Here is a 72,089-nt window from a genome sequence, read left to right on the forward strand (position 1 = left end):
GAGAACGGCCTCTCGCCGGCCTCCTGCAGTGTGAGTTTATTCTTGTTGGAAGACAGATGTAGCCCAAATGTAACCACCATGCTGTAGCTATTTCTGATAGGCTTACACTGCAGTGCTGCAAAAATGGAATAAAATGTCAGCCAGAGAGGTGGCTGTTTCAATTTGTTTTCATCCTCTGTATTGGCCGGCTCTTATGGGAAAAGTCACCTTAATTGCAAAGGCTTCAATACTTGACCTCACCATCAGTTCATTAACCTGGCAATAAAAGAAGCCCTCATTCTGCCAGAACTGCACCCGGTCTGCCCATTTGAAAACCATCTCACTTCCTCAACCCCATTTTCCCCCAGAGTAAACGCCTTTGCTAGCCACCCACTTTATCAATTGCCTTCATAATTTTAAAAGCCTTTTTTATGTTGTTGTTTTTCTCTCATATAGTAAATGGAGCCATAATTTAATATTTTAATGCATGTTAATGTGTTGTTTAACCTTCTAGCAACAATCAGGCGTCTCTAAAAGGTTAACCTTGAACGTGAGCCAGTGCAGACAGCAGCACAATAACGCGTCAATCTTTGAAAAACATCTCTGTCTAATGGATTAGTGGTTGATTGCACAGCCCCATCTCGAGGTAGATGCCGTATATATTGGATAGGCATTAAAACGAGCATTTCTCAATTTTCTCGCTGCCGGCCCTCAGGGTCAATGGATCGCTAGGGCGACAAAACGCTGAGTCAACGCTTGCCTCTTAATTTATCTTGGGGTTTGATTATAGCTTCATTTAAGTCTCCACCAGCCCACCAGCACCGGAATTAAATAGGTTAGATTTTTAAAAAAAACAAGAGGCATTTTGGTCAAGGGATTTTTTGCCTATTATAAACTAGATTTATGCATCAGTATTAACATAAATACCATGGTATTCCTTGATGCTTAGAATATACAGTATTGTGAAAACATGCCAAGCCTGCACTTCAAGGGGAGGACATGGGAAGGCTGTGAATAAACAATATCATAATAGATATGACAGGTAGCTTAAAAAAGAGATGTCTTGAAATGAGTGAGAGAAAGGGCATGCAGCTACTGGTGTGTGAAGGGTAACTAGACTGTCAGTAACCTTTATGTGCTGCGCTGACATTGTATCTATCATATTAGGGATTGGTCAGGGGGAAAAAAGCACTGATCAGGTGCATTGTGAGCCTAAAGCCCCTCTCTTAAAGAGGAATACCACTGAATTTCAGTAATTAAAGTAGTAAAAGAATGTTTTCCAATTACCTTAGGGCTGTTCAGTTCATATTTGTGAGCAGCATGAGTTTTCTGGTCATGTGGATGCATTTTGTGGTTCAGAGCTATCAGCATAAAGCTTAGACTCCAACAAGCTAGTCTTGATTCCCTGATTTATAACTTTACATGTTCGCAAATAGCAATTGAACTGTTTTAGACCGTAGCAATAACACATGAATTCTTACAATAAACAGTTACCTACACTAGTGTACCACAACAGAACCAGTGCATAATGTTGTAACCGTGTTAGCCAAAGAATCGGAGCTAATTCCTCAGTAGTTCTCTGGCGTCACACGACTACTTCATCTGTAGATCTGCTGGTTGTGTCCTAAGTTTACTCACTTTATCCACCCATCCGCTCATCCGTCTTTATCCCCGCTCTGTAACCGGAGGCTCTAGCCCTGAAAAGGTGCATGTGAGATGCCTGTGATACACTACTGTGACAGTGGTTGAGCAATGGGCCTGTCTTGTTCTAGGGCCCCTGCTGAAGCACAGTTCCCCTTTGTTCTGTGATGTATTGATCCATTCAGACCTCCTCCCGAATGTACTCCACTGGTGCTCACTCTCTTCAAACCAGCCTGTGCCATGGATCTTCCTCTAATGCTCATGCACACACACAGCGGCTAAAAAAAGAGCCCCTGCAAAACCCACTGTCCTCAACCGGAGGTCTTCTGCTTCTATTTTCTACTTACATATAATGACTTCATGACCAATTATTGTCAGATAACTTCTACGTTCTATAGTTGTTTCTGTGTTATATGCAGCCTTCGTTCTTATTGCTGTGTATCGTATCTTCTGTATCTTTTAAAGTGACTGAAGATGATTTTTATCAGTTCATGGTTAGAACAGATGAATGAATGACTGTACTGGCAGATCAATTGATCGTCTCAGTCTCTTCCATGTCTCCACAGGAATGCATCATGCTCTAATATAACAGAGCCTCGGGGGATTGTTAGGAGCGGGCTAATCTTTGTGTTTCCGAGTCTTCATGTCTCACCATATATTCTGACATAAAAGGAGGCATCTAGTACAGCATCTAGCATGTTGCATTGCCAGGTCACTCAGAGGATACACAATGTGCCATCTCACTTGCAGCCATGGTGACTCATTCGTACTCTCACACAGAGTCACAGGAGTTTATAATTTATCTAAAAAAAAAAAGCCATGGGAAATTAAAAACACAGTTGCCTCCTTGCTTTCAACACTCCTTTATTCTATGAAGTGCAGTAACTTTCTTTTCATCATTCACTGCTATACATACATCCTCTGTTGTACGTTTGAAAGGAGAGAGCGAGAGAGGACGCAGCTTCCATGCGTTCGCTTCTCAGTCCAAACGCATCAGAATCAAAGGAAGAGTTACGCGTACGAATACATGTGCCCCGTTCCATTAGCGCTGCTGCCTCTACAGAAGCCAAAAGCCACGCAGGATGAAAGGGGGGATTTATCTGCATAGCCTCATCACATGGTGTGACCCGGGGCCTGGAGTGGAAAGGTCTCTCTCAGGTGCCATGGAAACCAATCCACCTCTGGCTGCTGTCCTGTCGTCCTCCAGTCGCAGTCTTGTGTTTTTCCTGTGTAGCTATCTGGGTGACGCTGTGTAGGCTTGTGGAGAAGCATAGATAGATGAGAAGCCTGATATGATGCTGAGTTTCAACTCAACTTAAACCTCAGAACCGTAGAACTTAAAGCAATATTGCACTTAGTGTTAACATGAGATCGGCTGTAGCTCAGACAAGTTTTTGTAGCATTTGTAGCCTTTGAATGAGGCCATGAAAATAGCCTGCGAAAACTTTAACATGTTTGTGAACAGATTCAACAACAGATCCTGCTTTTAAGACAACAAAGCAGTCCTGGGTCCGCCGTCATTTTGCATTTCTATTCTTGGTTTACACTAAAATTAGCATTTAAAAATAAAAGTAGATCCGATCTCCCAAACAGGAACTATCCCTCTGCTGTGTTCTCTTCTATCAATAAAAATGCTATTTGGCGAAATTATGTTCTAAAACGTTGGACCCACAGTCAATTCAACTGTTGTTGAATCTGTTCACCAACATGTTAAATGTCAGTTTTCAGGCTATTTTTGTGGCCTCATTCAAATGAATGGGAAGTAAAAATCTGAACGTTACAAACCCGTCTCAGCTGCATCTGATCTTGGTGAGTAGTTTATATTCTGGTTTTCATGGCGGTCAAGAGCCAAATAACCCCCATGTTAAAACTAAGTGGAATATTGCTTTAAACCTCATTTACACAATATTGATACAGTATGCATAAGATTAAGTTATGACCAATGAAATGCTGGATCTTCTGATGGGCTCTTTCAATCCCATCTCTGTCAAATACAATATCTAATATGTGTCAAAAGCCAGTAAATGATATGCTGTTTTATTAAACTATGAGTAGCTTCTCTTGCTGAATGAACAAGAATAATATGAGAATGCAGTTCTCCAGAGGTTCTACAGTATAGCAGTGCAGAGGTGCGAGGGCCACAGCCGCTCTTCTGTCCTGCACCTGGGCGTTATATTTGACACCGCTGGTAGAAGCTGCCATTGTTACTTTTAATAACTGTGACGGTATCACAGAATCATACTAGTGTGGATCATACTTTCACATGGGAAATTCATGTATTCAGCGCCAAACTCCATAATATATCGCTTACGTCTCCACTGCAAATTAAGCATTATACAGTACCGTCTATTAGCATTTCCCGCTTTATCACTAGTCAGCGGCTGATCATACATCAGTCTGGCAATGAGAGGATGAGGATCATTGCCAGTTGTATGATTTGTTTGCCTTGCCATGGAGACTGAAAGTATCAGCATATATTTAGATTTCTAAATGCCCTGCTAACGTAACTTAGCAGATGTTACAGAGTCATATGGATGTTGGTGTAACAGAGGCCCCCTCAGGTATTCTCATTATTCTACTACTGAGCAGATGGCAAGGAAACTTACCACACTTACCATTATCCATCATACATATTCTGCTCCCAATTTACATAGCCAGTGCTTCACAGGAGCTCCTACAGGGAGAGTACCTAGCTCAAGGATTGCACTGCAGCTTCACCTGAGGCTCATGAAGACAGTCTGAGATGTCACTGTCACTACACCTCAAACTCAAATATGCTAATAGTTGTACAGAGGTATTCCAATGGGTGCATCCCAGTTGTGTATTTTGAATTCCGGGGAATAAAAATCGGCAGCTTGATGATTTTTAAATAGTTTAATGTCATTCAGCAAACATTGTATTATGAAATGGTCTTAATAAGATGGTAAAATAATGTTTTTTTTTTTATCGTATTGGGAAGTATTTGCATATAGTGTAGAATGTCACTTATCAGGATCTCAAGGTTCCAAACTGATGCATTTACATTTGCAGGCGTTTCAAAAATGCTGTAATAACCTGAAAAATAGAGCTGCCTCTCAACTGCAAATGAGGCAATACATGGTGTCTCTGAACATGTGTTGCATTGTTTGCATGTTTAATCTTTTGAATATGAATTGTCCTGGTATTTCAGTGAATTTCAGTATTCTGAACAATGCATTGTTTCAGATGGCCTCCATTTCTAAGGTGTTTCGGTTAGTGAAATCTTTAAGTTGAACTGAAATCATAGCAGGGGAAATGAAATCATGTCCTGGACAGGACTAACAGTTGTCAACATCTAATTTTAGTCCATCTATAATAGAGTGCAAACCTGATTTGAGACTTCTGCTCTCAATAAAACACTGTGACACTGTCAAGTATTTACATACGTCCTTGATTATGTGTGTCACACATGTCTACATCTAGCTGGATGGTTTGCACAGCACTGTTCATACTTTAGTTCCACACTGGAGAGCTTGTTGCCCCTCCTCCTCTCTTCCCTCTGAATGGCTCTCAGTAGCAGGGGGAGCAGCGGCAGTGAGGCTGCACTGGGCCTGAAGGGCACTTTTCAGCCTGGCCAGACACACTCAGGCCTTGCTGCTTGGCTGCGCAACATGGGTCACCGCCTTACATTAGGAGGACCCTGCCAAAGTCAGCCAAGCGAAGCCCTCCAACATACCTGAAAAAATAAACAATGTTCCCCAACCCAAGTATAGTGCACAAAATAAGCACATTGTACAGATAATATCATGATTATACAGCAAGTATAATATCGTGATATCATGTGGTATCAAAATGCAATGTTAACGTTATTATTGATATCGCAAAGGTGTTTTTCATTATGTGATTACTCCCATCAGTAGATGGATTTTTCCTGCCATTAATCTTAAAACGCATTACCTAACTAATAATTTTCACAAATGAAAGGGGGCGGTCAATTGTTTTGATTAGTGTACCTTGGATCAATCTATTTCTTGGCAATAGCATGGGAAATGAAATGGTCTCCTGTGGAGCAAATGGGGGATCTGGCTGAGGTCAGAGGGGGAGACTAAAGCAGACCTCTCGTGTCAGCCACTATTATTTATTTGGAGTTCAGGCTCTATCCATCACTGTGTTGCCACTCCATACTGTCTCCCTGCTTGTAAGGCAGCCACATCTCCCAGCTTCTCCTCTGCATCCCACCTTTACAGTCCAATGATCGACGTTTCATGAGAGGCACCTCAAGGTGGGGCTAAATGGTCTTATATTCCCAATCATGTCGCGTAGGCGGAGTCTGACTCTCGTGCTCTTTGCTATCTGCTGCTTGCCCAGCCTGTACTGTACATGACAAAAGCAAGAGGATGGAGTGAGTCTAATTAACCCACAGTTCTTATTTCTCAAAGCCACTTTTTTTTTTATTCACGACGTAGTCTGTTTGGCAGAAAGAGGGGTTGGGGTTTGGATCACTGCGCCACATTACAACAGAAACGTGTCCTAGTTCATATTTGTAGTATAAACCAGCCTATCTCTTTTTACGCACACCCTACTCCAGTGAAGGCAGCAGCAGTTCAGATCAGATTTCACATTCAGCTCCGACCAGCTGGGAGAGAGACAGCCAGAGCAAGAGGGCTCGTTTCTCCGCTTCCCCGCCGACACTCCGCGCTCCTCGGCGAGCCAGCAGCACCAGAAAACCCTGCGAGGAACCGGGTGTACGCAATATTAAAGCCGCTGTCGGGATTTTTTTGTGTGTGTGTGCGGGATTTCTGCGAGATTTGACACAGAGAATTTAGATAGAGGGAAGAGATGGACGAGCAGCCGAGGTTGATGCACTCTCATACGGGGGTAGGCATGGCAGGGCACCCCGGCCTGTCGCAGCATATGCAGGAAGGCACCGGAGGAACAGACGGCGATGGAAGAAAGCAGGACATTGGAGACATTTTACAGCAAATTATGACCATCACAGATCAAAGTCTGGACGAAGCCCAAGCCAGGTAAGGTGGCACAGATATGCGCTGATTCGTAGCCTATAACGAGGTGGCAAACTAGATGAAATTAAATTTTTAAAAAGGAAGAAAAAAATCATAATTTAGCGAAATTTCTGTTTTTAAAATACAGTGCGGTGTTCATGGAACTGAATACGCACACGCGCTTGGCATAGCCTTGTCCAAAACCAGACAAAAACAGTGGAAAACAACGATGGCATGTACTGCAGCACTTAAACTTAAATCACTAGTTTTGGTTCACATTTGAATAACTTGACAGCCACGCTCCTCAAAGGGAGAAACGATGTGACAACAAATCTGACATCTAAAGTAGCCGATTTTATGAATTATTCTTATGGTGCCTATTAGTGTTGCCAACGTGTATTGAGACTATTTTTGAAATACACCTTTATTCAGTAAAGGCGCATTTACAAGATAAAACAAATAAAGCTGATATTTAATTTACTAAATAAGAAATGTAATTCTTGAGTCTCTCTGAACTGACTCAAAGTCCTGCCTGGCGTGTTTACAACGTGGTGGGCAAATGCAATGCAACTTTCTTACTTTTGCTATAATTCAAGGTTTCATCCATCTTGTGTAGTCCTTATTAAATTGAATAAATCTCCAAGTGACTGACAATATGTTAAAACATGACTCTACATTTTTATTTATATATCTTTTATAATTTTTTTTCTTGACAGTAGGCAGCCTACAGAGGTAAAAGCAACCAATGATCAACAACCTCAACCACAAAAAGCGTTCTATATCTTAAATATATTATTTTATGATAGTCAATAAGACAATATATAAGCCTAAATATAATGACTTATCGCCGAGGTTTTAGTGCAGACTGGGGCGTTGTAACATTTTTTATAATTACTGTTTTATTATTGTTTTTATATCAGTGATCCTGTCTTTACTATGTGTCGTTGAAATGGCTATAGTTAAAATCATTTTACACCAATTAAACTGGGGCACACATGTTCTATATACCTTATAGGTGTTATTCAGCAGTAATATCAGCTGTGCCTTGTAACCAAATAACGTGCAATAGCATGTTGTTATCTGAAATAAAATGAAATACAAAAATATCATATACAGCCTTGTGTACATAATTTAGAGGTAGAACAGGCTAGATAACAGATACTTTTCTCTGACTTGCACTGAGGTTGCTTATAAAGCCACTTTTATGTTGCAGGAAACATGCTTTGAATTGTCACAGAATGAAGCCTGCTCTTTTCAATGTCTTGTGTGAAATCAAAGAAAAAACAGGTAAGTTCAAATTTTCACCCGAGTTCATTGCATTCATTCATTGCTATCCTGTGCCAAGATAACCTTGGGATGGGAAACGTATCCACTGCACTGATAGCATAATGTGTCTATATTGTCTAACAGCAAAGCCTATAAGTCACCTTAAGCGGCTAAAATGCACACAAATACTGAACACACATCATTTTTTCACCAATAGAACATTTAGCTAAAAAAATGCCAAAATGTGTGTTTCAAGAGAAGCACAGTAACAATTGTGTGTGGGCTATTTTATCATCAAAGGGTAATTTGCTATTCAGACTTAAATTCACATTGTAGAACTTGATGCTGGATATTCAGTCACTACACAATTTGCCATATAAATCCCACTGACATGGCAGACATGTGTTTCCTCCTTTATAAATACTGCATGTTTTAGCGATTGCACAATAGGAACAGTGGACAATTACCTCTAAACAGTCCTTATCAATTATTGTGTCAACATATGAATAAGGTTTTGATGTCATTGTTGGATAATAGAGAGTATTGAGCAAAATTGCCACATGCATTGTGATGTCTCCCCTTGTGAGTTAACTGTCAAGTCTGGTGAATATGTCTCATTCTATTCTGTATTGTGTCTCTCTATTAAAGCAGTTGTGAGAGAGCATGTCACCAAAATAATTGCTAGGAGAGAAATAACATAACATGGGGGGCGTAAGTCATGTTTCCAAATCGTTTTCCCTGTGACATTTTTGAAATTGGCACAGATAGAATTCAGTGCACTTCAGATTGATAGCGTGCATCTCATCTTTTATTTTCCCGTCTTTAGACTGATGTGGTGTAGGACTCTTCAAAACTTACAGTGGTGAGATATTGAATTGCTATAGTTGGCCAGTTTAATGTCAAATGCAGCGCTTTCTGTGTTTCACAGTCATTAGTGCATGAAATAAAATGGAATGGTTGGAGGATAAATGAGATATCATTTTCATTATCTCCAAAGTTGCACTTGCTCATACTTCACGTTTGTGGCAGTGATGACTGGAGTTGTTTATATTCTTTCTTGCGTGTGATCCCAACCTTGCATGATGTTTTCATTGATGTTTTCATTGAGGTTTTCATTGAAGTTCACCTCGCTGCCTGCCCTCAAGCCCCGTAGTTTATCTTGAATCGGCCACTGCCTCAGGAGAGCAGGGGGCCTTTTGAAGCCTGCTGGCTCTCTCTTCTTTTTTGTTGTCTTGGTAGGTTTTTGGAGGGGGAGTGACACAGTTATGCATAGTGTTTTACTCCCTGGCGCTTCTCGGAGTTCATCCAAAGTTCGGCTCTGCTGAGAGTACAAAGTAACTTGGACCTCTTCCTGGCTGCACACCCATTCTTTTCTCTTTCAGCTGGCAACCCATAAATACATGGCGCAGGTTATGGCACTTTACAGAAGAGATATGGTGCTTGTCTTGCTTTGGTAGACTTTATGTATCACATCAGCACTGAAAGCATTTATTATCATTGTATGATAATAGTAGCATTGTATGCTTTAATTACATCCAGTTAACTTTGTTGCAACTTTTAGTTAGTTGGACATTTTTACTTTTACAATTTATACCCTAGTGTTTCTGTAATTTAGGTATAATGTGGAAGTTGATTATTTTTGTTTCATATCACTTTCATATCGTGAAGTTTGCAATAGAATAAAAACAAATTAGAGAGTTAACAAAAGTTAGTATTTTACATTTGGAATAAGGTTCCTATTTAGCATGCGATCATTTGCTGTTGTAGACTTGCTGTCAAAGTCTAAAAATCATTATGATCACCACGGTTAAATCAGTTTCTGTGCTTAAGACCATTTCAACTTCCTCAGTCCAGATAAGAATACAGAGTACTGCCGGGTTCAGTGTAAATAAAACATAGAGTGCTGTAGGCTACAGACTTTTTCTACTGCTCTCAAAATATGTTTTTTTAAGCATTAAAATGTTTGATGCTATTCATACATTACATTAGACAGTGTGTGTGTTTTGAGTAATATTTCACTCTCTTGGTGAGCTCAAAATGTGGTAAATGTTACTGTCACTGGCTGGATAGTGTGGATTTTGACATTTTTAAAGTGATAATATGCACCAAGATAGATTTTTTCAGTTGAAAATTAATCCTAGAAGATCCTAAAAGATCCTAGACCTGCACTGAATATTACCATAAATCGATAAATTTGCAATTTGTATAGAAAGTCACATCTTGTTGCTCCCTCTAGTGGTTCAATCTCCCTTTGAAATTTAATTACAGTAAAGCTTACACTTAGCCAACTAGGGTTATAATATTTTTGTGACCCCCTTTATTTTTTCAGTTTTAATTTTATTTTAATTTCGCTGTGAGTTTAGGTTTGCCTAATTTACAGAGGTCAAATTTTAGTTTTGATGGTTAGGGCGAAGCATAGTAGGTAGCTATCGTACTTAATGTTTGAAAAGCAACTAGGCTTTATTAGGATGTTCGTAGTATTGGTGGTGTCACTGTATTGAGATAGTCTTAGTCATTTTGCCATGGTTCTCTTTCTGTATTCTTATTTGTCATTATTGGTTAAGGTTTGACCGAAAGGCTGAAAGTAAAAAAAAGCAAGAAACAAAAAAAAAACCTACATATATATATATATATATATTTACTTTTTTGTAGTTACTGCTTATTAAGAGCTGATGAAGACTGTATTAATTTTTTTAGAGATCATGGATGCAGTTTTTTTTCAGCTTCATAAAACGCTCAGCTCTAGTCTGGCCTAACTATAATTATCTCAGTACTTTCTGTGCTGGCTGATGTCACCTGAGAAACCAACTGAAGTCCTGTTTCTGTCTGCTGTCTCTCTCCCTTTGTGCCAACTGCCCAACTTTCCCTGTTGCATCTTTTAAAAATTTTAAAAGTTGAGTACAGAACAGTCAAAATTAAGGCTTTGAAGACTCTTCAGAGTTTCATTTGTGCCACTGTAACCTTGTAATAAGAAACATCCCATGTGTTTTTCTTTTTTCTTTTTCTTTTTACAGTGTAGAGACAGTGTAGAGTCATAGAGCTGCTGTTCTGCTGTGTATATTTTCCATGGCTGGCTGTCCCCAGAGCAGCTGACAGCACCTGCAGGACACAATGCCAGTGTTGATCTAGGGCCTGAACTTCTGACCTACTCTGTGTATTTTTACTGGGATGCAGTGAGGGATGGCCAACAGAAATATTGTGCAGTATAAACAAGCACAATGGTGCGCTTACACCCCAGAGGAAAGGAGAAGGAAGGAACACTTTATTTAAACCAATGCGTCCTTTACTTTTTTCTTTTTTTTTTCTTTTTTTTTTTTTTTTTTAGACACTGGCTTCGTCTTTGGCCAGTTTCATTCCGGGCATATTTTGGTTGTCTTTTTTAGTTGAAAGGAATGTTACTTTTCAGAGACTGTGTGTGTGTGTGTGTGTGTGTGTGTGTGTGTGTGTGAGTGTGTGTGTGAGTGTGTGTGTGTGTTAAAGCAAATGAGCCTGGTTGTTCGTCAGAGCTCCTGGAGCAATGTGATTGTGGGCAACACAGTATATCCTGAAGAAGAGACTGGGCATTAAATTATATTAAGTTTATTGTGCGTCTGAAATGTAGAGCAAAGGTAAAAACAGCCCCGGTTTGGGTTTGTCTGTGTTAGCGTATGTCCTAGCAACACCAGTGCAGCCTCTGGTAGGAGAGGTTCTCACAGGGACTTTCCAAAAATATATCCAAACAATTTGACTCCGCTGCTATTGGGCCATGCAACCTTAACCTTTCACTAACTGAATTCTTTAACTTAACAGGCTGGTAAATATAGGGACATCAAATAAATGCGACACAACTCAATCCAAACCGCGTCTCTGTCTATCTATCTATCTATCTATCTATCTATCTATCTATCTATCTATCTATCTATCTATCTATGGCCATAGGTGGATGTTGAAACAACTCAGGGGTTATATGCATCATATGTGTATACAAATATTATCTTTTCATTTTATTGAAATTTTCAACCAGGACTGTTTTCTGTTCTTTTTCACCGTGAGTTTTTTTATGATTGATGAAAAGGCCTCTTTAGATAAGCAAATGCTTGACAAACTGATTTGGAAAATGAGCTGCCTTGACCTCTGTAAACACTTCACCAACATCATAAATCTCTACCAGTGTCAAACAAAACCACTCCTTGACTGAGCTGCTCAGTAAATGTGCTGCTCTGACTTGCTGTTTAATTTTTTTTCTCTCAACCTCAACAAAAGGCCAGCTTTCTTGTGGCCTGTGTTTGAATAGTGTAAGGTTTCAAGCCTAGGGGATCCTCCATTTATAAAAATGACTAGCCAAGTGATGTAATGTTATTTTTTGAAGGGTGAAAATAGGGTGTTTTACAGAGGGCAGCAGAGTAATGTTTGACGGGATGAAATGAGCCAGAGATCTGATTATGGAGGCTGCATGGAAGCCTACACTACATTGACTTGTCAGTCCATTCAGATGCCTGGCATCTGCCTATTTGTATTGCAGAGGCAAGAACTCGGCTCGGTCGTTGTATAAACAATTTTCGTCGGCCTTCATGATAACCAGAGAGAAACTGGTATGATTTCCAGCTTCAAAATGTAAGGCGTACTGGCGAACTAAAGGAATTTCAACATGTCTTTTAAATCTTCAGGTTGGCTCAGGGGTGCGTCCTGAGTTTTCCAATGAAAAAGATTCTATAATCACTACTGCAGGAACGTCTCTATAATTCAACAGGATGAGGTTCGCAGGGCTTGTTGGGAGCCGAGGTAAATGTAAACTAGCAGGTCGTACCGGTGTATTGTGCCTTCTATCAATTGAGAGGCGATGTAGATGTCTGCTCCGATACAGAGCGCGGTGTCACAGGCTGTGCGTCCCGTCTCGTCTGAGTCTCCTGGCCGACAGAGAGATGATTCTAATACGTGCAGCTTTTGTCTCCCTTTTATCCTTCCTCCTTGATGCTGATACAGCAGCATTCAGGGGAGAGAAATGCCAAGCTAGCCACCACAGCTGTTTCCCCAATCTCTCTGCTTAATCATCCACCGAGAGGAAGAGCCAAAGTCTAATTCTGCTCAGAGGATATAGGCAACTGGGAAAATGGGACAATGTGCCTTTTGATTAACCATCATAAGGCTGTTACTGACTTTTTATTGTATTTGATGCAGAATCATAATCGCAGTATCTTCAGTGAGTGACAGTATTGTAAATGGTGTGTTAATACCATTACAGTATAGAACAATGTGGTTACATTATACATTATGCAAATTGTCAGTCGCCTAATTGATACATGTTAATCATATTAAGGAGCTTAATTATAGGAATCTTACTGTGCTGCGATTTGGTAATTAACATTGACATCACATTTACAAGGAAAGTGATCTATTTTTTTTCCAGGATAAGTTTTTCTACCTTGATAATTTTCTCTTATCCTTGCCATTGTGAAAAGGAAGAGCTGACAGTATTTATTTTCTATATTTTTGAACTGATTAATGATTTTTTGAGCAGATTTTTTAAACTGATTAATGATTCCCCCCCCCCCCCCATTTGCTCAAGGCCACTGGAATGCTGTTCATAAAAAAATGACATTTTGCTCATAGCAGCCCTGCCAGTGTGGAGATTGCAGAATGAAGGCGAGATCCAAGTGGACTTGTAAATGAGCATAGGCCTCAATCTTTCACCAGACTGTAGGCTCCTGTACTCAAAGCCGAGAAACGATTGCTTAAATATCACTGTTCTGCCATTTACTCTGTTCAAGGGTCTGTTTGCAATCTCGGTCCCTGCAGGTTTGGTCTGCCTTTTTTATACTGGCTTCCTTAATATGTTACGAATTTAATCAAGTCCGCAAATTTGTTATGCACGTTAAATTGAACATGCAATGGCACATTTGAATGTGGTTGCCATACCAACCCCCCAGGAGTTCATTTTCCATAATGTAGTGTTTGGAATCTCATTTCCTCCACTCTCCCCTGCTGCTACTTGCAGACGCCACCTCCAGGCTTCCACTGTACGTATGCTATGAAAGAGCCGAGGCTGCCACAGCTTTCAAACACTGGAGAGAGAGAGAGAGAGAGAGAGAGAGAGAGAGAGACTGAGGGAGGGAGGGAGAAAGAGAAGAGAGAGAGGCCTCTCTCCACGTAGTGGAAATGACACAAATTAATATACACTACTTAAACCAGACCAAGATTAATGGTTCCCTTTCGCTGCAGCTTAGTCCCACTGTCAGTTGCCGGGTGCTCGTTGGACAAAATCAACACTAATCAACATTTATTCCACTTTTGCCCTGGGCCCTCAGGAGTCTGGCAGGACTGCGTGGCCCCCCTCCCCTCCCAGCAATCCACCCCTCCCTTCGTCCGTCTCGCTACGCTTTTCACCTCTCATCCAGCTCCTCCATACATCACCCTCCTCACACCGCTCGGCTCCTCAGAGGAGAGTGCGCCCCCTCCTATCAGGCCACATTAGAGTCATGATAGATTTTCTCTTTTCATTTGCATCTGATATTTAACACAGTAAAGCAGTTGCTCTGTCACTTTACAGTACAAGTGTGTGCGTGCGTGTGTGTGTGTGTGTTTGCAGGAGTGTGTGCGCGAGTGAGTGCACACATGTACGCACTAGCTTGTGTCTGTGTAGGCTATATTTTTTAAGCAGTCATTCCAGTCAGTAATCTTATCTTTTGCCCAGTCGCCATTGCATTATCAGAAACAGGATATGCGTTCACTATTCTGTTCGGTGTGTGTGTGTGTGTGTGTGTGTGTGTCAGGTATATAAAGATGAGTGGATTTTCTTGAAAGCAGCGTCAAGCATTCAGATTCCCCATTACTGGGAAACTGAAATCCGCCTTCCTCCCAATAAGACAAGGTTACTGAACAGTTATCTCCAAGAAGCACTACATGAAATTATCATGAAATAATATCATTTTAGTGCTTTCCAAAGAACTGTAAGCAAAATGCTAATGTTATATAACGTTTGAACTTATACAGTACATTGTATATTTCCTTTGGATTTTGGTCGTCATTGACTGGCAGCAGTGGTGCCCACAGATCCGCTGACTATCCTGTCAGCTACAGCAGCACCTCTCCTTGCAGGGCAACATAAAGCATCCCACTAAGGCTCATAATTGGCCTAGCTAATGCATGCTGCAATTCCACTGCTGCTACTCATCTCTTTGTCATTCCACTGGCTCAGATAAAAACATGCTCAGAGGGATGATTATTAAGAGATACGCCTGAAATTAAATGCCTGTATCTTAGTCGTAAATGTAAAGGAAATTCCACCAGCTCGAGCAGACTTTACACCATTCTTATAGGAAAGCATGATTGCGTTACTGGGTCACATGCACAGCCATTATTTTAAAGGAGAATATTGTGGCGTTTTAACTTTGAAATATCATCCCTGTGCCTCAGATCTGTATTAGTGAACAATTTACTCTCGGCTCCCACAGCAGAAACAAGAGTTTGTCACACCTCGCATTTGTGATTTCACACTGATGTGCAGCTCCATGAGAAAGAATGAATTAGACAACATGGAGAAGATGACTGTGATGCATGCAGGATAATTTGTGGAGCTCCACCACTATAATATAAAGATACAATTCATCATATACTATAATCTAATACAAACACGTGAGTCTTTGTTGAGTGGTATTCCCCCTTATTCCCCTCTTGGAGGAAAATACTGGTAGGTTTTGTGCTAAAAGTAATATTTTTCCCTTTATTTTAAACCCACAGACTGTTAGTCGATGCATGCAACATGTTGTAGCGTAATTCAAAGTCGCAGTACAGTCCACTACTCATAGGATCCCTTTTGGTTTGGAACGGCATCCATCCAATACCCTGTTGACAGACATTCTCGTCAGTCTAAAGCCATAATCCATCACAGCGAACTGAGCACTTTCCATTTTATTTATAGAAATAGCTTCCTTGCTCATTTCGGGCAAAAGCTTTGATAAGTGGCAGCAAGTTCCTGGATAAGTAGTATTATTGAATCAATGCACTCCACAAGAACCATATGGTTTTTGCTGGACCCGATAGCTGCAAACGTTTGTTCAGTAAATATTGTGTACCAACTAAAAACAGTTCAGTGATTCAGTATTTCCTGGGTTTTTACGACTTCACATGGCATTTCAAGCTACATGAATTAAATGGTCCTATAGCCTCAAATTATAATGACCAAGCCATGCAGTATAAAATTGCCTAAAGATAATATGAAATAGAGCTGCAATGAAAGAAGTGAAAAATACTGGTATTTTGCTTTAAGTATCTTTTAAAATCTGATAGTGATTTGTTCTTTTGTGTCAAAAACAATGTGAGATTTATGAATTTTGCCTACATCTTAGAATTTGTTTTTACATCAGTTCAGATTTTCATTCATTGAATCATTGATTCATTCACTCATTCATTCATTCTTTCATTGTCTTTACCCGCTTATTCCTATTCAAGGTCATGGGGGGTTGGAGCCTATCCCAGCATGCATTGGGCAGAAGGCAGGGAGACACAGTCACCAGTCCATCACAGCAGTTAAAATTTTATTCATGTCTAATAATCTTAGGTGGAAGACTTGCTCATGTTTAGGTAACATCAAGTATGTCAGATCTAGAGTTTACACTTAATTCCCTTTTAAGATTTTTTGTACAATTGTCCAAATTGTTGTACAGCCAGTGCCTCTTTTCCTGTTTTGCCAAGATACTGGATGCAGTGTTGTCCATCTTGTAGGATTGCATGGCCAGAGGCATTGTCATGGCACCAACTGGCCTCATTGGAGTGACACCAAGTGCTTTGTCAGCTTTGTGTCTCAGGTGCCAACCTGCGCCTCCCAAAATAAACTGTCATGCAATGTGGCAGGACAGAAAAATGTAGAAGGAGCGTGTTGGGCCCTGCGCCCCCTGAAAGGAAACAAATGTTCCATAGCAGAACTGTATTGTGGTTTTGGACGCCTTCCCAGCGCAGACACCAGCGACATGGTGGGGAACTTTAATCATGGAGTGTGATCGTCTGCACCATCGGCAGGGGCCACAGCAGGTGGGATCAAAGACACAAAACCAAGACTAGGAGTTTCTCTGCGTTATTGAAACTTACCTGGTATGACTTCAACATAGTCTAAAGCGGCGTTTTATTATTATTATTATTATTTTTAAATGTGATTTTATGTCACCGCGGACTTGTTAGAGTTTGACAGCTCTTTGTTATTTGCAGAGATCCTTCTCCAGAAATAGCTTATGCTTACTGTAGTTAGCTCCTCTTCCTGTTTTATAAATCGTCTGTCATTTTTTCTCTGCGGTGCAACATTACACCGGCAGAGAGTAAACAAAGGATGTGCAGTTGGTGGAAGTCACATTCAAACCGATGCGAAAGGGTGGAAAGGGTGAGCGTGTGGCAAGTCGTATGCAGAAATTCTTCACCGGTCTCCAAATTGTGACCGCTGGACATTTTTTGCCCCGGGGCGGTGTGGCCTTGAGCGTGTGATTCCCGTTAGATCTCAGTCTGGCCTGTGTGCCCTTCACTCCGGCGCCATAGCTGGCATGACATTTTTATGACTAGTGGCCTGAACTAAAGGTGGGAGTCACAAAGGCTTGAAATGGAAGTTCAGTTATAACCCACATAATGAGGGGCCAGCAGCTAATCATACAGACAAAGGGAAGGATTCTGTAGCCTGACAGAGAGAGAGGTAAGGTACAATAGGAGACTGCTGCAGGGAATCAAACCACTGAGCACATATAATGATGTTACACTAAACATGGACTTGCCTATAAAGCTGAATAGGCTGTGGATGTAATACCAGTTGACCACCCTGTCATTGGCACTCTCTCCCTGATAAATTCGCATTGCTACTGCAGTGTCTCCTACCTCTGCGGTAAAGAGATTGTGTTGATAAGTTAATATTCTGACGACAGAGATGAGATAAAGAGGTTTTAGGAGTTTGGAGGATAGCATAACCTTGATAAAATGCTCATCTCAATGACATTGATTTCCGCCATCCATCTTCATCTGATATGAAGTATGCAAATGGTGGCATCGGCTGGGAGTAGAGTACAGTGCTGTTAAATGGGCCATTTCAAATGTTCTTTGTACCATGCTGACTTCCAAAATCCACTGTCATCCAATTCTGTGCATGTTGAAGTCTTTTTGAATACTCTTTCTCACTGTCTTCCTTATCTTATATCTTCTTCTATTTCTTTTACTTGCTGCTCTTCCATCCACCCTTTCTCCCCCTTTTTTCTTCCCTTCCCCAGCTTTCTCTCTTTCCCTGTCCTTGCTTGCCATACAAATTAGGTATATACTGACAGTGTCAGAACGGCTATTCATGAAATATTAACGGCTTGTAGAGGATTTTACATTGCTACATTTCTCTTCATTTTTAACTATGTCAGCACAGGCTGTGCAACATTTATTTGTGTGAGTTCAGGACAGGCTATTACCCTACTAGCTTTTTTTTTTAGGTTTTTAGATTATATCCATCAACCCACTATCCACCTGCTAGTAGTCTATCTCACACCAAATATCTCCCCTTGCAAATGGAAGCGCTACAATGTTTCAGCTGTATTTATTTGTACCCACCTTATGAACACGGGCTCCACTTATTTTCTGTTCTGGATACATTTAAGATCTTGGGTGTAGTGAGGTGTTTATTGCTTTACGAAGCTAGCAATTATCCTTTTATGAGCAAGGTAAGACCAGACACTTTACATCAAACCCTGCACACGTACAATATATGGATAGTTGTTAAAATGCCTACATGATTGGCTAGTATTGAACAGATGGCATTTGACATAGTTATAACCTTAAGTGACTGTGATAAACAAATATGGGGGTCCAATTAGAAGTTGAGTGTGCATGAAATCAGTATTCCCTAACATAAAGGAGAGTCAGACCAATGTTTGCAGAATTGTTCTGCGTGTCAGAGTGTCTGAGAGGCATCATGATTTATCTGCAGAATGCTAAGATGGTTGATTTTGCTTTCCTTTTTTATCTCACCGGTTCATGACTGGTCTCCAAGCACATTCAGCCCAGTGGGCGGGGATGGCCTCTCTCTCTGCCTTTTTGTTGGATGGCCCCTATAAAGATGGAACTGTCAATCATCTGCAGGCTTCCCAAGTCCTGAGGAGCAGCCTCTGTTCTCATGGAGGGACTGGAACAATGACTTTTGTCGCCACACATGTGCATTTCTGTTGACTGTTTCCCAGTGTGTCACCCGTTCATTAAATTCATCATTTCAATTTGAATGAGGCTAGAGAGCCACACAGAGGTTAGTGAAAATAATTGAATTGATGCAATATAGTGATGCAGAGGGAAGTCATTTAGATCCAGTGACTGGTTTTGCATGCTTTTTTAAGGTGTGCTTAAAATCTTTAAACATAGTAGAATGCTTGAATGAATGACATAGGATTCAGGAAGGGATCATTTGCATTGTCTCTTGTTCCTGTTCCTAGCAAAGCACACATTTAAAAACAATTTTCTACATTTTTCAAGATTTATTTTGAACAAACTCACTTCTTTAGTTTTGTAAAACAAGGCAAATCAACTCACATGCCATGATGAAGGTACGGGCTGTAAAATATTATTTCTGATTGCTTTGTTGCTGTAAAAAAATAAATGGCGGAAAATTAGTTAATGAGGTGTATCCTCCTCTCTTATCATATGTGGCTGGGGCTTCCTCTCCTCTTGACTAATGATGATGTGTGGCACAGGTAGCTGTCAGCAAGGCATGATTAATTAAAAGGAAAACTAGGCCAATTTGTCATATTGTTCTGACTGTGGTCAGAGAGCAAGGCGAGTTGCGCTGGTGATGCCTCCGCACCCATACTGTACCTAGACATCCAAAGCGGGTTTGGTGCTGCAGCTATTTGTGAGAGGTCTCAGCAGCTCCAGGAGAGTGTTTATCAGCATCTCTCCTTGGACTGTCTCAACACAGACCTGAAAACAATTAGGAGACGTCTGCTTTGGAATGGCGCTTAGAAATATGTGCGTGCCAAGCGAGGTTGACATAATGAACAGTGCCTCGCCATAGATTGGTAGGGGCAGGGGGGCACAGATCCAGCAGAGGCGAGCGCTCTGGTGTCTGGTGAATTTGAAGTCTTGGGAAGGGGCTGGAGAACGCTGAAGGCAGAGTGGAAAACAGCCTATTGACATTGACAGAAAGGTGGATTTGATGTTCTGTATTTGTATCTTTGAGGTCCATCCATGCAACAGTGATTAGCATTGTTCTGAACTCAGTGGCTTTCCATTCAGTGAATCAGCGCGTATAGGCTGAGGCTTCTCAGCTGCCAGCTGTGGGTCTAGCTGCAGGCCCGGCCGATGCAGAGAGCACAAGACTTGTTTGCGTTGGACTGCAGTGTTGCTCCCAGCGTGCAGCCTGGCCCTTGTCAGCGGCCCTGTCATATCTGTCTCAGGCCTGTCCCGACAGCCAGCCCGGGCTCCCACGTCACAAAGGGGGGCTTGTCCTAGGAGAGACAGGTGTCAGCACCCACCCCCCCACCCCCACCCCTCTTGTCCAGGCAGATGCCTGCTGCGACGGTGCCACATATTTGAAGCTGAGCAACTTGGAAAGAAGGGTCATCTCTTGCCGCCCATTCACAGTCGCCATATCGCAAGAGACCGGAGTTCCATCAGTGTGTGAGAGTGCTCATGTCAGATATGGAGCATCCACCAGAGGAGACCATCCCAGTCCAAGAGCATTACAGACTAGGCTATGTACTGACTGACTGACATACTGACTGACAGCTTTATTGTGTCCTTTGAGGAATGGGGATGAAAGGCACTCATGAAAAGGCCTTACAAGCACAGACCATACTCGGTCATGCACAGTAAGAATTACTTGTTTCTATGCATACATTGTTGTTTCTTTGTATAGCCACATCATATCTTCAACACTCTTTTGTGTGTATTGTACACATGTAGCTATCAGAGAAGTCTCTTCTTACATTCTCGCTACAAAACTCTTAAACTGTTGCTCCGGCCTCCAGGAATCGGGAATTTCGTAAGGAATTCCTATGAAAATGCCGTTCTAATTCAAGATAGATGCAGGCTTGGGGGGCTTCAGTGGATACCACTTTGTATCCCACTATTCAGCGTGCCACTGGCATCTGTAAAGTAGCAATGGGGGGTGGGGGTGGGGATGTGGGGCACTGAATGCCACTTTCAGCTCCAGCTTTTGGATTTTTCAAGTGAAGCTCAAGTCATGGATTTCGCTTTACAAAACTTCACTTTGCACCCTGCTTTGTATAATGAGAGACAAAGAGAGAGCGAGAGAGTGAGAGAGACCCCAAAAGGTCCATCATTTTCGAGGCAATTTTGTCCATATTTCCCTGCTGTTCTACCTGCCAGTGCATGACATTTTTATTCAAAGAAGTGACATGAAATAGTGAAAGCCAAATGACTAATGCACCCCTTTCCCTCTCCTTCCTACATCTTTATACTCTATGGCTAGCATCCCTATTTTCTCTCCATGTATTATTTTTGTAGTCATCTAAATTGATCCACGGTGAAGCCAGACAAAGATTGCTGTATATTTAATGTCTTTCACCAGGCACATTAAGAGTGCAGTTTGTATGGGGGTGCTGTGACATTAATAATTTAATTGCAGCCGTGTATCTGAATGCCGCGGGAGTGCCAAGTGATGGATATTTTTAATGATATGAAGAGTGAAGCCCAGAAAGATCAATGACAGCACACGCACGCACACACACACACACACACACACACACACACACTGTCAGTGTGAATCTAAGGGCCTGGTGAGGATGATTGCGCTCCCACACTAATATTGTTTTGGTCCATAAGCCGTCTGGTCTGATCTTATGGGCTGAAGGTCTCTGGCCCAAATGACTCTGTCCCCTTTGCTAGGCCTGTCAGAACTGACAGTCCTCATGTTTATTTCATTTTGCGTCTGGGCTGTCTCGTTTCCCTATCCTCCAATGTCATTAACGCTCCGAGCCAGGACCCTGCAGTGGCGCGCCTAATGAATTCCTCTGCGGCTCCTCACTCCCCACCTAGTTACCCCAGCTCAAGGTGTCAAATTAAAACAGCCTGGGAAAAGAGAGAGGAAACACTTTGTGTAGGCTATGTACTGTATGTGTGTGTGTGTGTGTGTGTGTGTGTCTGTCTGCATGTGCGTGGTTATATGTATGTCCCTGTATGGCATGCTTGTGAACACAAAAAAAGGTTTGGGGCACCAATTTGTTTTTTGCGAGGTTAGGATTGAGAAAGTGTTGATACAGTATGCTGCTGACCGTTGAGATGATGACAGTGAAAGGGAAAGACGAGCCGCCATGGTCAGAAGGAAAGACAAAATGAACTCTTTCTTTTAAGAGAAAGAATTAAGAAAATTGTCAACAAAGCACGTCTATACTGTAGCAATGGCAGCATGAGTTTGATGTGAGAGGATCCTATCACAAGAGAGCTGTTTCTGATGCTGACATGCTGTTCATGCTGTTCTCCTCCTTTTGGTTTCCGCTCTGTGCGATTATCATCCGTTATTTGATGAAAAAATGTTGCATCTAACATTTAGAATCTCTCAGATAATTTGGTGAATGAAATCACCAGCAGTGAGGGTGCCTGGGTGATTGCTAATTGTGCTTATTTAGTTGTCATTGTGATAAGCGTAACGAGGCTAGACGTGTTATTGAGCTGTGAGATGGGAGTGTGAAAGCATGCTTCCTCAGACTCACATGATCACATACTTTGCGATGGAGCCTTTATGTTGAGCATTTAGCCGTCATTTGTATGGGAAATGCGCAGTGTGAATAATGTTTTGATTGATCAGAAGCTTGTGCTTTTTCACATTACATGTTTAGTAAGGCAAGCTGTTATTATAATGGCACTCTTGTTCCTTAATGTTTGGGATGCACCGAGCTTTGTGCTACTTTATGATTATATGGGGTGCTTGTTGGGGCTAAGCGAGGCCAGCGCTGTGATGTATGTGTACATTTCCCAGTGGAGAACCCTTCAGAAATGACCACAGTGCTGCTGCTGCCAGAGTGTCAGAGTAGCAGGCCTCCCTGTGTGGCTCTCTCTATTTCTCTGACAGCGCCAGAAGATGGAAAATGGTGTCAATCAATTCATCAGAGCAACACGGGTGGCTGTGCTGAGAGGAGAGCTGGGGGCGTGGTAATGGCAGCGTAGAGGAGGAGCGCAGCACATGATTATAGCTCCCTGCTGCAACTATTTCCCCTCACCGCTGTAGCTGATGCTGCAATGCCTTAATGGACTGACTGTACACCCATCGTTCCGTAGCTACAAAGATTCCTGCGGAGTGTCCTTAGTGGACCGCAATGGCAATTTGTTGTCTTATGGGAGTATCCGAGGTCTCTGAAAGGCCTCGTTCCCAGCAACTCTGCATGTGCCATAGTTACAGCGATGTTTTGGATCACCTTGGTACTCAAAGCGCACGGCTTGTTAGACTGAAAGAATGTGCTGCGTTAATTAAAGATATGTAAATATGCTTGAATGGGCTGCATTTTCACATTAGGAGAGATTTGCGGAATCGGCGCTGTAATATATTTTAATTAAGGATTAATTAAAAAATAATGGGGATTTTATTTCGCCTGGCAGACTGGGTTTGGACGTGATGCTGGCGTCTGCTGTGAGCTCATCAGTGGAATATTGAGCACCTTGCTTGCTTCGCAGGAGCGGAGGGAGACTCTCAAGGTCTCTTGAAAACAAAAAGCTCTGCCCCCTCTTCCTCTTTGAAAAAAAGAAAGAAAACAGACACATTTACGGTGGGAGGGAGTGGCCAATGCGTTGGCTTAATTAAATTTTTTTCCACCCCCCATCCTCACCCTCACCCATCCTCTTCTCTCTTCTTCGGCTGGCAGAGCAGCAGAGTGGCTCTGAGACACGGAACACTAGTTGTGCTGGCAATTATGTTAATGGGATGCTATTAGGCCATGATTCCGTATGAGCGATCGGGGAGAGGAAGAGCCCCGGCGGCAGAAAACGATAACGGAGCGTGCGCCTCGTTGATACCGCTCCAGTAGGATCATTTGCATAATGAACCCTCCCCACTAACGAGGGGTGTGGCCTCGACACTGAGCTACTTAGAAAGCTCAGGAGTCGCAGCGTGAGGCAAGCCGACAGTGAAAGCACAATGTGACAAAAAGATTCATGGACTTCACTAGTCATTGCAAAAGCCATTTTGGCACGAATGTTACTGTAGCATGCACATTCGTCAGTGGGTTCCTTTGCAAAGCCAGTTTAGAGGCAGTGTTCATGTTTTCTTCTTGAGCCTTACATGACAATGCAATTTCTCTGCAGTGTATTCTTATCCTGAAAAAATAACGAGGAACTCTCCGTATGGACTGGCTGTTTGGTCCACTTAAGTTTGGACTGACTAAAATCAAAGGTATTTTTGTCGCTAATGGGTACTTGGTTCACATCACATTTGTTTATCAGTGTTGGCACATGTAGTGTTCAGCCTCCTATAAATAGTTAAATCAATCATTCATTAATTCTTTGTCAATTATTCATTTTTTTTTTTTTACTTTTCCCTCAAGATTTTACACCCCATATACAGCATAAACACACAAGTGCAGACGTACACACATACTCACACACACACACGCACGCACACACACACACACACACACACACACACACACACACACACACACACACACACACAGACACACTGGTGTGTTTTTGGTTGTATGATTCACAAAGCATTAAGAAGGAAACTACCTTGGGGCACCAAAGCCCTGTGGATTCCCTCAGTAGCTAAAATAAAAGGAGCTGAGCAGGGATTGCTCCAATTCACACTGCTAAATTTTCTGAGCATATACTTAGTAGCCTCCTATTTTGCCATATTAATACTTGCTGAGGCTATGTGCTGATGCTATTGATCCCAATCCTCACAATTTATTATTAATTTGGTTGCACGGCGCAACATCTTTATTTATGCATTGCTCCTCTCTCTTGCTGTCTTGATGTATTATTTGTGCGTTGCTGTGTCCACGCGGTGTGTGTATTTTCCTGCGGTATGGCCTGTCGTCTTTAGACATAGCCTCCGGATTTGATCAGAATGATCTCAGGGCCCAAGGGAAGACATTAAGCACCCAGAATGCCCCTCAGGCTGCTCTCCCTCCTCTCTTTCTCAACCTTTCATTCTCCCTTAATGAGAACTCCTCCTAATTATTTCAGTGGCTGGAGCGTGGGGACACAGCCAGAGTTAGATCCCCTGCGCTCGGACGTGACTGCTATGCTGATGAAGGCAGGGGATCAATAATTTAGGCCCTAGCCTTAATGGCGGGGTGAGGAGAAACCGATACATCTGAGTCAGAGATTACATTTTAAAGGCACAGCCAAGCTCAAGTCAAGGCTGCTGGAGTTAACTAGAAACCCCTGAATGTGTTTGCTGTAAACGGCTGACACATTTATGTTTGCTGGAATCCTTATCACATCAGCTCAAATGCTAAGTCTGTATCTAAGTACTTGTTTACCTAGTTTTGTGTAGTATGTACATCCTGCATTAAATTATTGCAGTCTGGGAAGTCACTCTGAAAATGTCTCGCTTGCCAAATGATTTGCGTTTGAAGTAGGTGGGGATATAATTGATTTAGAGGCATGAATATTGACAGTATCTTACCAGGTTGGGGCCCGTCCCTGAAACCGCTGTGTGGAGAATAATGGTCCTCTGAGCATTTTTCTGGTCATCTTGCTTTAGAGGATGCACATATAATCTTTAAGTGTACGGAGCCTCGGCTCTATGAAGGCCCTCCATATCCCTCTGGGGAGGCATCCATGCATCTTTTAAGGACTCTTCACATCAAGACGGCCCGAGTAGAGTACCCTGCAGTCTCTGCCTCAATTATTAAAGCTCGGATTTTGATGCTCTGTTTTAACTTAGCCTTGGAAGAGAAAAGCAGGGAACCACATGCAGAGGACAGTAGCCTCGCCAAGCCTCACATCCCTCCCCTGAAGGAAGAGAAAGATGGTGACAATTTTCTATGGCAGTTTATTAGAGGATTCTTTTTTTTATGGAAACTTGGACGAGGTTGTGAAACATTCATATGGATTTCATATTGCAGACGTTCCCTCTTCAAACAGAATGATTCACCGCGGGATGCATTACAGTTTTCCAGCACTCCATACTGTCACTGCGTGATAGAAAAAGGACTGTGTGCAATTATACAGGGGACACATTTGCTCACAATGTTTCCTTTGATTGATGTGTGAGGGCTGCGGTTTGAACTATAACGAAGTCCAAATGGCTGAGATTGAAACGTTAGTTATTGACTTAGCCTGACAAACAATAACATCAACAACAGACATCATTGTCCTCGGCACTAGATGCTGTGGAAGTGGGAGAAATGAGTGATGAATCAACTAAACATGAGACGGGATCTCACGTTATTCTCATCATCACTTGTAATGTAAGAAGATTTAGTTATTGGGTACAGACTCCGGGGTCAGAATCCCACTTGGTTTGATTTGATGTCATTGTTTATTTTTTCATTTAAGTGCCAAGGAATTCGTGCAAACTCCAAAAAATTGTTTGGCTCATGGCAATGGCATTCATATAAACTCCATCCATTGTCTCTCTGAATTGTAGCTGTCTCTAACTGCGATTAAATATTGATATCCATGTAAACACTCATGCCATATTGAGTAGTTTATTCAGAGTCACAGTCTCCCTCTGCAGTGTGGAATGAGCTGCTATTAGGTTGAAAAATAGGCCCATTGTTTCTGGACTCACTGTTGATTTATGGTGACAAAATAAAGTGTTCCAACACCGAATTGAAATTAAGGCTTACCGATTTCCAACCAAGGTGTCGATGAATTTGAATAAATCCTTCTGCAAGTACAAGCTAACATGTATGTTGTTGGTTTGCATGACACGTGAAGCTGTTGTCAACACCGATGACTGTCGGAGTAATTTAATATTGTCTTCCGCAGACATAAATATTCTCTAGTTCGGATAAGACAGAGGATTAGTACGGGCAAGATTTATTCTGCATCCACAATCAATCAACGCAACACTCTATGAAGTGGCTTGTTACATGAAAGGGACTCGTGTCTTTGATTGTTCTATTTGCATGAGCGTTGTCCAAAGTGTGGCTTAAATGCCTGCGAACGGAGGTTTAGAGGCTGCGGCTCTTTTCTCCCATCTGTGTGTTCGTTTGTATTTCCTTCTCTCCTAGTTAGCTGAAAGTTAAATGTGTTTTCTCTTCATTATTGCATGCCTTTTTGAAGCGTCCTAAAATGCTAATGTTATGTTCGACATCAGGCAAATGGAGAGTCTTCGCTGTCTTACATCCTGGATCGTATCCCCAGATTAGCTTGAGGCTCAGTGGAACTCGCTGCCACCTGCGTCTTTCATCCTACATGGCAATAGTTGCCACATACTGAGGAAATAGTGCTATAAAGGAGACACCGCTTTTCTTCTTCTTCTCTCTCTCTTTCTCTCTCTCTCTTTCTCTCCCTTTGTCTTTTCTCTGAATAATATATCTCCTGCCAGCTGAGGGTTTTTTTCGTTGTTTTTTTTTTGTATTTTCCTCAGTGTTTGCCTGATATCTCAGGGTCAACTCAATGGCTATGTGAAATAGAAACATTATAGACTCTTACTGTGAGACGTTGCACTGTGATGCATAATAGAGGGGGAGGGGAGAAGTGTGTGTGTGCTTGCGTGTGTGTGTGCGTGCGTGTGTGTACATACAGTATACCATGAGCCGTGTCTGAAATGCCATGCTCTTGGGAGAGGGAAGCTATCCACATATAAGAAATGAATGAGGTAATGTGCTGGGAGGTAATGGGTTTATGCAACATACTGGAACAGAGGAGCTCATTAGGAGACTGGAGACTTAACCCCAGTGCTGCCTGCCTTTACTCCCTTTGTCATAGCAGACTAGTGGAAGCCAGGGAATTTAGGCTGGAGGGGGAATCCATTTTGGGAGGTGGAATTCAATACTGGGAGCTTGCTGGAGTCTTAGTGGAGTGGCACAGGTGAGTTACTTGATGTATGAAATGGCCTTTCTTGAAGCAGCAAACCAGCCATGTCGCTTCCACTGGTAGGGAAGCACAATCAATAGGAAAGCATTCAGTCTTAATACTGTCCATGTGACCTGTGAGTCATGTTAAATGTACAGAGCAGTCGTGGTCAATAACGGTCAGGATCTAAATCCTGACACAAGTGCAGGTCACTGGGTCCTTTGTTACTATTGTTTGATTCACTGTATTTAGTTAAGTTCCTATTGAATCCTATTCAAGATCTTTGAGGGAGTGTGTGCCCACACAAGGGAAATATTAGAATGTTTTGATGAGGATTTTGTTGCATAGCTATAGTATTTTGTTGATAGTTGCAGACAGTGTACACAACATGGAGAGATTTTGCTGGACTGGAAATCCAAGGATGGGCATTCTGCCATCTACAGTGTTATCACACATCACTGGACAGCACATCAGCTGACTAAAGTGTGCTATGTGCACACTACATGATTTTGTCAATATTATAGCGCAGCGTATAACATGGTTTGATCGTTTTTTGTTGGTAAGATTGAAACGTAGTTCACCTCTTTGGGGTTCGTCTCTCTCTGCAGTGCTTTTGGTAAGATTTGTCTGGCAAGCAGACAGGCAGGCAGGCGTCACCGGGTTTCTGGCCTGTGTGGAGACAGAGTTTCCGGTCTATTTCCAGCGCTGCGTGTTCATTCTAGGTGACTGGGGGGACTGTGTGTCATTAAAGGCCCGTCCTCTGCCTCTACCCAAGTGTGAAATGCTGCGCCTTAGAGATGCTGGTCTGCTTTTGTTTGTTCGACCAGTTTGTCGCAACTCGGAAATCCTGGACAGAAGGTTAGTGCCAGTTTTAGAGGTCAAGAACGCGTTGCACGGTTTAAATTCAGCATTTCTGTTGTGTATTGTTCAATATTCTTCCATGAGCTACAACCTATGAATATGTCCTTATTATAAATAAATATCATAAGTGTCATTTTTGCTTGAAGTCTCATTTGTAATAGATCAATCAAATTGAATGTAGGTTATTTGATTAATTCAGACCGCTTAGACCTATAGAAGGAATACATTGTACAGTATACAATTTGCTCATTTACTCAAAGGGGAGCTAATGCTGTCAGATTGGAGCAATGAGCCTTTGGGGACATATAATGGTAACAATAAACTTGGCCAATTATTCCCCTGTTGACAGTTTCCAAACCATTTTATAGTTGATTCAAAGATATAAAACTTTATTGGATAAAAAGATAAGGGACAAAGCATTGTATGGTTTTCCTGGCTCCGGTTTATACTATCTATGTTATAGGTCCTTCATGACATTTAAAACTTTATTGGACAAGACTTTGAAATCTGGGGGAAGTATATAAAATGAGGAATTTATTAGACTTTGTGCCCTTTTGTGTAGGTTGTGTTTGAAATATTGTATAGACACAGACAGATGAACTCAGCCTGTGTATTTTTAATGCTGCAGTCAGTAATCCCCAGCAAATGATGTGCTGCAAAGAGCAGGTAACAGATGCTGAAATAAACGGAACATGATATATCAATATTTAGCATCACAGATGTCATGTGGCATTTTATAATGCCAATAATCTCTCAATTGACCCTGTAAGGAGGGAACAGCTGAGCGATCTGCTTTCGTAAATTCAACTGTAAATAGGTGATATCAGAACTGACTCTTGGTTATTTATTATTTTAATATATCGTATATACAGGATTTTATCCCGAGGTCGTTCTCTAATGATGCACTGAGCAAAAGTGCGGTACATTTTGTGCACAGAGGATGATATGTTACAGAGCAGGTTCAGGGAAGGCTATAAAAGCCTTGTGTTAAGCTGGCGCCTTTTTCCTGAGGCAGGTGCGCATCCTCAGCCACGAGAGCAGAATTTAAAAGGAGCTGGGGAGGTAGGCTCTGCGGGGAAACCAAAGTAGGAAGTCAATAAGGCCTGAATCTTTTATGAAGGCAGAGGTATTCAGATCACAGCTCTGCTGACAGAAAGAGCGGCCCGCTGCTTATATGAGGAGACAGAGCCTAGTAGAGGGTCTAAATCTCTCCCAGATTTACCTCAATCCTCATTAACGCAGGAGCTGCTTCACATAATGTCTTGTGCCTCATGGTTGAAGGGGATGAGAGTTTGCTTCTGTGGTTTTCTTACACTGTATTATGAAAAACAAGTAACAGTGTGCCAATACAAGCAATCATGTCATAAGAAACATTTATATGTACATTATATTTAGGGTACATCACAGAAGTCATGATCAAGGATGAATTTAGAATTGTAGAATTAAAGATTCAGTTGCTAATTGACTAAAAGTCTCAAAATGTGTCTTAGATCAAACCTAGCTCAGGTGTTGTTCTCAGGTGTGTGTGTGTCTGTGTGTGTCTGTGTGTGTGTGTGTGTGTGTGTGTGTGTGCATGTGTGTGTGTGTGTGTGTGTATTTGTCACCCAATGTCATTCATCTTTGAGGACATGCTATTACACTTCCCACTCCAGCCCATGAATTTAGCTCAGGGCATCATCACCTCCTGTTTTGTCAAAGCCATTATGATCAAGGTTTGTAAAGTCAAACTCAGATGAAAGTAGTTTAAACAAAAAGATGAGCTGTTATTTGGTCGAAGCCACAGCGTTGATAGATTGTTCTCTGACCAAAACATTCTGCATAAATATATTTGTTTATATTTACAGCTATCTTTCAACACACACACACACACACACATAGTTTATGCTGGGCTGAAAGACACCATTCACCCCACATGATCTCTGTACCTGCCTGCCTGGCTTCACACAGACTTTTAGTGAGAGTGTGTTTTGTTTTGAGAGACAGACTATGTCTGAGTTGCTGTTGTTTACTGAGTCTGGGAAAGTTAAAGTTGTTATTGATTAGCGAGACAGAGTGCATCTGAGAGCTGTTGTTTTGTGAAGTGAAGCATCAGTACAAGAGCAGTCTGCGCCGTGGTGAGAACTGAAAATAGCCCATCGCCGCCTAATCAAATTAATGCATACTTATTGTTGCCCGATCTCATTTAGCATGCGGATGAAATGCACAAAGACGCGAAATGACATCAGATGAAAAGGGAAAATATTAATTTCAGTGGGAAACAAATATCCAGCGGGGCTTTGAATAGATTCCTGGAAATGTAACACTGATGTTGCCCCGCTCATTCATGATATCTCCTCGGCGCACAAGGAGGAGCAGGTGCGGCGCTGCAGAAAGGTCGAGGTTGCTCTTTGTGAATGTTGGCCAGCTACACCGGGGCTGGGAGATGTCCACAATAACAGACCTTTTTTATGTCCCGTTCCTTTCCCAGGGATGCTCTGGTGGCTCTCATTGCAATTAAAACCAAGTGTCCATCAGAGGCTATCTCTGCTCTGTGTGGCCCATATGTTTGGGTGCTGATAGAGCGTGGATTACTCTGTTTGGGACACAGATAACAGGCTGTTTATAACCTTGGCAGAGTCTGGGGCCTAATCTGGCAGGAGCATATTTCCCCTTGCTCCCCGATAAAGGCCTGTTAGCAGCTTTATCACACGGGCAGATAGAAGTCGAGCCAGAGCGAGACGAGCACAGCACTGAGCCCAATCTGGCACCGCACACACGGTTCTGCTGCTTTATTTTTAGAAGCCTTGTCATTCCCCCCCCAAACACACACACACACACACACACACACGCCACAGCCAACCCCACTCCTTGTCAGAAAGAGCAATTAATTTCTACATCTGCCTTCTCCGGCAACGCGAGGACCAACAAACAAATTAAAAGGACAATGTTCCCATTCATCATTATAGGGTTTGGGGTTGCAGTGTGTCTGCACATGTAGAAAGAAACAAGACTAGGGAGATGGATGCCGCTCTGTCTTATACATGTCATAATGTTTTATCATAGTTCGTTATGTATAATGTAGAACCTAAAAGTAATTAGCCTGCTACTGCTAGAGATCTGGAAAACAGAACTATAGACAGGCCATTACAGTGTTTAGTGGGCAACCCTTTTTTTTTCCGATTCTATAAATGGGTATCTCAATTTATTTTTGAGAAATATTCTTGTTTTATAGCTTTTTTCCTGCTTATATGCCTAAGTTTCCCTGGAATGCATGTGTGCCTGCTATGCTATTTTCTGTATCCCCATCTTGATGGCTCTGTGTAGGCACAATTAGAGAGAGCGCTCCTTTCACAGCCAGAGAAAATTGTCGTCCTCTGTAAATTGCTTTGCTGCAGCTTAAAGAAGATCTCTTGTTACCCTCTCATTCAGTCTTTCTTACCAGCCCTTTCTCCCCCTCTTTCAGGAAAATTGCTTTCTCGCAATCAACAGATTGCTTGCTGCACTTAGGGGTAAATACAGGTAGACTAGAGCATTAGCATAACATTATTCAGACAAGTGTCAACCTCTAGGCAGTTAGCACTGCATCTAAGCTCAGTGTGAGGTGAAATGAAGTGCTACAGAGTTAGGGAAGCTGCTGTGGCAGAGATTTTCAGAAGTGAGAGAGAAGCTGGAATTGGCCAGAACGCTCAAAGTGCAAGAGTAAAAAAAAAAAGAGACTGTGTATTTCAACTTTTCTTCAGATGTGAAAAAAGAAGTCATCTGAAAGGAATTCAAGCATGGAAAAGTGAATAGGTTGACAGCGGATCTTGCTGCAAGGTGACTTAACGTGTAGGATTTACTCCCGTTCAGCAGGATGTGCTTGCCAGGTTTGTGCAGGAGCTGGATCCTGGGCTCTCTGGAGGTCTGCAGCATCTAGGTCAGACTGGCCTCATAATCCAACCAGAATGTCGCTGATAGGACTGCAAACCATGCAGGATAGGCTAGATGGGAAAAGGCTTTATTGGTACAGCGGTGATAAATGGTACAATGACACCGCTCCTAGCGTAGGACTGAAAACAGAGGTTGATGTGGAGTGCTATGTCAGTACCGCAAAACACGACAGGAATTCTTTAAATGCTTTTTCAATTGCATCAGTTAGCTCAAATTAACCTCACAAGCATCAGTCTAATTAAGTTTCCTCATTCAAGCTTAGCACCGCTCTTCTTTGCCGCGTATGATTTGATACTCTTTTGTGCGCTCGTCCTTGGGGATGGGCTGTGAAGTGCAGCAGGCGTGATCTTTCACCGGGGAGACACTCTCTCTATCCTCCTCCATTACTCCACCCCTTTCTCCTCTCCCTCTTGATTGACAACAGGGGTTCCTTCTGACCTACATTTGCATCTGCTCTGTGACCCAGATAGGACCCACGTAATGAGCCACTCGGCCATTTTTCAAATGTTGAGCAGCAACTTGTGTCGTTTCCATGGCGGGTACAGGGGGGCGTTTAGCTGTGTTGCAGCAGCAGTGTCCCCGGGGCTTTCTGTCTGGAGCTGCGGGGCTGCACAAAGACAGCTTCCCATCCGGACGCCCGCCTGGCCGCTCGGGCCATTCTAGGTCATCTGATTACTATTCACGGTGATTACTAATCAAGGACCTGTGTTAGCGGCGTATCACAGAGACGCAGGGGCTAAATCATCAGTCAGATTTCAATCTTATCTGTCAGACGCAATATCATCAGTTTTCCTTAAGTGTCTTCCTGAATATGGCAATAAAGGAAAAATCCATTCAGAATCCTGTGCAGAGCATCGGGCTGTAATGTAATCTGACTGTGCGATGCCTGTTATTGTTTCCTCCAGAACACCAGGAACAGTCGGCATTGGCAGCATCTTGTACACAAATAGAGAGATCCCCTGGGATCACACTGTGGATTCCACTAGCGAGCGTGAAAGCCGTTTGGTGCTCTCAAGACATGTAGCCTGTGTTAGTGCAGCAGCCATCACAGCCTCACACTCGTCTGATAAACACAATTATCACACTCCAAATATGACTAACTTCTTGATAAAGACGTTTTGTCTAAATAGAGAACAGATAGTTCTGTTCTCTGACACATTAAAGTGTATTGGGAAAACAAACCGCCCTTTCTGTTCCTTCACAGGATTGTCAGATCATATATAGTTACAGTTAAGCTTTCATAATGTTTCACAGTGTTGTACATGTTCCTGGTGTTTTAACGTTCGTGCACCTTATCGAGTACACAGACTTCGTAGACATGTATACACACATCATACATATACACACATCACACACACACACAAGGAGATTGAATGTTGTTACAGCAGAGATGTAAAATTAGACTACCAGGAACAAGTCTGGAACTAGTTTCCTGGTTTCATTTCCTGTCTCTTCACTGTGGGATTTTCTGTTATGAGCGAGTGTGATATCATGTGAATAATCTTATTTTCTACCAGCTTTTTGCAACTTTCATAATGACAATTTTCCATATTCCTGATTTTGATGAAGATCCTTGCCACTATAACTGTTACAGCTGTGTGAGATTAAAACGGTCCCCTTTTTAGGGAAAAGGGAATGAGACATATTCTCCTAGAAATTGCCTTTCCTTTCATTCATTTCATCCCTGCTTTAGTCCACCTCATTTCAGATAATATTGCTCCCATCTGTGCTGAACAATCAGAAAGGGAACCTTTTCTAGTGGCTGCATTAGATGGCCTTTCATTTTCCTTGGGCTTGCAATCATAATGACATAATGTCGTGCAAGAGCCTCTGCAGGGCTCTTTTCCCTATCTCCTGCAGTGGATTCATACTCAAACAGCTTTACTGTTCCCGATATGTAAAATACCAAATCCTATTATTTCTCCGGCTAAATAACACCGGTCCCAAAGGCGTTGTGTGATGTTTTAATGAGAGCCCGAGACCCGATGCTCAACGCTGACTTCTCTTCTGCATTTCCTTAAACTGCCAAGTAAGAGCCCCATTAATAATTCAGCTCATTAAAGTGTGTAATTAATCTGGAGCTGTGTAACAGGGAGAGACTGGGGCGCAGGGAGAAAACTCTCCAGGGGGGCACAAGAGAAACATTGGGGTAAGAGACGCAGCACACCCACTGTGATGGAACCAGTTCCCCAGCACACAACCGCTCCTACTGCATCATTTATCTCCCAGAAAAAAAGCTATAGAGAGGCGCTGGCGCTGGTACGCACTGAGACATCTTCAGGCAACTCAGCCAATCAACAATGCAGCATGGGTACAGAGGGCGGTGTGTGTGTGTGTGTGTGTGTGTGTGTGTGTGTGTTGTGTTGTGTATGTCCTTGTAAATGTGGGGGAATATGCTTTGGTATCTATTTATTGTGGATGTTGAAGGTCAGTTTCTTGGCTTCTTGGAAGGCATTTTTAAGTGAGTATAGATTTACCTTAACTTTGAAAATGTGATAGAGTTTTTAGTTATCAATCTTTTATTTCAAGAGATGGAAATGCATTGTATTCCTGTATATAGCCGAACATAGACAGTGCTCTAAATTAGCTTCTTTATTTGGTAGCACTGGTACTCCAAGGCTCAAAAACTAAGGAGCACTAGCAAAAATTTAGGTACACCCCAAAAAATGTAAGGAGCACCAATTCTTTCTATTATAAATGGGCATTACTGTAAAATGATAGCAATTTACTATTCTGGATATATTGGATATCCAGATATGGGAAACAAACATGTGTTTTAGATTCATAATTATTTAAAAAAAAAAAGCTTTAAGGTAAACAAGGTCAAGCTAACATTTGATTGGCAAGAACAGAACAGATAACAAGATAGGGGTTGCCATGCTCATATAAAGAAGTTACTAGAAACTACTAGAAAAAAGTCTCCAATACAATTATTTGTAGGCGCAATAATATTTCCAGGTTTGGACAATTTCATTTTTGGTTCCATTTGGGTTTAAAATCGTTTCTACTTCCGAGCTCTGTTGTAACATTGCAACCAATTCATCTTCTGTTTGTTATAGCACATCTAAAGGGATTCTTGCTCTTGAGGGGTGCTGAATTTACACACCACTTACACCACAAACCCCAAACAAACCTATTGAGATTAGCCTTCTGCTGTTTGCTTTCAAGTGTTTCAGGTAGACCTCAGTAAACAGTGGCATCCACACTCAGCATGCCTGCTGCCACTCACAAGCCCTCAGCTGCTCCAGATGTGGCTTAATTTACTGCGACTTGGCTAATCATGGTGATTAAGGATTAATTACTGTTAATCACTTTTACATAAACTGGTTGGCAGTAGGAGAGCTGTGCTCTGTGAAAAATGCCACACAAGTGTGTATAGTCAGAATGGAACAGAACTGGAAGCTGCCAGGCTTCCCAATCGGGTGTTTCTCTGAGTTTATACTGTAGCCTTTTTACTCATGAGCACACCAGTCAAAGTAAGTTAACCTCTGATAATTCTCTGCATCAGTTAATACAATTCTAATAGTCGAAGGCCATCTCATAGTAGTAATCCTGACACTGCATTTAATAGTAAATTGTTTGAGTCTCAACATTTCTAAATAGGGTTAATCACGAAGGCATTTCTTGCTAAGGGGAAAACGACATTGTCAATATTCAACACAGCAATTCTCTGCATATACAGTTCCTGGTCACCCATGGCCAAAGAGACGCTGCTAGGTTGTGTGACTGCCCTGCTAACGGAGATAAGAATGTGAAGAAGCATAACCACTGTGAGTTCCATTAACACAGACTGACAAGGGAATCACGGGGACATCAGGGGGTCCGGGATGAGGCTGACAACAAAGCCGCTGCGCTGCGCTCATATCCCCCCTGCCCCTGCACAAGCTGAGGGTGGCAGTGTGGTCACCTTCCCTCCTTGGCCTGGTTTCACAGTGTGACATGCTCGTCTGCTCTCCTGAAGGAATGGCTTTAATAAGGTAGAGCGGATCAAGGCGACTGTTAATGACATGGCAGGCCCAGTCAACACACGGCCCGAGGCCATGCATGGCCCCGGTCTGGTGCATGCTGCTGGACGCTCGCTTTCTCATGCGGGCCAACACAGGACACTTGTCTGGATGCCGCAGCGCTGCTACCGATCCTTTATGTGCGCCGGGAAGTTGCACAGCAGTGGCATCAATCCAACCCAACCTTACTGATGGATAGACACTTTTTAATTCATTATCCTCCACACTATTGATCTCTGTCTGTGCATTAATCACAGCCAATATTTCAGAAACTTCTTGCCTGATTTTGACTAAACTTGGGTGAATGATGCCATTGATATTTCCCATTTTCAAAATTACGCCAAAATTTGGTCACCGACGACCAACAGCAGTGAAGTGACAACATCACACTCAGGAATTTTGGAGGGGAGTGGAGAGGCGGCGACTGACCACAGGTGTGAAATTCCCCAAATCATACACGCCAAACAGCCAATCAGAGAGCAGAAGTGAGCGAATGTTCTATGCTGTGTATAGGCAAATCCCTACCAATACTTTAGTACTAGTATTTAGACCTAGTTTCTCCGCCATTCCCAAAATGGATGATAAACTATGCCTAACTCTTAATGATTCCACTGGATTAGCGAATTGAAGAGCATCTCTGAAACCCCTGGTGTTAGAAAACAGACTGTAAGCCTGACACTCATTCCATTTTGATTTTCCAACAAAGAAAAAGCTTAGATTGTTTTATCTCTCTCATCAATCCATATAACATAAATTTTAAGTGTTGATACTAACTAGCGCAAAGGGGCAACTGCATCACAAATGTCGACTGTGGGCTCATTGTTTAATGTGACGTTTAAGTCTTATGCTATCAGAAATCAGAAAATATGAAAGCCTCAGGCTGCGGCTGCATTAACTTCATTCTGGACTCCAGTGTGATCGGGTCAAGCAAACCAATCTTATATTTAAAACTTTCTTCTAAAAAAAAAAGTGGCAGACAGGAATATATTTGACCTGGGGCCACTAATATATTGTCTGTCTTGAATAATGGAGAGCATCTTTCATGGGAATATCCTTCACTTCAAATTCCAAGTGGGAAGGATGTCCACTGTAGCAGAGACTGCATCATTATTGGTCGCCCTAAGGCCTCGGTGGACCTAATTATAATTACCATCATTAGTGGTATCTGCCGAGGACGAGGACGGGAGGGCGTGTGATCGGGCCCTCCTAACAAAGTGTGTGCTGCGTCTTTCTCCTAAGAGCTGGTGGTTACAGCGGAGGGGCCACATAGAGCATGAGAAGCCACCAAAGCGGTTTAATGCACTGGCTGTCAGCTCCGCTCCCCTTGGTTGTCACCTTCTGAAGAGCACAAGGCCTTATCGGTTTAATTGACTCTTTATCTTTTTGTTAATTTCCCCTTTAGTGCAATAGCCCTCATTCCACCTTTTGATATGTCATTTTACATTGGCTTTTGCATGACTTACAGGAAGTCACTGTATAGATTACCATATTTCATAAAAAGGCAGATTTCCATTTAACAACCCTGTTAAGGAGCTCAGTGGCTGGTTAATTGTCTTCATTGTCTATTAACCTCTTTGATATTGTCTGTTAACCTTTTTCCCCTAAAATGAATACGATTACATGACTCCGTATTTACGATCTATGCTTTGAAAGTAAACGTAGTAAAATAATTTTATTCTTGACACTCCTCAAAGCTCTTTCTGTGCATATCTAATAAGTGGAATATAATTTTATATAGTTGGCAAGAGTTTAAAGACTTCAATCTCTACAAAGGCAAACAGAGGGGACTTAAGGGTAGCTGGATTTAACAGTTTGATGCCTGTCGTCTTCCTCCTGGTGTATGTTGGTTCTCTTTCCATTCCAGTACACTTGCGACTGTATAATGAATTATGCCGATGTTGAATTAGCATGTAGCTGTCGCTTCGGCTCTGGTGCCTGCCTTGTGACAGGACCACCGTAGCACAGGCTGGCGTCGAGAGAGGGGGCTTCTACTGTGATTTATTAACTGCTGAAGCCACAATGAAGTGTGCCCACTGAAGCACCAATGCAAACAAATAGGGCCAGTGCTGTCACTGTAAATTCAAGCAGACAGGCCGACCACAGCCTGACCAGAGAGGGTTAATTATGCAAAAGCGTTTGGCTTTCACCAGACGCACTAGTCTTGGACGGAAAACATTTTGTTTGTCAGAGACAAGATTACATAATGCCTCTTGAACTATTTTTTAGAGAGTTTGAGATTCATAAACATAATGCCATACGCTGAATATCATATCTAACTTTTAAGATTAGGCATATTTTCCATCATATACTGAATATCATATTGCTTAACTCTATACTTTAAGTATATTTTACATCTTAGTTTCCAAATACACAGGAAGATCTGGTGAAGCAACATTTCATACTAGTTGACACACATATATTTTTGAATTAAAAGTGTTAGTAGTACACAGTGCAAGATTTTCCAGAAACACTATTACATAAAGCTAAAAGTCTAAAAATCATTAACTACTTGTACCGTTTCAGAGAGATGTGTCCCCTTGACTATGAAATCTAATCCACTCACTGATCTGTACCACATATTAGCTGATGAGTTGCTTTCACTCGTGTGTGTCCCTATATGAATTAAACTGCAGGCTGATTTGAAGGGACACAAAAGGTCCAAAACAGAATGGCTGCAGATTGGAGCTGTGACATCAAGTGAAAGCAATGGATAATAATTTAAAGTGGTAATCCGCCAGATCCTCATTTTTATTTTTTTATTTTGCCAACATCTTTAATGTGATTAATATGAAATGTGATAAGCAGACATTGCTGATGCTGTGTTTTTGACTGCACTTCCCAGACGGTGTGTGTGTGGGTGTGTGTGTGTGTGTGTGTGTGTGTGCGTGTGTGTGAGTGTGTGCGTGTGTGTGTGTGTGTGTGTGATGTTTTTCCTTGGATTTTCAGTTGATGAAGTTTGAGTTTGTGTAGGTGGCGCTCTCTTCTTTGTCTGTTTTCAGCCATGGTAGCTATCGCTGCTCATGCTAACTACCCAGTTCTGCTTCTATTTATTTCTAACAAAGCGCTGGGAGGATTTTGCCAAGGAAAGAAATGAATAGAACAGTGAATAGAATAGCTAATGTTAAAGCTTTAATGAGCTGGGTATAGGCTGAGTCACTATTGAGTTATATCGATCTGTGATAGAATAGCAAAACAGACATTTATTTATATGAAAACATCTCGGATTGTTACTCTAAGGTCTTGTGCCCTTCACCTTTCTAATCGAAATGCTCTTAGAGATGTCACAGCAAGGCAGTGTTGAACTGCCTGCATATCTGGACAGGCTGTCACCTGACCGGCATCCAGTGTCACTTTTGGCTGACATAGCTCCCTACGCTCGTACCCGTGACGTAACACTGTGGATCACATTTCAGCATCCCGATGCAGAACGGAGGGCCTCCAAAGGTGTCTGCCGGTTTGAACTGGAGCGACCGATCTCCTCTGTCAGAGGCAGAGGCCTCGATGTTTGACCGTACATCTCGCTAACTGTGACAGAATGGCCCAACATCATTAATTAAACATCAGGCTTCCCCCAATCATCAGATCGCCACGACAGGCTGCCATGCCAACAGTCCCTGTCGACATGCCTTCGAAATCTAGAAGGGGATTACATATGGTAATGGTTTTTGACAGCCTGCCATTTGCCTCTGTTAATCTGATAGGATAAGATATCTGGACTGCAGAGCATGGTGTGCTGTAACTCTTTGAGTCTGATATTGTTATGCCATTTTTTTTTATTTTTTTATACTGAATCATTTTGAAGATGCAAGCAGTGTCCTGGAAGAAATCTTAATCCTCTGAGAAGCTTTTGATACAATCCCAAATACTGTCACTGACTCAAAAGTGTATTTTTAGACCTGGATCTCTGTTATTGCTTGTGTTTGCAGTCAATTTTAATTTTTTCATGTTTATTAACTTGTGTCAGGTTTGAGTGATATGGCAATGTTATAGCAAGACCTGTGTCCTTCCCGGTGATAAAATTTCTCCAAAGTAGCTATACTCTGCCTCTAAAATGATGCTCGCTCCAGGCTGCCAGCCCACTTCTTTTTGCCATGCTTCATTCCCCTCCAGAGAGAGGAGAGAGTTTAGTCTCCTTGTTCAATTAAGACTCACCCCGAACTCAAGGCTAAGCTGAAATGATCCGTCTCTGTTGCTCGCAGTTCAATTAATATTTTAATATCCACTACCATCTTCACATGAAGCCATGAGCCAATATTTTTGAATGACTAATAGAAATAGAGGGAACAGAGAGTGTTACACATGTGCCTGTTGAAAACAAGCGGCGGGGGGAGAAAAGGGGGTTCAGGCAAGCTGCTCTCTCCAAATAGGTACGTAAATCATCTCGGAGCATGATATTCCAAGCTTATCCTCAAAGAGCAAAGCTTTTTCCTGAGCTGCCTGGAAATGAAATAAATATTCTCAGATAAACGACCAGACGGTTAAACATCCACCTCTCCAAAAGCCAATTGCCCCGGGTTTTTATTAAATATCGATTTGATTTGTAAAAGGCCAGATGTTGCGAGGTTAAATAAATGTCATGTTCTCCCGTTGGTTTCATTCCAGTTTACTTTTCTTGTCGTCTCACTGGGTGACATTTTGTCTTGCATTGTGTGCGCGCAGCAATGAAAAAACTGACCAGTGCTCGCCCATTCTGACCCAATCCATTGCTTTCATTATGTATTTATTGACACTGATGTATCCACACTGTATACACATGTAGAGGGACGGTCTGATGGAATCAATCGGTCCCAAAATCTCATATTCCGGGTGTTATCAGTAAATTCATCAGCTACCAAAGGCAATGAAAGAATGCTTTTATTCATATTAGTGCAGAAATAAAGTGTGGCTTAGGCCTCCTTGTGAGAATTGCTTGTCAACAACAGGAGGGAGGAATAAGGCATTGTCTGACAACAAGCCATCTTTGAAACGCCTCCAAGAGGGAAATGGCATCCATTAGAGACTTACAGAAAATGTGTGTTCGCTGAGGAGGAGGGGGGAGGGGGCTGGAATCACACACACAGATAATTGTTTATCCCTGGGAGAACCTTCAGTGTTTGTCTGCGGGTGGCTAAGTAAGTTCACCAGCACTATTGGACAGGGAGTGCCCAACAGACCCAAGGCTCGAAAACATTAGGATGAATCAATTAGGCTGCCATTACCCAATAAAGTGGCCCTCACTGAGTCGTGTAATTATGACCCACAGCAAAGCCAATTTTATGGAAGCACATTATCCCTTTCTTTTCTTTATTAATTTTATTTGTTTGAGATAATCCCCTCCATGGTTTTAATTATGTGCTTTAGGTTCAGGGCGGAATAAATAAATCATCATTTGCTTCCATCAGACATTCGCTTCCGATGACACACACACACACACACACACACTGCAGGTCTGCGGTTTTGTCCTGTCCTGGGGACATTTACCGCATGCTTCTGCCTGTGTGGCCGATGTCCCAAACACTGGGAAACTACCCATCACAAGACAAGAGATTGTCATCAACATATCTGTCATCGTTATTAGGATCACATCGATTAGTCACTTAAATTAAAAGCAACACCACGGCGTCTCCCCCTTGCAGAATCTGCATTAACCCTACTTGGAGCAAGTTCACTTCCTCATCAGACTGTATGATAAGAGCTGTTAGGAGGAGCTGATATTATAGGCAGCAGCCACTTAGCTTGTTCTCAGCTCAGAGGACACTGTGTAAGTGTGACAATGTGCTGTCAATGAGGGATGACAGTACACAGCCAACATGGCGTAATGCATTGTTCCTTCCTGGGTCCCTCCTGACAGATGCTCTCCAAGACAGCTGGATCAGCAACAAGAATGGAGCTGGGATCTGGGGTACGCACAAGGATAGGAGCACAAATGTGATGTGTGGCTGATTAGAGGGGGTATACAGATGTCAACCGAGCAAGGCTTGGGGTTCATGTCGGGGTTTCTGTTAATTGTCAGCTGCAGAAACACTTTTAAGCGTTTACCTATTCATTTTCACAATAATACTCTGCCTAGCTTGTCTAGCGGTGCTGAAAGCAATAGTTCCCCTTTCGTTTTGCTGGCTCATTTTGTTGTTGACCTTTCTCATTTCATCGTTCTAAATATGTAGGCCTACCAGAATTATTTTTTTTTTCCTCTCTCTCTTTTTCCCCTCGAAGAGATCTTCTAAGAAATGACCTGCTCTGGAACAGCCGCTCTCTTAAAAGACTGATGTTGGAGGTGCTTTAAGCCAAGTAAAATAAACACTTCATGAATGTTAAGCTGGAACTTGGCAGACGTGAATCGAATCATTTTGTGGACACAGGGAATTTTTATGTTCCATTTTCATTTGACAGTCTAGACATTTTATGAGTTTGGGAAGAAATCCGAAGGCCTCAGTTTTCAGTAGAAACATCTGAGAAGGGCTTCCTCCCTTATATTTTTTGTGCTGGTGCGCTCCGAATCGCAAAGTGCTGTTAGTCATTATTTAGTGACAGCTATTTTTTTTCCCCTCCTCCCATATTCAAGGGACAGGGTCAAGTGAGTTGTCCAAAACAATAGGCTGGATTTAGACATTAACATTTGGAACGAAACATTTTATGAATCTTGCGAGAATTGTAAATCTTTTATCGGCATTGGAATACCCAATGCACTGCAATACCTAATTTTCTTCTTAAAAGTATGTGCTGCTGTGAGTTGTTTTTCTACTGAAAATTACTTCCAGAAAGTACAACTCATTTTATCCCACGGGATATTGTGGTGCGCTCTCATTTTAACACCCACTTTAGTCTGGTATTTATGAGGTGGTAACTATATAAAAAAAAACAAAAAAACGACCTTACCACACTGGTGAATGTTCAGGAGCTGGAGAGCGGGACCTGTGGTGATGCAGCCTGCATAAACCAGTGTGGACAGGAGTTTAAGAGTTTGTGATGGAGCGGGTTCGATCGGGTCGCAGCGTGACGCGATAGTGGAGAGGTGAGGAGAAGTGTGAAGTGCCCGGTCCATGCATTATCGGTGTGTTGAAGGAGTCTGCGTAATAAGACAGGATGTTTGTACAGTCCTGTGATCCAAGGACCCCCCCACACACACACACACACCACCCCCTCCACCCCCAGCACTACACTCAATCTACCTCCTGCCGAGCCCGTGGCCTGAACTCCTGACCTCTTCCACTCGCCAACAGTTGCCATGTTTGCATTTCCAGTCCACTTAAAGGGAGGAGGGGACTGACGGAGCTGCCCCCCCCTCCTCTGCCCCCCCGCCCCCCTCCTTCCTCTGGCGGTACAGCAGGCCTCATTCTCATCCCAGTGACCCCCTGCCCAGGCCTCCCAACCCGGACAGCAGTCTGGGGTTAATGCACCAAGCACTCCTATTGTCTCTGAATTAATGAAGTGCTCCCCGCTTGTCCCTTCTCATTCAATGACAATGAGACACTTGACAAGTGGTAACGTTTTAAATGGCTATCGACACACACGGGCCTTAAAGTCACCAAGTCATACCTCGCATAAGCAGCCGAGGCTCTGTAATGATAATGCCGGCTGCCTTTGATGCACTTGTCTTCTCCGGGAGCAATTTGGATCCTACCGCACGTATAGCGGGGAGAAGGTGTTTGATATTGAAATGGATGGTTCTCAGATGGAGGAGGAAGCAGCGGAGTCAGTGAGTGTTTTCACCTCAGAAAATGGAAGGTTGGGCCCGGTCCTCCTAAAGAATGGCAAGGGAGACCTCTAGTGGAAGGGAGAGGCGCCGCTCCTGTAGCGTTCAGCCAAGTCCAGTGTTGTTGACACCGTCCACTGTCGGGCTGTGGGATATTACTGGTGTCACTTATTGTGCAACACCAAGCATTGCCAACATATCACTTAGTGCATAGGCAGTGTGTTTCTGCTGAATGTGATGTGACAGGCAGAGGTGAAAAACAACACCACATTAAACCACGATGGATCCAGCAGTAGCATCTGATTTAGAGAAGTGTCATCACTGACTCCTAAGCGATGATACCTATCCCACATTTGGAATTAATGAATTTTATATGAACTAATGATTTGGAGTGATATAATTTGGCACCTCGTATTGTTTCATCAAATCACATCAGGGCATCTTTGTGGCTCAGCCAGCTAAGGCATATACCATTTTTTACTGGTGACATGTTGGGTCTGAATCCAGCTCACGACCCTTAAATATATATTTAAAACATACTGAATAACAAGCATATATTACTTTCACTGTTTACTGAAGTTGACTTTTCCTGTAATTAAACAAATTAAGTTTTATTATCTGTAGTCTTGCCAAAGTATTTAGCCATATTCTTTATTCAGGACCACAAATGAGTAATAAAAAGGCAGATGATTCATCAAAGGGATAAGCCCCATCAAGACAGGCTGCTCATAATTCCAGCTAGTCTGCACACTTTACTCTTTTAGTCTCTGCCTGTGTGTTTCTCTTGGCTGCACCGTACTGCATCGCTCTTTTCAAGCTGGTGTCTGTGAATGCACCGCCATGCATTCAGGGATGAGAGGAACTGTTGTGCAACAGCAGCATGGGTGCAGCGGTGTCAGGCGTGGAGTCAGGCTCTGCAGCTGACAGCTTGTTACGGTGCATCACGCTACTGTGGGTGTGACCTTTGTGACTGACCTCCGACCTTTCCTGTCATTGTAGTGCTGAGTATCCGCGGCGCCCAGGAGGAGGAGCCCCCAGATGCCCAGCTCATGCGACTGGACAACATGCTGCTGGCGGAGGGTGTGTCCGGTCCAGAGAAAGGGGGCGGCTCGGCAGCGGCGGCAGCTGCAGCTGCAGCCTCGGGAGGAGCGGGGGCTGACAACTCTGCAGAGCATTCTGACTACCGGGCCAAGCTGTCCCAGATCAGACAGATCTACCACACAGAGCTGGAGAAGTATGAACAGGTGAGAACAGTAACACTGTCTGTGTATAAGAACACCAGACAAGCACAAACTGTCAATATTTCATTTGTATCAGCCCATCCATAGGACTGAAGGACTGATCATTACACACTATGAAAATGTAACTTTCTTTAAAACACCACGCCACAGCAGAGTGGTCTCCCAGTCACAGTAATTTACTGTCTATAATAATAATATGTATATCTGTAATCTATCTATCTATAATAATAATAATAATAATAATAATAATGATGATTTTATTTTTATAGCACTCTTCAAAACAAACTTAAAGTATTTTAGAGAGTCAATAAAATTAAAAGAGTGGACAAAGGATAGTAGAAATAGCATAAAATGAATACTCACAAAGCATTAGAATGTGAATTATTCTCAATCTTTATTCTATTTGCAGTTTCAGATGGGTTCAGGTGTAGATGTGCAGTATTCACACCTTTGGACTTTCATTTGGTAGAAGTAACTGCAAGGCCATTTACTGATTTTTGTCTTGTCAGATAGCAGTTGAAAATCACCATTTAAGATTGTTGCTGCAATTAAAGCTTACAGGCACAAAATTACGCGCATTCGCTTATTTTGTGCCATTTGCAGTGGCAGTTTTTCACTTTTCTCCCAATATAACTAGCACATTAATAAATCAGTGGATTTTACTGCATTATGGTGTGTTTGTTTACTAACTAATATGCATATGGTCAACCATTAAGACACAGATATGAATACATACTCTCTTTGATGAGATCCATATATTTTCTGCATAGCCTTGAGTTCTGCTTGCATTTTAATTTTCTAGAAGCCACAGCGTCATGCTGTGACTCTGTAGACAGGATCGCCAATTTCAAGCACATAGGCAGGGGCGTGTTGATTGTGGAAAAGTCTGTGACTATGTGACCATTGCATGATGACAGTATTGGACTAATCATTCCAGACTTTGAAAATATTTAGGATTGCAATGTACTTAGGATTACAGTGTAGACAGAAGGAGAGGCAGCAGCAAGAAGAAGTCTGCTCCAGATGCCCTCCACCCAAAAGATGCAGTCATATCACAAACAGTGTAATTTCATTATGGCTAGGTTAACCTAGATATTACAGTCTGTTTATATCAATGGTAAGTAATTGAATCTGATTGTGCTGAGCAGGTCCATCTCCCCACTTTCTTTTAATTCACTTTCCTGAACCTTCAAATCCAGGTCTTTATTCCACACTGAAATCCTAGGCAACCCAAACAGGAAATATGTCCAGTTTGAGGATCAATGTGGCTGACAACCCAGTCTTAACATATGGTGGCAAACCTTGTATACTTGACATTATAGTTTGCTGTCAGCATGAATTCATTATATCGCTTTAAATTCTGTTTATGCTAGAATAGTCCAGTGTGTGCAGTGTGTTGTGTATTTATGTGTGTATGCCAAGTTTAGGCTTGAGAGGTGCTGAAGGGGTTCACAGGGATGATTTTCACTCATTGCCTTGATAACCAACGCATTCATGACAATAGCGTCCCTTTCAGATGAATGTGAATAAGACAGATAAACAGGCAGATAGACAGACGCACACAAAGACTGACAAGGGTGAATCCAGAGAGAGATAGACAGGGAGAGAGAAGTAAAGAAGAGGAGACAGTAAGAGAAAGGAGGAGACAGAGAGTTAGAGTGTAATATCGTGGCAGATTCACGCCTGGTGTCACACAGGGGGATGAATGTAACATCGTGGCATGTTCGTCTCTCAGGGTGGCTACACTGCGAAAGTGTGCGTCTGAGAAGGGAACAGCTGTCATTGGTTCCTCTCAACACACTGCCATCACCACTTCTGTTAAATATGAAATATATCAGCGCTTATATTCCCCCATGGCTCTGTGAGAAAGCATGCCCCAGAACAACATTAAGCACAGGGCTTGATTTTCATTTTTCATATTTCCTCTGTTTGTACTTCTGTGCTTTGAATACCGTATTCATTCCCTCTGCATGCAGATGAACAATATGTTTCTGTAATGGTGAATTTGATACGGCCACATTCACAAATTAAGGCTTTATTCACTGGCGTTATCCGTTTCTATTGAGGGAAAGTGTTTTGATACACTCTCTGATTTATGTCTGTTTGTGCGTCCCCCTTACAGGCATGTAATGAGTTCACCACCCATGTGATGAACCTGTTGAGAGAGCAGTCACGCACACGGCCCATCTCGCCCAAAGAGATCGAGCGCATGGTGAGCATCATCCACCGCAAGTTCAGCTCCATCCAGATGCAGCTCAAACAGAGCACCTGCGAGGCCGTCATGATCCTGCGCTCCCGCTTCCTTGATGCCAGGTGTGTGTCCTTGTATATGTGTGTGCGTTGTGTGCGTGTGTGCTCATATTTTCATCTTTTTAAACCGTCTATGCTCTGTTCCTTGCTGCAAATATCCTGCCAAGCCAACAATGCTGCAAACGCCTAATCATGTGCTTCCCTCGCATCTTGATATCCATATGAATGGCTGATGTAGGAGGCCTATCATGCTATAAACATGTTGTATCACATGCTATTTTGCTACTTACCACCCATCTACACACAACATGCTGGGTAGGTTTGCATCTGCGGATACCATTTGGACCAGCATACACCGCGATTCTGGCCAGTAACAGTTCTCTCTGTGCTCCATAACGCTAACTGTTTCCCTTTTTTAATGTAATCGCTTGTTCCTTTTGATGCATGCTTTGGATTTGCATACATTTCTCTAAGGATAAATCTCACTCAAAGTCTGAGTTGGAGGCATAACATTTAAATGAGGCTTGCGCTCCCTTACAAAGCTCCCTATCTATTCTTTTGCAAATGATTGTGGTGGTGCAGTGAGAGGAAGGGAAGGGGAAGGAAGGGGAAAGAAGGGGAAGGGAAAAGCTTTCACTGGATGAGAGGCACTGCTATGCTCAGCTCCACTGATTAATCTACTGGCTGCTGGAGCCCATGCTGTGCACATTTACATATTCTCAAGCAGGCTTTTGGAGTGTGGGACAGAGATTTCAGCACAAATCTCCTCACCAGTGGATACATGGAAAGAGATTTTACAGGGTTCCCCTCCAGCTTATGTAAAGCCCTCTTGAGATGTGGCACATGCAGACACAACCTGATAGGTGCAGGAGATGGAGGGGTCAGTCAACTCATGGGCATCGGCATATGATATTTTTTTGCCTGTTTTTCAACCTTATTAAGAAAGTGCATATGGGGCTTTTGCAGGGTTCATTTTCATTTGCACACCCTGACAAATCAATACCAGCAATATTTCATACCAGATCAATCTAGCGTTGTTTTTGTGCTGCCATGCATTTTTATCATGCTGATGTGCTGCACTTATATGTGCATTATCTGTGTGTTTACTATGAGACAGTTATATTTTCTGTGTAGAATTAAGAGTATGGTTCACTTTGATGGTATGTATGTTATTCTGATTGACTTAAACTTGATTTTATTTCTGTTCTAACTACTTATATGGTCTTTTTTTCAGACGGAAAAGACGGAACTTCAACAAGCAGGCAACAGAGATCCTGAATGAGTACTTCTACTCGCACCTCAGCAACCCCTATCCCAGCGAGGAGGCTAAAGAAGAGCTGGCAAAGAAGTGCGCCATCACAGTCTCCCAGGTACATCACACACACACACACACACACACACACACACACACACACACACCTGTAGGAAGATTGCCGCACACACCACAGTAACCAGAAAGGGATGTGTAATTTGAACAGGTGAAACAGCTGTGAGCGTCTTGGCAAGTAATGTAATAATTCTATGTGTTTTCTGACTGTCATGGATACAGACAGCTCCTCTAATCTTGTAGCAATACCTTTTATTGAGACAACAAAGGGTTTGGAGTAGAAATATGACATGTCATGAGTTTATAGTCGTGTAAATCAAACGAAGCTATTTTTGACCAGTGACTATTCCTAGCTATTAAAGAAACTGATAACAAAGACAACATCGCTATCACATTCAAGTTCTTATCTCATCAGATAGTGGACCAAATGTATTTACAATCCACGAAATATGCAAAATCCAAAGCACGTTTGCACAGTCTCAGCTATACCTACTGGTATGAATTGGAACACAAAAAGCCAATCCCAAGGAGATTCTCTACTTAAACTACCCAAGATTCCTCCAAACATCAAGTACATGGAATACAGATAACTCCTGTTTTGTATTATAAAAAGACGTTGAGCCACCCGTTGCTGTAGTTATACATTACCATCTTACTGCACCATGGAAGTGATTCCTCTACAGAAAGAGAGGTATATAAAGCTTCCGCAGGGTGCCATCTCCCTGATTGTATGTCATGCTCGAGTAGTCGCTCAGTGTCATCTGCAGGCTAGTAGCGGCTTCCACCACAGGTTCAAGCACATGAGAGTAATCAACAGGGCCATCAGCTGGTCTCCAAGGAGTACTACCACAGTCACTTCAGACATGCACAGTGCAATGTGATTTACTCAGAATCCTATAGTAACTTACCCGACATCTGAACATATATATATGCTTGTGCCAGCACTGCTGACAAGCAAAAAACAGCGTAAAATATAGGCACTTTGTTTTTTCATCCATGCATTCCAGCACTCAAGTTGTTTAATTCCTGTGACAATTGATATAAAGAGGGCAATGACAACACCAAGGTAAACAGCAGTTTGTGTTTTGAATCCATCATTTGGGAATGGATTGTTTTCTCAATTGGTTTCATTAATTTATACAAAATGATTTGAGGATGCATCTGGGCATGATTGTGGAACCTACTCAGGGGCTGAATGATTTGTAGAGTGTCTGTTTCTTGGTCGTAATAAAGGAAAATGTTTACCTACTCTGTGTATTGGAAACTTTGCAGGATTGATTCGGTTTTCATTTTAATGTTGTTTATCATTAGCGCTGGGATTACCCCCCTAGCTTCATCTGGGAGTCCATTAGCAGTAATGGGTGTTAGCGGATGTTGACTGATTGGTGCTTGCGTGAGTTCTGATGATAGCTGCAGTCATAGTGACATAATGAGACTGTTATTGGCAATCATTCCATCCTGGCACTAATGTGGATTCACAGCACCAGTCTATGTAGCCCCTACCCACCTCTGACAGCCTCAGAGGCTCTCTGCAGTGTTAGACATGCCATTAAGGCCAGACAAGCTAAAGACTCTGATTTCTCTCACTGCTTGCCTTGAAATTTGGTGAGGCTTTGTATGCTATGATCACACAATAAATAATATGCATTCTGTTATTTGTTTACTCAGGTTTCCAACTGGTTTGGAAATAAAAGAATCAGATACAAGAAAAACATTGGCAAGTTCCAGGAAGAAGCCAACATGTACGCTGCGAGAACTGCCGTGAACGCGGCTAACGTCTCCTCACACGGAAGCCAAGCGAATTCACCCTCAACTCCAAACTCTGCAGGTGAGACTGGAGCTCACTAGCTCTGAGACATGGAACTGTCCATCACTAGTGAAGCAACTGCTATATTTAGATACAGTATAAAGTTCAAGGGTATTTCAGTGCTGTTGCTGGTGTTTTGTAAATTTGAAATGAAACTATGAGGATGTATAAGAAAGCAGCTCTTATAGAAACATGGCTATCAGCTGGTACTGTTCCCTTAACATATTGAGTGGGTAACACCTTGTAGACCTCAACAAGTACAGCTACACCTTAAGCTTTCTCAGATTAGCCAACCTGAGCCCCATGCCAAGTCTCCCTATGCTTACCGCTCTTTTGACTTCTTCTCAATTAACATTGTTCTTCATGTATCACTATTTAACTCAGTACCTTTCATATTACTATGCCAGATATATATCACTACATCTTCTGCTACGCTGACATTTAATTCTCTCATTTAATTCTTCTTTTGTACTGGTTGCAAGTTTGGATGAATAACTTCTTAACAACATTAACATGGCAATAGCAAATGGCTTGCCACATGTTGTTGATGATAGAAACATATAGTTCAGACACACGCCCCATGCTACGGGCTGCAGCTGCAGCTCTGTACCTCATGTGTCGGGGCAGCTCTCCTCGGCCCCGCTCCTCTCACCTGTCTGGCCTGCCGCCTGCCTGCTAGCTAACCTCTGCATGGTGCTCCTCCAGGCTCCTCCCTGGACGGGCCGAGCGGCTCACCCTGCTTGCCCTCTTTCTCTCTGTGATTCCAGTGCTCCCTCTCTCCTTTCAGGTTCTGCTGGCTCTTTTAACATGTCAAACTCCGGGGACTTGTTCATGAACGTGCAATCTCTCAATGGGGACTCATACCAGGGGGCTCAGGTGGGAGCCAACGTGCAGTCACAGGTAGGGCCCCGAGCAGTGCAGCAGATACCACAGCAGACCCAGCTCACTGCCCAGTCAAGGCGGGTGCTGCCCAGTCTCAAGTGCAGCCCCAAAGACTTTTGTTTCACCTTGATCTAGTACATTCACATTTACTTGTAACTGATGTGTTTACAGTGAGAATAGTGGAACACAAATCGTCATTCTTTATTGTTCACTATTTCAATTAGAAAGTTTTTTGTCGTACATTTTTGTGATGTTTGATTGGATGTTGTTGTTTTACAAGGATATACTGTATGTGCTGCGCTGGCACAGCACCATACTCCTCTTGTCGTCTTGTCATCCCTCTCTGTTTTCTCTTGTGTTTCTCGTGTCGAGTCTGACCTTGCTTTGTTTGTTGTTTCTGAATGTTTCAGGTGGATACCCTTCGCCATGTTATCAGTCAGACAGGCGGGTACAGTGACGGACTCACAGCCAACCAGATGTACAGTCCGCAGGGCATCAATGTAAGGAAAAAAAAAACCTTTTTTTTATTTTGCTTTCTTCCCCTACCAATTATTTCAAAGCCATAGGGCTCAGAATGCCACTTAGCGGGACTTGTCTCAGCTCCATGGTCACCTAGTTGATTGCTTCTGTATCGGTCATGCCACGGGCAGCACACTGCCCAGCGTACGCGGGCGTGCGGCCGGCCACACACATGCGGAGTCGCCGTCTGAGCCTGTCATGTCCGATCAGTTCTGGCGCAGCACCTGCAGCCACGCACGGCCAGCCGTGAGGGAACTGCACAAACAGGTGACACCTCCTGCATCGCGCTTCAAAACCCCCTCTGACCACCTGACCCTGATTAGCAGCCCGGGGCCAGAAGCTCCCATTAAAGCCTCCCAGGACACAATGCCACAGTCCCACTAAAAATAAAACCTCCAGCCCCTGGAAAAAAAAACTACTTATGTGCCATAGGGGTGTGTTACCCTCATGTTTGTGTGTGTGTTCCGTCTTATTTTGCGGGAGAGTTCGGGTCCGTGTGTATAGAAGTGGGGGTTGTCGAGGGGGGTGGGGTTGCTAGCTGGCGGCTGCGAACAGCAGGGAAATTCACAGCGACAAGCCGTGTCGTAAAGGGGAAAATCGATAAGACAGACACAAGGAGAGCAGAGTGTGGACTTGGGACAGCAATCCAAGCGCATTGCTCAGATCATGTTCCTGCCACACTAATGGCCCTGACAGCGAGCCGTGGTGAGAGGACGAGGACGGTCACAGCCGCGGCTGGGTTCCTCTGCTGTCGTCGTCGTGCCTCAATGGCCATATGATAATCAGATGAAATGTCTCCTGTATAAAAACATGTATGTGTATTCAAATAGCCTTCCTGGCTGCTCTGAGCGCATCCCACAGCCAGCTGTGATAACCCTGAGAGGCCACTAACGTATTCAGGCCCTGTTCTCACTCAGTCCTTTGACCTCACAGATATGGTTCTCCTTGGACGCCTGCTTGCTCTACCACATCTTACAGTGCCACAATATGCTGTTTTATTCACTTTTATACCCTGTAAAGAAGCCTTGCAATGCATAATGTAAGAGCGGGAGATCTGTCTGCCAAGCTGTTTTGCTGTGATTTATGTAGCTAAGACTACTAAGTTGAAATTTTGGCTCTTCGCTTGCCTTTTCTCCTACAATATGACTGATATTGCATGTTGCAGTTCTGTTTTTGCAAATAGTGGTATATTTTGTCAACATTTTGCCTGTTCATTTGATATATTTGCTCTTACAGCATTTAATTGCTATACAGTATGTTACATATGTGGTGTTAATTAAATATACTCACACCCCAGGAAACAGGAAAACACAAAATAGTCCTATACACATTGTACAGACATTATGAAGACAGATAATATGGATGGAAAAGCCCTATTTGAAATGATGAAAAACTCCTCTCAGGCTTGATAATGACTGAGCAGATACATAATGCGTGTTGTGGTAGATTACAGCAGTAATTACAATTTTGAAATAGACATAGCGTCACCAAAGTCAGACATTCTGCGATCTGACCCCTCCATTTTTGATTACAGACTGTCTGCTGCCTTAAATAACAGGCTTGGAAATGAAAGGCTGTCGAGGACCATTTCCAGTTTTTCTGATGGCATGAAATTTACTATTAATATCCCAAAACGCTCTTTAACAGGCCTGTCTCTGATACTGGAAAGGGCCTCCATATCTTTCATTGTATGTTAATTCCAATTTCAATGTCATAATTACTGTATATGCCATTGATTATGCTTGTTTTGTTTCATAGGTTATTTCATACAATTTCATCATTACACATATTATTCAAAGTGACAGGCATTTTCCTCATGATTTTGTTTGTTTTCAAGACAGAAAATGCATTTTCTTCATTATATGAATTTGAGTATACAGTATATGATGGGGTAGCACAGTACAGTAGGACTCCATTTCTGCTTGGTTAAAAACATGAATTTCTATGTCAGTTCTGTTCTGAAATATTAGCTCTAATTTGAGGTAGGTTAGCTTTTCCTCCAATCCAGATTTGGCTTAAGGCTGTGGTTGACTGTATATTGAAACGGTATTGCTGCCTTACATGTAGCGCTGATAGTATACCTTGCCCTCAGGACTTAATTCACTGCACCTCAATATTGCCGTGCTGTGGATGACCCAGCTGCATGAGTAATGAATGTGAGCGTGCCGGATTCAATCCTCCTCCTGTCTCTCCCTTTCTCTCAGGCAAACGGTGGCTGGCAGGATGCTCCGACCCCCTCATCAGTGACTTCGCCCACAGAAGGACCCGGAAGCGTTCACTCTGACACCTCCAACTGATCTTCCATCTTCCATCTTCCACCTTCCACCGCCTCCACCACTACAGCCCCATAACCCATAGCCCCCCCGCCCCCCACCCCGAACCCCATCAGGACTGGACGTGACATAATGTAGTCACAAGGCAGGAGACATCTGGGGTCTGGGGTCTAAGGATGACATCATCACCATTACGGACAAATTTTCACTTTTCCTATCTGGACCACCGTGACACCGTTAGCAGCCTGTGTAGGGGACTTATATCCACACTTTACAGTTTGTACAGTTTCCACATGATGTCCATGTTGCCTCTTTGTATTTCTCTTACAGTATATTACACAGTAGGCGCACAGTTAGCAGTATATTGGCCCATGTCTTGTAAATTGAAATGCTTTCACACTACCTCTATCGAGAATAACAACAAAACAAACGACAATAACAAGCGAAAATCATTTGAAAAGGCTTCACTTTTTGTTTTTGGAAATTTTTGTAATTACTGAAATTTACACCAACCCATGCCCTTTCATTTTGCCTCTGTCCAAACTGTTATGGCTGCGCTCACGGATTATTGTTTATCTATAGTGCCAAAGTTCAACCCTGGAGGTGAATTTTGATAATGTTACATTATGCTTTTTTATGTCATGACTTCTACTCACATTTTTCATGCCATACTTTGTGAGCTATCATCAGAACTCACTGTTAGCTGTGTACCGACCATATTAGTCTCTTAATATCCCAGCATTCACTCTCATTTTACATAGTTTGTATTCACAACTTCTACAACAGACAGTGACACATAAGGCATTTTATATTTCTTTGCCAGATTAGTATGTTTTCTGCTCATATGCAGGACAATAATATAGAGAATCTTGTTTGTTTGATCTACAATCTGTAAGCAAACAATAAAACAAATTCAGTGCAACTCAAAAAGGAGTTTGGGTCCTAGCATGTAGGACCAGTTAGGATCAGTTCCCTTCTCTTGAGGTATGATTTGCTGTATGAGCAGCATTCAGAGAGAATTGACTCAAGCAACTTTGAAAAATTGACCTGAAACACTTAATCGATGACTGCATTAGCAACAATTATGACACGTCAATATGTATTAAAGCACAATAACACCTAATGATTGCATTCAAAGGGTAACATTTGTTTTATGTCAAAGAGAAAACAATACAGAGGAAAATCTTTAGTAAGAATTAAATATAGTACTCATATATGGAACAAATAGTGTACATACAGTACATTATCACTCATTGTCAGTGTGCATCAATGCGATCAATATAGCCAAATACTGCTGGTAACCAAATCCACTTGTGGGAAAAAAATGAATATCTTAATCTTCTTCTTGATCTTAATTATGATTTAAAGGTACCATGTTGTAGGGATTTAACACGTTGCATGTCTTTGTTCTGAATTTACATTCATGTTTCATTTGGTGCTGAAATAATTAGGGTGTTCATATTTTCGAGATTCAAGGGTCCTTTTGCTTTTAATTTTGTTCTAAAACGACACACTGAAAACACCACATTCATAAATATAAACCAATCCAAAATGTGAAATTAGATTTGTGACCTTTGTTGTATGTACAGTATAGTATCTGGTCAACATGTATCCATCATTACAAATAGTCCTCTCGAGATATCAGCATTTACCATACTTTGATACCAAAAAATGGCAGAATTTTCATTCTCTGCATTGGGATCAGCTTTATCAACGTTTTGTTTTTCCTCCTTTTGTAGGATTTTATTATCTATGGTACTACTGAGCGTCTCAAAATGCTCTAGTACTCAAAGCCAAAAAAATGCAGTTGGAATACAGTAGTGTTTATAGAAATTAAATGGAAACAAATACCCTGATGGCACACAGATCCAGATGATGTTTGGATATATTTTTATGTCTCCATGTTGTGAATAACTCATATCAGTTTTTGTTCTTCATTCTGATATTCTTTTGCTTGGTTACAGGACTATGTTTTATTTTTATGCTACCATTATATGTGAATTAGCCCAAGAATGCTCTATATATGTAGATATGCACCTTTACTCTTGTTTTGCATCTTTGAATTTGGACAGTATCCATTTTAATGCAGCCTTTCTCTACTGTTTTCTACTGTCAGACCATCGACACAAGCCTGCCTCTAAAATAGCTACTGTCCCGATGAAGGTGGCGTGAAAAGTTAGTGTTAACATTGCCCTGTGGCATTGTTTTTAGCTTAACTGAATCCTTACAACAACATAAAATCCAATCCCAACCAATATCCAAAATAGATAGTTACAGCGCCAAGTTCACCACAGACTGAAAACCACTGGATTTTTTTTTTTTTACAGTTCTCAGTGCATTTGTATTTATTATACATGTATGAAAACATAGATGTTTCAGAGCTACAGTATGGAGGTCAACCATTGTGTGATTATTATAATAACAAAACAAACTCTGGAATTCTCTCTTGGTTCACCTACTCATCGCAGTTGAGGACTGAGTACCATAGAAGTGATCTACTTGTCTCCATCGTGTCTTCTTGAAATCAGTTGACTGAATTGACAGCACTAGCCATGTGGCAAACAGAAGGATTGTTTTTGCACCCCTCAAAAAGGCTTAACTCTACTTTTCACATTGCCTGTCAAATATTATCGAAGCTTCATGTAATGATGCTTTTAGTTTTTGAATATAAAAGGAAAAGAGACATAAAAAGAAAAGAAACTGAACAATTTGTAAAACATAAAATGTTTTATTTGTTGCATGTCTTTTGTTCTTCAATAAAATAACGTACTGCAGTGTTTTGAATGTTACTTCTTTTTTATAAGGATTTCAGAGTGAAATCGTGGAGCCTTTTTCTTGACAGGTTTTAACTTTTAAGATCTCTGCATATGTAAAAAGGTATCAAATGAAAAACTATTGTCTTTTTAATTCCAATTCAAAACCTGTTTTCTGTGGAGAAAAATAGCTAAAAGGTGTAGGTTTTATGGTCTCTTAATTTGTACTGGCAATGCATATCCCAAATAAATAGTTTCTTTTGTTGCATAAATTGCAGTTTTGTCATTTCTCACGTCACATTTCATGCAGTCTTTGTAAATTCCAACCAGTGTAAGAGTACATTTCCCCACACTTGGAAACTTGTGTGTGGTTTCTCCTCGAGACTTTTGTAATAGGGTCAGGGTCACAAGTTACTGTAGGACATAAGTTTACACGTTGTAGACTTGTCAGTCCCATATCTCTGGATAACGTGGCACGCCACACTTCCTGACCACGCGAGGCCTTTGAAGGCATTTTCTCACCACTAACACAGCGCTGGAGCCGGGTGGAGCCGGCGAGGGTGTGAAGGGGACATTTTCACAGTTTTCTAAGTGAGTGAAAGCTGTACGCTCACGGCAGGCAGACACTTCCTAACCCCCCCTCCTCCTTGCCCACACCCAGTTGCTCCCTCCGAGGCATGGTTAATGTGCGTTCCCTGAAAGAGGCGGAATGTACACTTATCTCTCTCTTCCAGATAAATGAGACAGGATGTCTGATTCTGCTCCTCCGATTCATCCGTTTCTTTCTTTCCCTCCGCTGGAAGAGGAGAAAAAGGGTTGAAACATCAACTTCTGGATTAGGAAGGAGTTCCCAGGAGCATCCAAATCAGCGAGCGTGACAGAGACTGTGGGAGTGACATATGCAAACATGATCAAATATAATTACATGGGGATGCCTCCTTGTTTCTATCAAAGGGTTTCTTTTAGCCACTGTTAGAGAAATGAAAGGGAAGAAGTGCTGGACGTGCATGCCATGATTTATTCATGTGCTCCTACAAACCAAAAGGCATTGTGAGATTGATTTAGTAATTACATGGTGAAAAGGTGTAAATCCCATTCTGAGTAAAATCAATGTATATTCTTTTGAATTCCTCGATTCCCTAACAAATATGCGGCTAACATACTACACTGTAACGAATGCAATGAACATTTTTAAGAGCACTAACACTGATCATTATCCATTTTACATGGTGAAAAGGTGTAATTCCAGTCATGAACAAAATCACTATACTGTTTCTGAAGTCCTTTATTCATTAACAAATACCTTGGCTGACATAAATGGAATGCACATAGGAAAATTACAAGGGATAGCCTTCTTCTTTATTCTATTCTTATTCTTATTCTTATTCTTATTCTTATTGTTGGCAGTAGTAGTAATATTCATCATTCCTCCCTCTTCTGACCCTCTTCACACAGATGGTGAAGGTGGATTTTTGTCAGGTGAAAGTGGTCAGCAGACACAAACAGTTTGCTATTCTAATGGGCTTTTGTCTATAGGGTGAGTAAATGTGACATCATAATTACTCAACTGACTATAATAAGAGTCAAGCACACATACTAGCCTGTACTGACAATGGGCTCCACTCCCTTGAACAATGTTGTATTAGTCTATTAGGCTTTTGATGATGGGCCGATGTTCCTGTGCAAGCATTCATCAATGTCAACTATAACATTGATGAAATTTTGTTTAAATTCATTCACCCTATAATTCAACTGGCTTGGATGCATTTTTATTGAGGATCAGTTGATGAATGTAAATATTTTGATGGGCTAAAAGAAGCGCAAACCATTACCACCCGCAAAAGTTGTGGCGCAGTCAACTGTCTCCAATCCTGCGCCCAATTTACCAATACATGTCATGCAAATGAGGTCAGCACAATAAAGGCCTTCTCTGGTGCTTGGGTTAAAGGCAGTTCCATAGCGTTCCTAATGTGACAGTAGACTAAAAGCCTTGTCCATTTCTCCTTCTTAATCCTTCTAAGAAATCTACTGTTTATTAAAACTAATGCCTAGAATATTTCTTGACTAACTTAATCTGTCCTAAAAATAAGTAGTAGGACTATAGAATAAATTAGAGCCTGCTAAGACAACGTCGGCTTGGTCTGCTCTAATGAAACATTTCTACTGAGATATTTGCGCTGGGACATGTTGCCCAATTCATCATTGAAATGAATATGAAACATTAAGAGCTTTAGCCATTTCTCCACTGAGAAAAGAGAAACCATTTTTTGCTTCTGATTTTGTCAATTTTTGGTCATTTTCAAAATAGCAATTGTGAGATTATGAGAAAAAAAAATCAGAAGTAACTTCTCCCATTGGGTGCCTTCCATCCCAGGCCTGGATATCATCCTCTTCAAGTTCATCGTCCTTCTCCCTGTCCTTTCTTCCATTCTCTGCAGTCATATTCCACCATGCAATGCAATGTTGTAAATCAAACAGGCTATTTTGGCACAGGTTCATATGGTAAGACATGCTTTCTGCATGTGCATGTGCAATTTAAATAGCACTTTCTGGCTTAGTAAATCACTCAAGAGGGGTTTCTTTTTTTAGGGGTCATCTCCTCCATTTTTGTGCTTCACATCTAAAAACACCTCAAAATGCATATTCATTAGGATAAAAGCACAAACCATTTGCACTGCAGTTCCTTACATAATTTAGCTTTGCAAAATGCTTGTGCACTGGGTTAGTAGATACAAATTTTCCATTGTGACAAGAGCAAAAGCACCCGCACATATGTTTAACAGAATTGGGCCTTTAAAGTCTAATTCAGATCTCAACACAAAAGTCCCAGCACTACGCTCCTACTTTTCACTCCACCTACAGATATCAAGGATGAAATCAAAGCAAAGAATAGCAATATGTGCAAGACAAACAAAGACAAACCTGTTTGTCTGCCTTGACCTACTCATTGGTTTAGCGGACATCTGAGCATTTTGCTCATTGAAAATTTATATCAATCATCCCCTCAACCAGACTGCAATGCATATGGCACATGGGGCTCAGGGCTCACATTATATCAATGACAATAACAAGGTTCATAACAAGGCTGGCCTTATTCACAATGCATAATGTGCATCAGCGCCTGCCAGCACAATACACACACACCACGGCGATACGTGCCTGAGGGAATGGCTGTGGAAGCAGAGACGTCGCAGGGTCTGAGGTCTGGGGGCACAAGATAATGGAGAGCCTTTGTCGCAGCTAAGTAGTCAGCTCAACCAAACCCTCTGCATTACAAGACTTCCACTATACTGATGGAGAGCTCATCTTAGGAAACAAACACATAGCAATTGTGTTGTTGAAACAAATAACTGTAACTCAGAAAATTCAAAGGAAAGGTTCTCACTTGGATCTGTAGGAAAAGGGCCCATATAATTAGGGACTGTGGGTGTGTTCCAGTTAGTGGTGCAGATTTCAGATTTGGAAACGGTTCAGTTTGGCAAAGACTCTTGGTGGATTGCTATTGGAATGCTTCAGTCTTGTATTGCCTATGCCACCCACAGATCTTTAATGAATTCCTCTGATCCCAAGTTTCATAAAAGAGACATTTGGAAAAGATTTCACAGATCAGGATGCGTCATCGCAGCCTTTCAAGTTATTTAAACCGTGGAACATTTGAATTAGAATTTGCAGTATATTTTCTCATTTGGGGTGTGGGAGTTTAAGGCTGTACACTGTTTCTTTATGTTTGCCTAAAGCTTCCATAATGAGCCAGATATGGACCTTATCCTGTTCTTCAAATATATGGAAAATATCCCTTCAAAATTGTGCCAAGAGATGCTCTTAATAAAGAAATGAAAATCAAAGTTATCTCTGTAAAACATGAATCAAAAATGAAATAAAAATGCTAAATATTTTTGCTCTGATGATCAAGGACGTTTGGACACACTGCTGTTGCAATAATTATAGCACTCACAGCCAGAACAAAACTAGGACCATTCATGTCAATTCTCATGCAACTGTGCTCTAATTTGTTGTGGTTTGTGTTTTGTTTTGTGTTTTTGTTGTTTGCATCTTGCTGTAGGAATGGTAGCCTTTCTAAATGTTTTCCCTTAATTTCTGAATATAAAGTAATTTGACACATTTGTTCATTTCACTATTTTACTGATGTAAGCTTTAGAGGAAAGTCCTGTCTTTTCATAAGATAGCAGTGCTGATTATGCTGTCATAATGGATTTAGATCATGTAAGAATTGTCCAGTTACCCCAGGTTTGTGTTCCCTGGTATATACTGTAGATTGTAATTTGGGAGGCAGCTGTCATATTGGGTTTTCCCATTATCCAATATGTACAGCTGGGCTCAGACTAAGTCTAAATGCACTGAATGTCCCTCAACTAAGTCTCTCTCTCTCTCTCTCTCTCTCTCTCTCTCTCTCTCTCTCTCTCTCACACACACACACACACACACACAACCTTGATTTATGAATTGATATTAATATTCAAATTAATATTCAAAACTGAGGGTGGCTTGACAAATTGTTTACAGAATGGGCCTATGGAATGTCTTGTGGCTCCTAACAGTGAAACACTGCTGACCCCTCATGGTCTGTTCTGCTGAAGGTTCAGTATCATGTGTGCATGAGTGACATTAGGATCTAGGTGCAGCATGCCATTTTTAAGAAAATCAGCGAATTAATAATCTAATTGTATAGTACAGGAGAAAGATAATTGTCATTAGACTATGATGTCATAATGTCCATAGTGTGGTGGTAATGCTTTTGTGCTATTACCTGCTTCCTGGGCATGCTATTTACATCGCTGCCTGAATATAAATGCTTCTAAACACTCAGCTAAATCAATATTATCTCTTCTCTATTACACAAATCATAAATATATATTTTAAGAGGGGTTTAAGTTCTGCTTAACTCCTCAGCATATAAAAAATCGTCTCACAAAAACCTTGAAATATTACAATATGATTTCACCATATTCATACTTTTCATTCATACTGTTCTCAGTGACTTAAGAGCTCTGCTATAATATACAAACTGAGAAAGAAAGATGTCTAAAATACACAGATGACTCCTCTTTAAGCACATTTTTTTGCCAGTCATTATTAGTAAACTGGGATACAAGCCATTTGTAAGAAAGAACAAAACTAAGAAAATATATCTTTTTGAAACTTTATTAATAACTTGATTTAATCATAAAGAAGTTTAAGTTAGTTTTTTATGTAAGCAATTAAAAATAATACTGCTCAATGATAAAAAAATGAAGAAAAATTCAATAAAAACAGGTGTTATTTGGCCTTAACAAGTTACTAAACCTGAGATTATTCAAATGTGTAAATAACCTGTTTATTTATCAGTGGATTCTGGTATTGACATAAATTGACATTTTGAAAAGATCTCAAAGCAATCTCTTTCTGGTGCTAATTGGCCTATGCTGGCTTGCTAGAATCATGCTTGCATGATTCTTGATATTGAGTATGAGTATATAAATGATGAGTTGCTGATCATTTGAACCCATTTGCATGCGCTGAATGAGACCTGTGAAGGTAAATCATTCCTTCCCATTAAAATGACTTAAACAGTGTCACAACTTAACTGTAGGTGATGGACAGCGTAATTACCTCAAACAAAAACTGATAACATTAAACCAGATTTTTAGTATTCTGATATGCATCAGATGCCATATCAAAATATACGTTTAAAACCTAATTTTGTCTTTTTTGTTTTTTGTTTTGTTATAACATGAATGCCCCAGAATGCCCAGAAACCACTATATTTTCATGTAGCCTACAATCCAATAATCATATTAGTAACAAGTATTATAAAATGAAATGTATATATGAGTATCCTATAAGAAAGATCTAGAGAAGAATAGCAAACTCTAAATGTCCCAGTTTGACCACTAGTCCCACTTTTGAAATTTTCATTAATCTGAACCTAAACTAAACTGAAATTCTAATTGCAAGTAATAAAAAAATAACGACGATAATTAAGTGCAAAACATGCCATTATAGGTCTAAACCTAGACAATCCAAACTATTCTTATAATACGTTTTAATGAGACATTTAGCAAGGAAAGTAATCCCTCATAAAATCCTCCTTTGTAAAGTGCAAATTGAATGTCAGCACAGGCGGACCCATCTTCTAACCCGCTTCATTAACACTCCCAGCCTCTCGTAGCTCCTGCACGACACAGCAAAGGAAGTGCAATAACCTACTGTAACATCCTGAGAGCATCATCACTTTATTGAAAAAAGAAAAAAAAACACTCCTAACTTTCGCTCAGAGTAGCTGTGGCACAAACCTCACTGCAGCCTTTATGTTTTCTCGGAGGCTTGCGGGACAGGATTGTTGTTGTCCATTAGGTCTTTTGTTTATAATTTAGAGCTCATCCCGTGGTCGTGAGTGTGACCTTGTGCAGCTTTGAGCTGTCTCAGCAGAGCAGCCCGGCCGTGGCGGCTGACACAGCGAGACGGGGACAGAGGGTGTATGTAGGTCAGCCATCGTCCTGCATCCTGTGACAGCGGCCTGGTCATTGTGCCTCAGCGGGACAGGGATTGGAGTGGACAGACCCCGAGCATGGAGAGGCCCCTCACACGTCAGCATGAACTTTCTCATTTCCTCCCCTTAAACACTGTGACATTATCAGTCCAGACAGAGCGACGTCCACCCTCATTACTCTCACCTTTGTTACACTAAAAATGGGCAAAAAATGTATACGCGTGGGTAGCGGAGGGTGGGGGGGGGGGGCAGCGAAAATACAGTACGGGACAGGCATCAGATCATGGTGCGCACTGCAGCGTAGAAATGCATGGGATGGTCATTTGATGGGTAACGGCATCTCTTCCTCAACACACTCTCAAATGCACCGACACCAATAGATTCTCGATTACAAGATTCAAATTGCAGTTTTGAATTCAGAATAGTTTGCACAATCCGTTTGTAAGGAAATTACTGACAAATGAACCTTATGTGTTTGAGCTACACTTAACAGTGTAACAAAGTGTACTTATTTATTTGGGTCTGACAGCAATTTCATAATTTGTCCATAATCTTAATTACCTTGAGTACACACAAACAACACGCACTTCAACATTTGGAAAGTTATTATTCAATACCATTCAAATAGTGTTTACAATGTATTCATTAAAAATCCAAGTAGTCCATTTCACGCATCTTTTATTTTTAAAAAAAGAAGTGTCAGAATACAGTTCCAAGTAAAAGCTGTTCATTGTCCCATAAATGTTGATGTACTGCCATCTAGTGGCTCAAACACTGAAGCGCAGATGTAGTAAAAAAAAAAAAAAAAGGAAATTCTATAGATTGCAGAGTTTGGGATCATTTTATAACACATCTGTCATGTAAACAGCTTTAAAGAGAACTGAGAATGTACCTAAAAGTTGGTCTATTCAATCAAAATAATATAACACAGAAAGGAGACGTATATGAACATTGCTGTAGGTCGGTCTTTAAAGAAAACAAATACAGGCTGAAGAAATCACCACGAGGCAGGAGCTCATCTGTTGTACGGATGCATTGAACCGGAGGCAGATTTGATGTTTGTCTTGATGCTGCTCGGCATTTTTCCTGAGAAACAAAAATTGAGTGACAAAAATATCAATTATATGGGTAAACACAAATAAATTGACAATTAAAAATGGTGTATTCGCAGCAGAAAAGTTTTAAGTTTGCAAAGCTCAAAGTGGCATCAATATGCCCAGTTATAATGAAGTTGTATTTGGCACAAAAACCTGTAAGCATGCTAATATTTAGGATTCTACTCTAATGAACATTTGATGTTCGAAACCTATATTTGGATTTGTAGAGATCTCAAGAATCAAAATTGTATCATGAGATGAGGGAAACACAGAGTTCTCTAGTATTACTAAGGTTTCACTTTGGCCAAACTCTTCCAAATGGTAGGTTCAGCAAAATAAAGAAAAAAGCTTAATCACCTTTGGTCTTTGATCTAAATTTTGAGTCATAAGAGTTTGTCAGTTAGATTTTTTTAATGTTTTTTTTGTTGAGGCTTTTTTTAATCTCACCTGCACACAATAATTAGATCTTTTCTTTCTGTTTTCGTAATCATATTTTTTTTTTTTGCACTGTGATACTTTTATCACAGTGCAGATGAACTTAAAAGCTTTGTCTGCAGCTCTCCAGGGCTCCTACCTGGCTGCCCTTGCTGCTGTGGAGCCACAGGTCCTCCCATACCTGCTTGTTGGCCTGAACTACCACCAATGGTGACTTGCTGCAACGTCGGTCCTCCACTGATCATGGGCCCTTGTCCTGGATGTCCGGGGGCCACTGGTCCTGGAGGCCTACATTTGGAAAGCCCCTTTCCAAAAGCAACTGCTCCAACCAGTGCATTGGTGTCAGCGGGGTTGAAGGACGCTTTGTTCTGTCGCATTGCTGAAAGAAAAGATGTTCTCATTAAACTGATCATACATCTATGTATAAAACAACTCCAGATGGACTGGCATACCTGCACTTTCTGCATCTCTGTCATCACGAGGATTGTTTAGCTTCTCCAGCAGATTAGAACACAACTTATTCAATGTCTGGATCTGTTTCTGTTGGGAAAAATATCACAAATGATGATTGAATTATATGAAATACTATAAGGCTGCAAACAATACATGACAAATTACAAATAATGTGAAATTACAGTTAATGAAGTATATTCTTGGAAATATGTTAATTAAGAACAATTGTAAATAATGTAAAATCACCTAATATTTTATCAGTGTTTCCTCTGTAATTTTATGCAGCTGTGGTGCATAAAATAAAATATAATAATTCTAGTTTTGTCCCATATCTAGGTTATGTTTCAAGTTGAGGTTATAGTGCTAAAAATGTTTTTAATCACAATAAAATAATTTCTAAAACTATACTTATAGACTATACTTATTTTAGTAAGATTTAGTAAGACAGTAAGATTACATTAAAATGCTGATGTTACTTTCACATTTTCTCTAACAGTGGTGGCGCACCACTGCTTCATGAATACAGAGGACAAACTGTTTATCATATGAATAAGACAGCCTCAATCCATTAAATCCATGCAATGATTTAGCACAGCAGTAACAGACTGACCTGTGCCACCTCGGGGCCAATTCGTGCAGCCTCTGCACTCAGCTGTTTCTCCTGCTCCTCCACCTCTGGATCAGGCTTGGTGCGCAGGTGGTCAGGTACAATCTCATGGCTGAACACAGGCACACGCTGCTCTGTCAGTTTCTGGACATGGGGAATATGAAGAGCCGGTGAATGGACAGGCCAGAGGGGCCATTTAACAGCAGAGAGGTCACAGTCTTACAGAGGATAGATACTCACTGCTAAATCCTCATCTCGGTCTGGAGACAGCAGCAGCGGTATTATAACCTGGTTGCGAAAAGACGGTGTCTTCTCATTCCTAAGCAGTTTATTGATGGTGTTCAGCTGACCGGACAGCAGGGCAAAGTTGTCCAAAACAGACGGCCTGGGTGACAGAAACACATCACAGCGTCTCAGAAGGAGCAGCATCTTAAGATGAGTGGGGCATATGAAACATTAATACCACTAACATACAAATAAGCAATGCTAAACTTACCATGTTAATCGCTCGTACTCATTTTCCAGCTTATAAATAAAACTGTGAAGAGCGTTTTTGAGATGTGCTACGCGAGAAATCAGGGATTCAACCGACGCCTCCAGCTGCTTCTCCTCTCGTTGCTGAGTGAGAGACAAGAAAGATCAGTTTGAAAACCAAAAACACATTTCACTAATGTTACATACTGCACAAACCAGTCTATTACATCCACACTTTGTTGGAGTAACATGTTGGCCAACTTCACGTCAGCTTAACTTAACATTGATTAGCTAACTCAATTATGTCGCTAATGCTAACATTAGCTACCTAACAGTAACAACAAATGATTAGTATTGAACTCAAACTAACGTAAAACACCAATTATTATAAAACCATGCGTTAAATAAGAAATTAGCTGCATGCCATTCAAGAGAAATGATCACCTGCATTGTGTAAAGACTTTAAACAGACACATATATTGAGGTAACGTTACAGGCTTTGAATAAGGTGCCTAGGCACGTACACTAGCCTTCTTTTAATGCAGAACTGTTTCCGGTTCACTCCTTTCAAAATAAAAGCCCGTGTCTCGTACATAGACCATCCATTCATCCATCCAGGACTTGGAGAATGCATCCAAAATAATGGCTGGACTCTATAACAATATACATATGTGTATATAAATCCCACCATATTGATCCTTTGCTGACACTACTGACCACTTAGACATACAAAGCTTGGAGGAGTAAGAAGACATTATAACAACCAGACAGGATTCTGGTGGACACACACTGTACTTGTTACCACTATCAGAGAGGTTCCTTCGCTCTAATTTGTAACATGATATGCTGTGGTAATACTTATGTCCTTTATCCTCTAATTTAATGGGTGTCAGGTTTCACCAAACAAGTGACAATAACTACACACTAAAGCTATTGTTCCCTAGGTCTTTCTGTTAACTTTATTCAGAAGCAATAATAAGTAAAAAGGCACAGAAGACTTTGTATCACAAGGCAATTTATTTTGTTTAAAAAATTGTTAGCTGTTACGCAGTGGCATTTCATTCAAACATACAAAATATGAAGCTGGTTGTGTTGAGGTTAAGAAAAGCTTGGGTGTCCTAGGCAGGCAATTATTACTTTCTAATAACACAGAAATTACAACATTTCTACTCTCTGCTTCCACAACCACACCCACCACCACACGCTTCTTAGTTGAAAAATAGGATCAGTCTGTGTTTGAGCCCAGGACCTGTATTTATTAAGTATGTTAATATGCAAATGCTAAGGCTTAAAGCATGTTCACTTGAAGACTCAAGTAGGTTATTAAAGGGTTATGAGCTGATTAGTGATCATGGTCCAGTTCTTCAGCTCTTACAGTTTCTATTCATACAGGTATCTCTCTATGTCCTCGGGTGTAATGCTGGTAATGTGTTCGAAGGGAAAAATACAGAGTGGCTCTCATGAGAACGTGCAAAGAAAAGAGTGTTTCACGTTTGGTGCATAGTTTCTAAACACATGACCAAAAGGGAGGTGTAGAGAGTTTTGTTCACAGTGGTGTAAACTTGGTGAGAAGCATTTAGAAGAGGCTGTCAACATCGCCCATCTCCACAACCACAGTCTTCAGCTGGGAGTAGTACTCGATTGTCACTTGGCCGTTCTCTCTGCCAAAGCCTGGTAAAACACAATGGACATCATGAGATGATTTCATAAAGGAGCACTTGACATTTTACTGATTTGTCCTACTTACATCCAGTAAAGAGGGATAATTAACTGCATTCACTGCAATACAATGTGATACTATGAACTCTACGCATAACATACACACGGATGAATCATACTTTGCATCTACAATGACCTAACTGGTGATTTTGACCCCTTTAACTGAGGTTCATTATAACATCCCACCTGACATCTTGTATCCTCCAAATGGCACCTCCACAGGACTGATGTTGTAGTTGTTTATGAAGCAGGTCCCTGCCTCCAGGTTCCCAGCCACACGATGGGCTCGTGATATATCCCTACAGGGCGAGAGGAAAGGCAACAGGGAATCTGAGACTAGTGTCTATATGGATTTAGTGCACAACAGGAAAAGAGTCAAGAGTATGTATGCAACACACTCCTAAAAGGCTAAATGGTCAGGTTGCTTCATCTGTCCTCCAGCCACAAAGACTCACACCATGCTCTATTCTTGAGCAATGAATTCAAGCGTGTAATTGCCAGACTTTAATGGTTGCTTTGTGGAAAGCCTGGACTGCATCCAATGAGGTTCAATAACTTTCTTATCTTCGAGTGCAGAAGGTCAGTGCTGTGTATCAGTTGTTGCATCAGACCGCAGAGTTATGACAAACTCAAGTATGCACTTTTTATGCTGACCTGGTGAAGACTCCAGAGGCCAATCCAAAGGTAGTATTGTTGGCCCTCTGGAGAACCTCTTCTTCTGTGTCGAAAGGCATAACAGACATAACAGGGCCAAAAATCTCCTCCTTCACACATGTCATGTCATCTCGGCAGTTATCTGTTGGGAGAAATTATTGTGTGTAACATACAGTATGGTGTGTACTACAACAAAAAATATGCAGATGGAACAAAAACTAACTATTTTCAAACTATTTGATGTCAGTAGTTGGGCAGACAAATGTGTGTTTCAAAAGAATAAATTAAACATATTATTGAAAATATTCCAAAAGACACACCAAGTACGCAAGGTGACATGAAGTAGCCCCCTTTCAGTTTGGCATCACTGGGGGTGAACGGATCCCCTCCACAAAGCACTTTTGCTCCCTGAGAAAATAGAGATATCAGTCAAATAACTATGAGAACTAAAATAAGGATAACTAAAGCAAACAGCTGAACTTGATATAATTGCTTTGAGGTCAGGTATGATGGTAACAGGATACAGTTTGGAAAAGCACTGAGGTGCTACAGCAGCTGGGTTATGTGCATGTTGAATTCCCTGCTAAATGCCACTCCATGATTAAGCAATTTCCACACGGGGAACATTAAAGATTCATCTAATCTAATGCTACAAAGATTATTCACGCACCTCCTTCTTGGCCTGACTGACAAATCCCAGCACTTTTTCAAGGTGTGGCTTGCTGATCAGCGCTCCCATACGGGTGCCCTCCAGCAGAGGGTCACCAACTGCGATGGCCTTGGTCCTCTTGACCACCTCCTGCAGGAACTGCGGCATGATCTCTCTTTGCACATACACTCGGGTCCCATTGCAGCAAACCTGTCCAATTGAGACAAGATTTAACTGGTCACGAATGACAAGAAAAGGTCTTTGATCGGGTCAAGCTTTGACACAGTGCACTATGATATTCATGATTATTAGCCAATAGTTTCCATGTGAAAAGGGAGGCACGGTCTTGCGTAAATGATACAATAGACAAAAACCCTATTGCCTCACCTCTCCCTGTGTGAGGAAGTTTGCCATGAGCGCTCCCTTCACTGCATTCTCCAGCTCACAGTCCTTGAAGATGATGAGGGGAGATTTCCCCCCCAGCTCCAGAGTCACAGGCTTCACTCCCTTTGCAGACATTTCCATGATCTGAGTGCAAGGAGGACACACTGTATTATCAAGGAGAGCAGTTTGTTGCCAATATAAAAGGGTAATTTCATTGAGGTTCGTGGATCATGTTTTCAGCTGATGGTGGAAAAAGTGATCGCAGAGGTGGCTATCTGATTCTTTCTCAGAGCAATATATATAGCTAACAAGACACCCTTGGTTTTGTTAATGTGCAGTGAGTTTCTCAATCTTTTCAGTTGTAGCGTGACAACGTTATGTTAGAAATCATAACCCTTTTTTGGTCTGCGTACCTTTTTGCCGGTTGGAACGCTACCAGTGAAGGAGACTTTGGCTACCATGGGGTGGTGGCAGAGCAAGGTGCCAGTCTCTGCTCCGCCTTGAACCACATTGAAGAGCCCATCGGGCGCACCTGCCTCTTTGTAGATCTCAGCCAGTATGACAGCAGTCACAGGCGTCATTGGAGAGGGCTTAAATACCATGGCATTACCTAACGGTGACAGGAATTCAACACAGCTGTTTAGGATTTAAAAGACCACAAGAGACACATGTTCTTGGGAGAAATAGGCAGAAATAAACATATCAAACAGGATGATGCATAATACACACATGGCTGTCACACACTCACCACATGCCAGGGCAGGGGCAGACTTCCATGATGCGATCTGGAAGGGGTAGTTCCAGGCACCGATTCCCACACACACACCAAGGGGCTCCCTTCTTGTGTAGGCAAACGCTCCCCCAGGAAGCTGGATATGCTGGCCTGCAGAAAATGACAGGACAACCCAGCTATACAACAATGTGCCACTGAGTTAGACACTTTACAACTTTAATGTGAACAGGGAACCAAGCATAGAATATCTGACACAAACATTTAGAAAAAAGATGATTATACGTTTTTGACCCAAAAAAAGATGTCAGTGCGCCCACCTGAAAGCGTAGAAGCCAAGCCGGCATAGTATTCGATGCACTGCCAGGCAATATCAATGTCCACCTGTGCCTCAGTAATGGACTTGCCATTGTTGATCACTTCCAGCTTGGCAATGTTGTCCCTTCGCTCCTGTTTACATTGGAGAATGCACGAAAAGATGAAAATAGATGTAAAGCAGAAAGGTGGCAAAACTGTATCTATTCAAAAAATAATGCACTGTGGTAGTTAGTGGTATTACATTTGTATAGCTGTAAGATAATGCAATCACATAGTGTCCTAAATTGGGTGCAAGTCAGGTTCAAGTCCTTGCCCACGTGACATCAAAGAGGGTTTACAGAAGGACACAACCAATAAAGTTTTATTCTGTGCAAATATGGGCCAGCAGTGAGGCAACACATTTGTGTATTTAATGAACAACTGATAGTGCACACTGGCAAGAGTGCACATCTAATTTAGTTGCGCAACACTGTGAAATCTGCCTGGCGACTATCTTGCGATCTGAGTGGGAATGACACACTCCTTTCTCAATAACAGGAACAAACCCCCCCCGCCTTCCAAGCTGGATGACATTGTCAGTCCGACCGTCGTCTTACCCTGATGATGCGGGCGGCCTCCAGCATCACCCGAGCCCTCTCCATGCCTGCCATCTTGCTCCATTTTAGGTAGGCGGCGTGGGCACTCTTTATGGCCTGATCCACCTCCTCAGCCCCACAGGGCACCATCTGACACAAGACACGGCCTGCAGAGACACAGGAAACATGCATGCTGGTGACACAGCGTTTCACTAGTATGAAAACAGCTGACAGACTAAACTACCTCAATCTAC

The 72,089-nt window shown here is 41.8% G+C and overlaps 3 protein-coding genes across 7 annotated transcripts in view; 1 reads left to right on the plus strand and 2 right to left on the minus strand.

The window, feature by feature from the left end:
• Positions 1-6,417: 6,417 nt before the first annotated feature.
• Positions 6,418-54,521, plus strand: LOC139915544 (pre-B-cell leukemia transcription factor 1). Of its 4 annotated transcripts, none has more exons than XM_071904194.2 (9): positions 6,418-6,605; positions 7,795-7,868; positions 45,198-45,442; positions 47,562-47,752; positions 48,924-49,059; positions 50,685-50,844; positions 51,611-51,723; positions 52,116-52,215; positions 54,430-54,521. In XM_071904194.2, exons 1-9 carry the CDS (start codon positions 6,418-6,420, stop codon positions 54,519-54,521), a joined length of 1,299 nt encoding a protein of 432 aa, XP_071760295.1. The 4 variants fall into 4 exon arrangements, with proteins under 4 accessions (XP_071760295.1, XP_071760297.1, XP_071760298.1 ...); XM_071904196.2 differs by having other exon boundaries at positions 52,116-52,205; positions 54,429-54,521; XM_071904197.2 differs by having other exon boundaries at positions 51,611-51,699; positions 52,116-52,205; positions 54,429-54,521.
• Positions 54,522-64,401: 9,880 nt separating this feature from the next.
• med8 (mediator complex subunit 8) lies at positions 64,402-67,347 on the minus strand. 2 transcript variants are annotated; one of them, XM_071904201.2, is made up of 7 exons: positions 67,251-67,347; positions 66,829-66,950; positions 66,573-66,717; positions 66,336-66,476; positions 65,725-65,812; positions 65,454-65,651; positions 64,402-64,826 (listed from the first exon to the last, which is right to left on the minus strand). In XM_071904201.2, exons 1-7 carry the CDS (start codon positions 67,254-67,256, stop codon positions 64,756-64,758), a joined length of 771 nt encoding a protein of 256 aa, XP_071760302.1. In that variant the 5' UTR covers positions 67,257-67,347; the 3' UTR covers positions 64,402-64,755. The 2 variants fall into 2 exon arrangements, with proteins under 2 accessions (XP_071760302.1, XP_071760301.1); XM_071904200.2 differs by having other exon boundaries at positions 65,412-65,651.
• Positions 67,348-67,810: 463 nt separating this feature from the next.
• aldh9a1a.1 (aldehyde dehydrogenase 9 family, member A1a, tandem duplicate 1) overlaps positions 67,811-72,089 on the minus strand; it is a 5,013-nt gene continuing 734 nt past the window's right edge. The window contains exons 3-12 of the mRNA XM_071904182.2: positions 71,857-72,002; positions 71,263-71,392; positions 70,961-71,095; positions 70,626-70,822; positions 70,216-70,356; positions 69,850-70,038; positions 69,500-69,587; positions 69,180-69,321; positions 68,712-68,824; positions 67,811-68,477 (exon numbers count right to left, since the gene is read on the minus strand). Of these exons, the coding sequence (XP_071760283.1) occupies positions 68,383-68,477; positions 68,712-68,824; positions 69,180-69,321; positions 69,500-69,587; positions 69,850-70,038; positions 70,216-70,356; positions 70,626-70,822; positions 70,961-71,095; positions 71,263-71,392; positions 71,857-72,002 (1,376 nt within the window). The 3' untranslated portion in view covers positions 67,811-68,382. The remainder of the gene's footprint in view (positions 68,478-68,711; positions 68,825-69,179; positions 69,322-69,499; positions 69,588-69,849; positions 70,039-70,215; positions 70,357-70,625; positions 70,823-70,960; positions 71,096-71,262; positions 71,393-71,856; positions 72,003-72,089) is intronic.

Source organism: Centroberyx gerrardi, chromosome 9 (assembly GCF_048128805.1).
Source record: "Centroberyx gerrardi isolate f3 chromosome 9, fCenGer3.hap1.cur.20231027, whole genome shotgun sequence".
In the NCBI taxonomy this organism is placed as follows: domain Eukaryota; kingdom Metazoa; phylum Chordata; class Actinopteri; order Beryciformes; family Berycidae; genus Centroberyx; species Centroberyx gerrardi.

Coding starts and splice junctions, on each gene's coding strand:
- LOC139915544 (XM_071904194.2), top strand. CDS start 6,418: ATGGACGAGCAGCCGAGGTTGATGCACTCTCATACGGGGGTAGGCATG. Junction 6,606..7,794: donor CTGGACGAAGCCCAAGCCAG/GTAAGGTGGCAC, acceptor TTTATGTTGCAG/GAAACATGCTTTGAATTGTC. Junction 51,724..52,115: donor GAGCCAACGTGCAGTCACAG/GTAGGGCCCCGA, acceptor TGAATGTTTCAG/GTGGATACCCTTCGCCATGT.
- med8 (XM_071904200.2), bottom strand. Junction 65,652..65,724: donor CAGAGATGCAGAAAGTGCAG/GTATGCCAGTCC, acceptor CTTTTCTTTCAG/CAATGCGACAGAACAAAGCG. Junction 64,827..65,411: donor ACAGCAGCAAGGGCAGCCAG/GTAGGAGCCCTG, acceptor TTTGTTTCTCAG/GAAAAATGCCGAGCAGCATC.